The following is a 72089-nucleotide window of genomic DNA, read 5'->3' on the forward strand; positions in this document are numbered from 1 at the left end:
TTAGTCTCGAACACCCATACTATATTATTATTATCGAGAGAATAGCTCTGGGTAACGATATGAAATGAAATGGGGTTTAACTTCCAACTGTTCTGCTCTGACTGGACTAATGAAGACGGGTATGCGACAAACAGTATGCTATGAGGGAAATTTTACCCGGGCAGCGACACTACTGCCTACTCTTATATCGAATTGCAGCTGACAATGGGTTCTTTTACGTACACGCCAATGTGTACACGGGACCTCGGTTATTGGTTCCATCCAAACGACTATACGATGAACTTTCTCGGCCAACACCCAGATCAAACACGGGACCTTCAGGTTATCGAACCAAAGTCTTACTCAGTGAGACACCGCGGCTCTAGCTCTGGGTAACACCTAGATTACCAATTTACCCACTCATTATTGTAAACGCATTACTCGCTAGGACCGATTGAATATCCCCATTGATTTTCATATAACTTTATTTACTAGCATGAGGCAAGTAGTGAAATGAAATGAAATGGGGTTTAACGTCCTACTGTTCTGCTCCGAACTGGGCTAATGAAGACGGACATACAGTGTGCCAGGAGGGAAATTTTACCTAGACAGCGGCACTACGACCTACTCTTATATCGAATTCCAATTGTCAAGGGACCTTTTACGTGTATGCCAATGTGTACACGGGACCTTAATTCTTTTTGCCATCCGAACGACTAGACAGCTACCCTAGTCAGGCCCCCGTGAAGCAAGTACTGGATCACAAAATGCATTCGAAAGAAAAGACATCATTTTCTTTTTTTTACCAATAAATAGTCGGTTTTTCCTACCTGTGCCCATTGTAAAACCCTGTTTGTTAAAATTATAATCTTTTATTTCATTATACCACATCATAGTAGCTTCTTTACCTGAAAATAGAAATTATCAATAAAATGATCATTTATGATGATTTACAGGAATAGATTTCCCGGAATCCTGATTACGTTGTCTAAAACCGGGATTTCTCGGAACCGGATTATCGTTTCTACGCCTACATCAACAAAATAAAGCCAGAAGAAATGTAGTAGTGTAGGTCTAATAGTTTAAAGTAGCTAAGTCTGTAACTTAATATCATCCAAAATCTTCAACATTGAAAACACGATTTATTTGTCAAATTAAATCAACATTCATGTTGTGATCTTACCGGGAAAAGATGGGCTTTTGATATCCACTATTTAAGACAAAATAAACATTTTACCATTGGTATACGAATCGTGTACCATAATGCGCTTCAGCCCCAGTTGTATCAAGAGACTCGAGGGACGAGGCTAGACACATTGCACCAAATCAAACGGCGTATGTAGACTGGAATAACCAGACGCTAGAAATTTGCACTCGCTTGAGACTGCTGGCTTATTTCGCCGAACATAACTGATTTGAAATTGGAGTAAAAACGGAAACCATTGAATGTAAATCAGTTTTTATACATTCATATTACAGTATTATATGCGTTGCGACCCACTTTTGTCAATTTCTAGGTCCCAAATGTTAACGATCCCAGGCATGAAATCCGTAAATCTCTTTGAAAAAGTCAGTAGGAAGCATATAATATTTAAAATCTAGACCACAAAGGACAGCACAATCAAGGTGACCCAGATATACGAACATTCATACGGCACACCACACTCCTGCTATTCCCATGAAGCGGTGGCTGTGATTCCCCTAAAACGGCGAATGGCGAACGGCAAAAAAATAGGGATAATGCGACTTGATGATCGGGATTCCTTTATTCCTGTTTTTATTCTGCTGTAAGACTTAGAGCTATCGGAAAATTCACAACGAAACGAAGAAAGGCCTTGTGCTGATAAAACGAGAAGGCGTATATTTAAAATGCCATTTACGCTGATGAAATAATAATGATTATTTGCAGTTTTTCGACCAAAATTTCTCGGTAGTCCTAATTTTTTATAACAGAATAAAAAATACGGGGGAAATGAAGGAATCCCGATCATCAAGTCGCATTATACCTAATTTTTAGGCGTTCGCCATTCGCCGTTTAGGAGAATTAGCTGTTTTAGAAGAAACACAGACACCGCCCATAAAGTGAAAAGCACCAGCATAGATGAAATATAAGAATAGTTTACTGACCAGATAAATCATAACTACCACCGGCCAGATTTTCACCCATTGACGTTTCCTCACCATTCCACATAAAGCGTCTGTTATCGGGACTATGTTCAAATTGTTCAGTTTTAGCTAAATGATCGGACCATTCTTGCGCTTTTTCGCACAGTTCTTTGTTAATTGTTAATGGTGGAACACCGTGTTTGGCTCGCAGTTCATTGTGAACCTGCAACGCTTCTTTCACAAAATTACTGAATTCTTCTCGCCCTCTGACATCCTCGTCATTAACCTGTTCTTGTTCTAACTGGTTATCATTAACCGGTTCTGGTTCTGGTTCTTGTTCTTGTTCTTGTTCCTGTTGTTGTTGTTGTTGTTGTTGTTCTGTTTCAGATGTGTTGACGGTTTCTATAGTTACTGTAGGAATGGTAGTTTTCTGTTAAAATGTAAAAAAAATATTCTTATAATCCTCTTTTGGAAATATTGATTATATCTAGGCTTCAAAACCTTGTTGGTAAAAGTAGGTACGTGGGTGGATCAAAGGGGAGTGGTTGGGGAAGGCACTCACCATAATCATATTCATGTTCCCTTTTTTATATCAATGTGTTAAAATTTAATAATTGGAGAAGGGGAATTAAGTGACCGAGATTAAACAATTTACTGATTTCCATATATCAAGATTCGAGAAAATACATCCAGATTTTCCGGCGTGGTCCCCCCTTATAAGTGATGCAGGACGGAGGACCTGACAAGAACAGCTGTGTAATCATTCGGATGAGACGAAAAACTGAGACCCTCATGGCACACTGTATGGCGCATGGCCGTCTTCATTAGATTAGTTCGTAGCAAAACAGTAGGACTTTAAACCCTATTTCATTTCATTTCATTTCATATATCAAGACAGGTTACTCCAGGTAGGATTCCGACTATTAATCCCTCCCTATTGAATGAATGAATTGGGGTTTAACTTCCTACTTTTCTGCACCGACCGGGATTATGAAGACGGGCATACGCCTTGAGGGCAATTGAACTCCCAACTTTCAAGAGTGTTTTACGGGCCTTCCTATTAACACTAATGTTCAGGTCATGTCATGCTAGGTTACAAATTATCTCCCCGTTAGCCTATAACATTTAAAAAAAATAAACATTCCGATATGTGCTCTATAATCACAATATTGATAACAATATTGAAACGAGCTGCCAGTCTCGATTTTTTTTTCTACTCTAGATCAAAGGAATATATACCTCGAAGCGATTTATTTATTTAGATATATCATATATTATTTATGTTTACTCTCAAGCACATAATATACATGTAATTTACGTGAATTATTGCACTGTGATAGCATATAAAACACAAATTTATATGGAAAACAATCGCTGGATTTATTTCACACTACGTTTCAACAAGTTCCTCTTGTCGTTCTCAAGTAAGTAATGACAGAATAATAGCAAGAAATCAAATTATATATACAATAAATACAGGATAGCAAATACAGGAGGACCGCACTACACACAAACAAAACCAACAGGACAAACCTGTGGACAAACTACACAGACATTGCAAGAAATAAACAACAGAGATCAGATCAAGTAAATTTGATCCGGGGGCCGGCCGGGGGCGTCCAGTGCGCTGTACAGTCCAGGACCTGTAATGATAACAGGCTTCGTTCAAAATGAAAAACGAAAACAATGATTTAGAAAAAAAAACCATAATAGAAATAATGGATCGGCCTTTAAAGTTATTGTAGTAATGTATACTTACGTTTGTTGTATTCTCATTAGGTTTGTGTGGAGTTTTAGCGTCCTCTTGTACAGTTCGACTTGAACTCTGTGAAATAAAATGGACAATAATTGTAAAATGAACAATTACAGAAAAATGGACAATATATATCAATATTAAAATGTTGACATAATTATATAATATACTTCAATTGTTTTGTTTCGACAAGTGGTCATTTTTTGCAAGATGCAGTAGTTGACCACAGCAATGATGTCGCAGACAATCTGCTAGATATAACGCTAATTTCTTTCTAGTAACCACAGTATCAGGGATATATGGGGCGGAATTCATGACACGATTCTAACTGTGTCATAACACGAGAGAGAGAGAGAGAGAGAGAGAGAGAGAGAGAGAGAGAGAGAGAGGGAGGATTTAACGTCCACTCGACACAAACTAGGTCATTTCGGGACTAACACATGGTTCAATTTTAATTTAATAATTGGCTTGCGATCATACTCCTTGCCACGTTCAACCGAAGAATCGAAAGCCCGCCAGTTGACTCAATGACAGACCTTATGATAGAGCGCACACGTGCGCACCATTCGGCCATCCAACCCCCAACTCTTTAACTTAGTATAATGCCTGTGCTAATATGGTCGCTTCATTGCATGTGAAATGAAATGAAATTGGTTTAAACGTCCTACTGTTCTGCTCCGACTAGACTAACGAAGACGAGCATACAGTGTGCTATGAGGGACATTTGCCCGTGCAGCCGCACTATGGCTTACTCTTATATCGAATTCCAACTACCAAGGGATCTTTTACGTGCACGTCACAGGACCTCGGTTTTTCGTCCAATCAGAACGACTAGACAGCTGTCCTTGTCAGGCCCTCCGTCCTGCACCACTGACAAGGGGGGACCATTGACAAAAACTTAAAATAAAACTCAATCAAAAGTATGAATCTTTCAGATATTTTAGATTAAGTTTTCGTGAATAAGACCCACAGAATAAAAAGAAAAATAGATCTTACACATCCTGCTCCCATTTTAAGTTTAAATGTATCTTGATAAATCCACAATAAAACCTATCTCACTAAAGAAGTTCAACACAATTGTCAAGACACAAATACAGTTCCTCCGCTTGATGTGAGTTCTCCAATATTGACCCTCTCCTATTAATCTACTTCCTTCTTTCAATAGGTGTTATAAATGCATTTGTTTACAGTGGTTGCTATGTAATAAAATTAAAGAATTATATATACGGGATTAATGAACCGTTGTCAATTTCGCTGGTCATTACCATGTATTCATAATGGATTATGTGTAATAACATATTGACCGTGACAGTATTTATTGCGGTAATTAAATCGCCCGTAAATCTTATTAAGATCTTGGTAGTGTTATATATTAAAGGGACTATCCCGATTTCAAAAGAGCCTAAAAAAAATATAGAGGAATGGTGTATTTACCTTCTATTATTATTATTATTATTAATATATTTAGAGCCCACTCCATACATTATCTCAGTAGGCTTTACAATTTATACATATAACACAGAACACAATAAAAATAAAAATATCATAATATACATAATAAGAATACGTGATATGTGATAAAGATACAATCATTAATTTAAAAGTAGTAGTGCCTAAAAAGAAACGTTTTGAGAGTGGCCTTAAATTGACTGTAAATATCGATTGCCCTAAGATTTCGAGGGAGAACATTCCACAGTTCGGGCCCACAGACTGTCAGTGAGCGCTTTGCATATGCGGTAAAATGGCGTGCCTCTCTCGTGGAGGGTGGTTCGAGTCGGATCTCATCCGAACTACGAGTGACTCTTCCGGATCTCTGAACGGACACCAGCTCACTGAGGTAACGCGGCGCCGTACGAAGGTGAATACTTCTGAAAATAATACACAGAATTTTGAAGCGAATTCTGCTCTCTACCGGAAGCCAATGGAGCTCACGTAGCATGGGCGTGATAGAATCACGCGATCGATGCGACATCCTGGCAACTAGCCGAGCAGCAGAATTCTGGATTAGCTGTAATTTCTGAATTTGATACGAAGGCAGGCCGAAAAGTAAACTGTTGCAGTAATCCAATCTGGATGTAACAAAACCATGAACTAATTTTTCCGTACTTCTTTGGTCCAAAAGATTCCTCAATTTTCCTATACGCCAGAGAGAGTACGACGCAGCACGACACACGGCGACAACATGCTCGCCTAAAGAGCCGGAAGAGTCAAATATTACGCCCAGATTCCGGGCCGACTGGGACGGGGGAACTGTGACGTCACCAATCCGCACAGCAGCCTCCAGCTCAAAATATTCAGTCGTTTGGACGTGAACGTCAAACTGCTTATCCGGACACGTAACCCTTTTAAGATTTCGGGTCAGTTTTTTCGTTGGGTGACCTGATAATCGATTCCCGTTCCTTGAGAGGTCTATATAGTGAATGAACCATGACCTCTACTTGATAACGAAAGGTAAATTTCACCTACACATTATTATTATAAAATAAAAGTCTACTTTTATGCAGACACCGCATAATACAGCTTGGGACACGGGTCTCCATTTCCAGATGAAGACTGACGGGTTTAAGTTGTTTGAAAACGTATCACAAATATTGAGTTAGTTGCTCGGCCCTTAGCTAGATGAATTTAAGGGATTTTAACACAAAATTAAGCAGTTTTATTCTCCAAAAAATATCGGGATTAGCCCTTTAATATAGATACTTGTTGACTTTACACATACCAATACATAATATATAGCAATAACATAATATACTCCACTGAGTAAACATACTTACGGACACCTCTTTACTTTCATAATATTTCTGTACTGGTTTTATTTTTTATTTTTAGCAGAGGGCTAAAAATATAGAATGATAGATATATGTTCGAGGTGTAAGGTGGATGGAAGCGTTCTCCTTCACCTGACTCCTGCAGGGGGTGGTGGCCACAGAGAGAGGGAGAGAGAGAGAGGGAGAGAGAGAGAGAGAGAGAGAGAGGGGGGGGGGTTTAACGTTCACTCGACACAAACCAGATACATTTCGGAACAAACATACAAGCGGGGAATCAAAACCTCGCCACTTGAATCAATAACATACCTCGTGGTAACCCCCCCCCCCCCAACCACATACATTGACTATTGAATGGTAAATATATGGTTACATAGGAAGTGATCCCACGGGAGTAAAATATGAGTTGTCAAGTGAAGACTGAATTAATGCAATTCTTATACTGCATTATAGCAACATACTGGGTACTGGAATCGGCTGAGGTTTGCCGAGTGAAAGCGTATATGGGGCTTTGGCTCATGGAACTGCTAAAGGGTTTACAATGCTAAATATATAGACTCTACAGAGTAAACATATATAGACTCTACAGAGTAAACATGTTTAGACTCTACAGAGTAAACATGTTTAGACTCCACTGAGTAAACATGTTTAGACTCCACAGAGTAAACATGTTTAGATTCTACAGAGTAAACATGTTTAGACTCCACAGAGTAAACATAGTTTTATTCTGTGTTGACTCCCGTCTGGTTTACTAGCAACCTACGATCACTCCCTTAAAAACCTTTCATTTACTTCATTATTGCTTTACATACGTTAAAAAGCCACGTCCTCAACTCAATATTATCCACAGTCTTCGACATTGTAAACACGACTTATTGGTTAATTTAAATCAACATTAATGTTGTTATCTTACCGTGATATCCAGTATTTAATCCAGTAATTGGCACGAATCGTGTGCCAGAATGCTTTCGGGCCCCAGTTGCATGCGAGGCTAAATATATCCCATGTAGGAGAATCGATGTAGACTGGAATAATTAGATGCTAAAGACTGCCATTCATTTCAGATTCTTCGCGTATTTCGCCGAACACAACTGATTAGAAATTACAGTAAAAACAGAAACCATTGAGTGTAAATCAGTTTATATACATTCATATTACATTATTATGTGCGTTGCGAGCCATTTGTGAGCATTTCTAGGTGGTACAGAATAGCGATTCAGCTTCTTTAATGTGGTTATTAATGCTACATTGTTACTGTAGATCCTTACTATGGCTATTTATCCTCGGATAAAGACACGGCTAAATCTAAAAGTTAAGGCCAGCTCAATTTTTTTCAAGGTCGCTGAGATGTAAATAAGGTTAGGTTAGGTTTAAGAATTTGGAGGAGAAGTTCAGGGTTAGGTTTAAGAATTTGGGGGAGAAGTTAAGTCTCCACATAAGCACTGACCTAGGATGATGAAAAATTAGTTCGTGATATTTCCTAGTTTTGTCAAAAATACATACAATACATTATATACAATGGCTGGTCCAGGGTTAGGGTTAGGGTTAGGGTTGGGATTAGCGCTAGTCCTTTTTACATCTCGTGAACTGTGACGAAAAATTGAGCACTAACCATAAAGTCACCTTTCAAGCTACCCCACCGAGTTTACGTGCGCTCGACCTGGTAGATGTACAGATACAAACTTGTTCAACTTTTACTTCTGCTGAGTCAGCATGAGATAATAGTTATTATGACGTCATTTAAAGCACGAGATAGTGTAGATTATGACATCATTTAAATCTTTAAAGAGGCAGTTGTTATGTAAAATGTTTGAACGTGATGAGTCATGCATATTTATCATTTACGATTTTAAACACTAAACTTTGCAATGACAGTCATGTAATGCGTTATCTTTTAACAAACAAATATTACCTTGCATATAGTTTTATCTGCAGATATTTCGACATAAATATCTATGTTGTTAAGTGGGTAAACAGCCTTGAGAAGTTCGAGTCAGTGGCGGGTGGCGGATCTATTGTTAAATGAACGGCAGCTTAAGTTTCAGGGCCCTAATCGCGGATGGGTCTCACAAGTGACCTTTGTCCACCGAGAAACCGAGGAAGTTCATTGGGATTTTCCAGCGTGGTCCCCCTTTGTCAGTGGTGCAGGACTGAGGCCTGGCAATGGATAACGTCCCGTGTGCACATTGGCGTGCACGTAAAAAATCCCTTTGCAGTTGGAATTCCATATAAGAGTAGGCCGTTGCGCAGCTGTCCGGGCAAAATTTCCCTCATATCACACTGTATGACGTATGCCCGTCTTCATTAGCCCAGTCGGAGCAGAGCTGCAGGACGTTAAACCCCATTTTATTTGGATTAAAGTAATTAGGTCTATACACATAATAGGGACCAACATCTACTGGTAATATCCCAGGTAGAATCAGGTCTTAGGCCTACAATGAGTTAAATAGGCCTACTTTATGCATATTGTCTCAAGAAAATGACAGCACAAAGAAACTGTGCTTGAATAGGTATAGTTTTAAACAATATTCTATTCCATTGGGAAAAGATTGAAAAACAGACAAAGCCTATAAGTATATGTGAATATTATGTTTCTAAAAACACAGCAAAAATAATTCTTGTAAATTGTACCATCTTAAATAAAACACTATGTTTAATTTTATCATCCTATGATGCAGCATGCATGCATATCATATTTCCCTATTTTTCATCCTCCATAACTAGAAAACTATAAAGCACAGGCATTTTTTTTTATTCAACTAATTTGATTATGTAAGAAAGATAATCCAATACATGTATTGTAATTTTAATAAAAAAATCTGAGATGTGGTGGTTAACTTCAAAAAAAACAAACACCTCGAAATGTCCCGAAACAAAGTAAATGTGTGGTGATCTGATAAGTTCCAGAGACCCATAAATGGGGGTCCGCCACCGATACCCGTAAACATCTTGTGATGAGACACTGAATAGATCTCTCTAGGTCGCAATAACCATTCCCCTTGTATATCACATACACTATATATATATGATCACACTTTTAAGATATTGTCAGTGAAAATTGTTTGATACACGTATTGTCTCTCTCAAATTCTTAATTGAATCGAAAAACTGCAGTAAAATGTCTACATTGGGTTATTGGAATATACGAGGGGTAAGATAAATATTTCTATCAACATATATGTAGTTATTCTTCACGGGAATGAAATGAAATTAGATTTAACGTATTACTTTTCTATATCGACTGGATCAAAGAAATGGGGTTTAACGTCCTACTGCTCTGCTCCGACTGGGTTAATGAAGGGAAATTTTGCCAGGAAAGCAACTGAATTCCAACTGTCAAGGACCCCTATACGTGCACTATGATTTTGCCCGGACAGTGGCGCCACTACTTACGAATTCCAACTCCTCTCAGTGGTTATTTTACACGCAGCCAATGCGTACATGGGTTTTTTGTCATGGTCTGCCCATAAAAGTTCAACATTAAAACGAACAATTTGTTTTTAATGACAAAGTAGGAAAGAGATTTGTTGAATTTTATAAACATTTTTGCCTTTTGTAGCTAGCTCAACCTATCAGATTTCTACTACATTATGTGGGTGAAGAATTCACGGATCGGCTATATGAATTGGGTGATGGTGAGTATTAAATTAACATGGATTACACGGTGGCTCAGTGATTTAGGCGCTGGCTCGCTAACCAATTGAAGGAGGGTTGGATGGCCGAATGGTTAGGACGTGCGCGCTGTATCATAAGGTCTGTCATTGAGTCAACTGGCGTGGTTTCGATTCCCCAATTGTACGTGACAAGGAGTAGGATCGCCCGTCCAACCTCTTGGGTTTTCTCTGGGTCCTCCGGTTTCCTCCCACTGCTAAAGACCTCTACGCGCAAGCGAATTATTGAAATAAAATTGGGCCACGTGTTAGTCTCGAAATGACCTAGTTTGTGTCGAGTGGACGTTAATCCTTATTTCTCTCTCTCGCGCTAACCAATTGAGGGGAGGTGGGGGGGGGCGAATGGTTAACACTTGCGAGTTCGATCATACGACCTAATTTATGTCGAGAGGACGTTCATACACCATGCAGTGTACTATGAGGGAAATGTTGCCCGGACAGCCCTACTATTTAAATCGAGTTTCTTCCGACTATACGCTGTCAGGGGGTACCATGTCGGTAAACCTTGATGAACTTTCTCGGCCAACACTGGGATCTCAAGTTTAGCGAGCCACTGTCTTACTCACAGAGCCACTTCGACTCCAGACTCCAGAATCGGATTGATCTAACACCGTTTGGGCGTAAAAGCCAGGTACAGATTTGTCAGACTGTTCTGCGATCAGATAACCTGGTTTGCAAAAAGAGCCCGATAGTGAGGTGTCTGTTTCAGCCCTTGGGCCCACCTTATCTGCGCTCACAGGTGTGTCACCATTTAATATGTATACAAAGATACAGCAACATTTTGTCAAATGTGTGAAGTGGTATCGGGTGTTCCAGAAAGCTTATGCCCTGTGGCACTTTTTTTTTGTTCTACTGCATTGGAAAAAAGTTGAAACAAGTATTTACCAACGAAAACAATGTTACTGTCGTGGGTGGGGATGGGGGGGGGGGGGGCTAACTCAATGATCGCCCCAGTTGACGTAGACTCCAGGTGAATATAGCTTGTGATGGGTGAAATCTTTAAAACGTATTTTCTGCTTCTAGCACCAGGTTTCAGTAAGGAAGAATGGACAAGCGTAAAGGACAAATTGGGTTTAGATTTTCCTAATGTAAGTTTTCAGAAATATTATCACCCCATTCATCTCATTAAAACAGGCCCATGCACGGTCCTTTTTGTCATTTAAATAGGCTTATACATGTCATTCTAGCATTTAAATAGGCTTATACAAACCCTTCTGTAACTTAAACAGACTAATACAGATCCCTCTGTTACTTAAACAGACTAAAACAGACTCCTCTGTTACTTAAACAGACTTATACAGGACTTTCCGTTACATAAACAGACTTATACAGGCCTTTCCGTTACATAAACAGACTTATACATGCCTTTCCGTTTCACAAACAGACTTATACAAGCCTTTCTGTTATTTGAATACGTCTACACAGGTCAATTTGGTACTAAAACAGCCCCTTCTGTTATTTAAATAGGCTGGTACAATCGATATTCCTTGATGAATTCCGGTAATTGTCCGCTCGTTTGAATGTATTTGTTTTTGCTCAGCCTGTTTATTATCACTTCAATGGCTTAAATAAAAACAGAAAACTAGATTGTTGAATTTATCTTTTTAGCTTCCCTACTATATTGATGATGATGTAAGAATAACTCAGAGTAATACTATAATTAGATATCTGGGACATAAATATAATTTGTGTAAGTATACAAGCAATTTGTGTGAGTAACAAGCAATTTTTGTAAGTATAACAAGCAATTTGTTTAAATTTGTGTAACTTACAAGCAATTTGTTCAAATTTGTGTAAGTAACAAGCAATTTGACTAAGTAACAAGCAATTTGTGTAAATTTGTGTAAGTAACAAGCAATTGTGTAAGTAACAAGCAATTGTCTAAGTAACAAGCAATTGTCTAAGTAACAAGCAATTGTCTAAGTAACAAGCAATTGTCTAAGTAACAAGCAATTGTCTAAGTAACAAGCAATTATAAAGAATATAGAGAATTATCTAAAGCAGGGGACACATTTTGGAATGGTAACGTAAATTGTTTTGGTAAAGCTTCCTTTTCTCGATCCGTCTTCATTAGCCCAGTCGGTGCAGAACAGTAGGACATTTTAAAAAATTTAATTTAATATCTTCATCTTGCCGATGGACATTCGCCTGCGTTTGTGATATCTCATATTGTAACGTCCTTCCGTTGATGTTTATTTTCTTTAAAAAAAGAATTAATGAAGCCTAAATGAACCAGTAAATAGTGTATTTTTTTATTTTGTAGTGGGTACAACAATAAAAGAAAAGGTTGCCTGTGATATGATGCTAGAGAATGGCATGGATTTAAGAAATAGGTCTGTTTATGTGTCCTACAATCCTGATTATGTAAGTTTCTATTCAGTCACCGATATTTCCAAATGTGTATGACTAAAACAACCCCGCAATTTCCGGTAAGATTCGTCAAGTGATTCCGGTCATGATCGGCTGATTCCGGCATGATCGGCTGATTCCGGTTATGATAGGTTGAGTCCCGTGTCCCCGCGGTGATTAGCAATTCAGGATAAAATTATCTAGGTCATAAAGCTATCGCATATTCGGATAGCTACTAGTCCCGATTTTGCGTGGTTACAATGTATTTAAAGTCGCCGATCGTCATTGGAGTGATTTTGAATCTCTTATCGGAATATCAAAATGATCCATTGCCGTTCGGTATTTAGAAAGATATGATGAATTGAGAACTTTGTAATGTTCGGCATCATATGCATAAATCTCAATCTGATTAAAACACAGATCCAATTTCGTTTCGTTTTTATAGTTCAAAATTTCGATTTTAATTGTCTTTACTACACTTGAATCTGGAAGCGTTGTTATTTAACTCGTGTTCTGCTTGAAATGAGGGATCAGCCAATCAAATGGTCTGTCGAATCGAGCGTTTGACCTTGTTTGCGCGGAACTGTGGGTAGACATTAGCGGTAATAGAAATCAAAACAAAGCAAAAGTAGATAAAAAAATACATGGCGGTCGCTAATTGGTTAATCGAATGACAGACGTAATCGGGTCAAATGTCGCTTGCTTGGTACCTGACGTCATAGAACGTGAGCTCCCACTATAACTTGTTAGATCTACATTGTGGCCCATCGAAAGTATAAAAAACGAAACGAAATATAGATCTATATTTTATTTAGATTGCATAAATCAATGTACACATGAGTGGATGTAAATGACGATCAAAGATATTAAATCAATCTCTAATACCCCAGTCAGAGCCCCATAAACCCCAAATATCGTGCTGGGGTCTCCATGGTCGCAAATGATCGCCGAGTCACGGCGTTAATTGTTTTGAGCATGTTTAAAACAAACGCCAAGGTTCTGCGATCTGACCTGGAAAGCTATGAGAACGCGGCTTTTTTCAAGTTTGTAATTTTTTGTGACATTATCTCGTGTTGTGTTCACGTTTGCCGGCGACCTTGTGCATTTTCTGGTCGCCATCCCGGTCTTACGGGTCCATAACTGTCAATCTATTTCTTTAATTTTTACCACAGTGTCCCCAAATCAGTTCATGTGAAACTGTGGATAAATAACCAAACAGAATTAATTTACAATTCATCACATTTGTAAAGATACTGTATTCGTCACTGATTTATCTGTTACAGGAAAATGTAAAGGGAGACTACTTCTCTAACTATCTTCCCGCAACCCTGGCTGGATTCGAAAAATATCTTGGTGATAAACCATGGTTTGCTGGTGAAAATGTAAGTTTTATACGTCACACGTTAAGAATTAAATGTGAATGTGTCCAACGTCAATCGGTCAGTCAGTCTGTCCACAATTTGATGTGAATATTTTACCGGGCAGAATACGTTAAAGAGAGAGAGAGAGAGAGAGAGAGAGAGAGAGAGAGAGAGTGTATGGGGTTTAACGTCCACTCAACACAAATTATGTCATTTCGGGACTAACATAAAGTTCAATTTTATTTGAATAATTCACTTACGCGTAGAGGTCTTTAGCAATGGGAGTAAATCAGAGAACCGGGCGAAAACTCACGAAGCTGGACAGACCACCCCACACCATGCCACTTGACTCAATGACAGACCTTATGATCCAACGCGCACGCGTTAAACCATTCGGCCACCCAACAACCCGTTTTTAAATGAATGAATGATATGGGATTTAACGTCCCTTTTTGCAGATCCAACCGAACTTGTGAAGACGGGCATACGCCATACAGTGTGCTAGGAGGGAAATTTTATCAGGATAACAATTAAGATATTGAATTCCAACTATCAAAGGTTCTTTTACGTGCTCTCCAATGTATACACGGTACCTCGGTGTTTTCATCCGATCCGAACGACTAGACCTTGTCTCGTATCAGGTCCTCCTTCCTGCACTAGTTCAGCCAGCTGCAAAATGCCTCCTTGACGACTGGTAGCAAGCTGGGTGTCTAAACTGTTAAATGTTTACGTTCGAACGACAAAGTTAAACTGGTTTAACGATCGCCGGCAGTTTTAAATCATCTTCGATGTCATAGCTAGCCTACGATATTTACTGGATTAGAACCCAATCTGCTGCTCAACGCTCATTGATGATTATATAAAAAAAATGGATAATCGAGACTATGTTTTTATCGTACCGACTTTAGTAATGATGATCGGGGCTAGGCTTAAAATTCAATCGCTAAATTCTCGGTTCAGAGTGGATCAATTTGACTAAAATTTTTCAGCAAATTCTCTTTACATTATCTGGTTTTTAACTATTATAGTGAGAACTGCCATCTGATCTTTATCTTATCTTCCATGATGTATCTTTAAATGAAGGGTCTGTGTTATGTTTTATTTCATGTTTCTGTTCTATTTATTTCAGATCACCGTTTGTGATTTTCCGTTATATGAATTACTGGATCAACATCGTCTAGTGGCGCCGACTTGTTTGGATAAATACCCCAAATTAAGAGCATTTTTAAGTCGATTTGAATCTTTACCTAGGAATAAACTATTCATGACAACACCCATGTATATGAAGCATCCAATTCACAATAAAAATGCCAACTTTCGCTAATGATAAATATATTTCATATTGATCAAATTGTAATGCTTAGAATCATTAGTAGGAAAAGGTATGACTACAGTAGAAAATATCATGGCCTTTGTTCAACGAATTTATAATTATTGCATTATCATATTTAGAAGCAAACCAAACTAGCGGTAAATGTTTCGATTCTGTATAATCAAACCCAGAATCATTTTTTTTTTTCGTGATTCTCCAGTATGATCTTTAAACTTTATACCAATGTGACATCTTATTTTTTCAGCTATTGTGAATATTGTAAAAGCGCATCAGTGCAGCTAATCTAGATGGATGTTGGCCCTTTATAAATGTTCATTATTATTATTATTATACAGACAGAGTCTGTCCAATTGTGGTTGGTAACAAAATTGCTTGTTTGTGTAATCGTTTTGCAATGGAATTACAGACTCTTACACAGATGGTCTGGCCAAGTATCATTTTGATAACAAACTATATTTTTTGTATAATCTTATAGTACTATACAATTACAAATTCTTACACAGTTTCCCCAAGTATATGTTAATATGCAGAACTACCATTCCGTTCGAGGAAGGTTGGGTGGTCTAGTGGTTTAACGCGTGCGCATGAGACCATACGGTCTGTCATTGAGTCCAGTGGCGTGGTTTGGATTCTGCGCTTGTGCGTGGGATGGATTAAGGTCGCCTGTCCAACCTCGTGGGTTCTTTCCGGGTTCTCCGGTTTCTTCACACTGCTAAAGACCACTACGCGCAATCGAATTATTGAAATAGAATTGGACCATCTCTCTTTCCATCTCCCAGACTCTGGTCACATCTACACAGATGCCCCTACACCCTCACATTGTTGGGTTATCCTGTTCTGATTGATTTGTTAACATCAGTAATTATCTGTGGAGGAAATCGTGATTAAAATGATTCACAATAACCCGTTAAAACATTCTGTTAAACCCTTTATTATAATAACTATTATCATAGTCTAATCGTGTTTGTAAACATCAAATCTGGACAAATGTTTAATTTTCAATAAATAATGCTTTAACATGGCAATACTGGTTTTATTATGTGTTCACAATTATTCAAATGCAAATGTAATTATATTTGCTTTCGTGTTTAGATTGTGTGTGTCTATGTCTGCTCGCAATGACAACGATCTACATACAAATGCATACATGTATGTAGTTATTTTACTTGTGCGTGTTTGGATTCTGTGCCTATTACGCAAGAATAAGAATCGTCAAGACTGGAGTGGAGCTTAAAGGAGCTAAATCGCTAATATTTGGGACCTAGAAATTGACACATATAATAATGTAATATGAATGTATATAAACGGATTTACATTCAATCATTTCCCTTTTTGCTCTGATTTCAAATCAGTTATGTTCGGCGAAATACGTCAGAAGTCTTAATCGAATGGCAATCTCTAGCGTCTGGTTATTCCAGTCTACACTGATAGTATTTATTGCGCATGCTCTCCAGGTAAGAATATGCCGTCTCCGTTTGACATGACTTGAGGAATATGTCTGGACAGTGGTGTTTCAGCGTACTCTTCCTCGACTACGGGATCTCTAATGTACAATGCCAGTGTGTTTTGGGGACCTCAGAATTTTGTTTCATCCCAGCGACATATCAGAAACTTGGGCACTACCTCAGACGAATAAAGGTTTTCTTGGCTCGATCACGTCGGAATTTGATCCCTGGATATTCCCAGCACGGTGCTAGATCTTTGTTCGATCTGAGAAATATCTTTCCCTGTTTATACCCACAGTTCTAACCCTAACCCCTTAGAATAGTTTTAGCCACAATCCACCGTTCTTACAGCTTCAATTTGTACGTTTGACATGTAATTTATAAACCTAACCCGAACCCTAACCCTAACCCTTGAGAAAGATATTTCTCAGATCGAACAAAGATCTAGTATTGTGCATATCCAATAGTTCGATTGTTCTTTTGAAACTCGGCCACCAAACACTCTTTATTCACACTTTATTATCGTCTAGCGCTAAAATCTTATCAGGTTATTTCCTAAGGTAAATATCTATATCATAACAGAAGTTAATTAACAGAAAATGCTGATACATACATTAACATTTGAGTTAATGATAAACATGGCCACAGATCACCAGTGATTTCCCCATTGACTTTAATGCTAATTCTCGTCTCTTAGCATGTATGATGTTCATCATGAAAAACTTGAGATACACAAGCTGTAGAGACAAGTATACATGCAATTTTCATATCAACATTTCAAATTAACCAACTTCTTTAACTATTTATAAATCCTTCCGCCTCAAAATCATGAATATTCACCAAAACTTGGCAGAAAATGTGTTTTCAAACACCAAAAAGTCAACAAAAATCGCAATGCAAAAAAAGGAAAAAACGAAAAAAAAAGAGGACTAAAATTAACTTTCGCCCTACATTGGGCGCAGGAATATTTGGTGAGCTGTGTCCATATGATCACTGGAAATCTGTTTCGAAGAGGCATTGCGAAATCCTTCTTATAACCCGGTGTAAGGTGACTGTCCTTTATAAGATCAAATGCCTTCTACATGTGACGTCACGTCATACGTCGATCATTGGCTCGATGGCGCATACATTGTTCACATAAGACGTAGTAACGTAACAAGGTGCGGCACAATGATGCCTTTTACTCATATTATATACCCATTAATTACGCTAAATAGGAAAAGTATTTCTTATCCAGGTATACTTCAAACACCTTTACTAATTTTTCCAATGCTTCAAAAAATGTTTTAGAATTTAATTTGCAGAAGGAAAAAAGTTAATATTGTGTGGTAATTAACCTGTCAGTGATTGTAGCGGTCTAGCGAATATTCTCTGCTGATCAGTGTGGATGCGCAGGCACGCCATCCCAAACTTAGGCTGCCTGTCTACACCCTACAGCTAGACAAATCGGCCCCGTTTGTCGCGACGCAGGATCTCTAAAACTATTATGGCCACTTCCGCCTTCATTTCTATCGGGTTTGGAGCTCAAAGTACGGCAATAAACTGATCGCTCTAACTTGACTGAATGAAAAATCTAACATACCTTTCGACTTTGTGGAATAACAATCTATAATTCTACTGATCTTTTTTTTGAAAATCTTATCGGATTCCTGAGAACAGATGTAGGCCTATTTTCTTCATGATCACCATCAAAACATTGAAGAATCCATTATGTCGTAAATTTTATGTTAATTAGATTGCCATTACTTAGATTTTCCTTTTTCTCACTGATTTATTGTCGATTTGGGATGATACGAATATTTAGTATATATTAAAGACGTCTCTATTCATTTGACCTCATTTGATCTGTAACATTAAGAGTTAAGTGGATTTATCTCCCTTTCATGATTAATAATAATGTTCTCATGAGCCCTTTTTTTTCGGCATGAAGCCTTAGTGCATAAGGTACTTATATGTGTATCTCCCCTGTTGGGAGCTATGTATACTATTATATTTTCTTACTTGACTGTCATTTGGGTTTTCTCTCTTTGTTTGCTCTGTACCATGTCCCCTGTGGACCCTTGATTGGAAATAAAGCTATTATTATTATTATTTATTATTATTGTATTCTGTTGTAGATTGTGAAAATTTTGGATCCATGTGTCGACGCTTTAAATCACATGGATCCATTAAACCTTCTAACTGTTTAATTCCATTTTTTTCATTGAAGATTCTTATATTACAAATCTTTCCTTACTCTAGAAACGTAATCACTGGGGTGGATCGATGTGTGCAGTATGCAGGCACGCGTGAAATCTGTGACATATTAATTAGTTTTCAGTATTAACGTTTTAATTAAATAATTCATTGATTAAATAATACATAATGAAATAATATGACTTAGTAAAAATAAATTATATTAAAATAAAACTTGAGCATTGTATACGTTTGTACTTTTATGTTTGATAAGCTATCCGTAGACTATAACATCAACGCCACCTATCAAAATTAGGTCAATCTTTGACATCGTTGTGGACACATTTGAGATCACTCTACATTGAAGTACTTTGTCCTCCTTTCCCCAAAACGACATATAATAGAGAGGGGCCTGTATGGCAGGTGTGTTGACATAAACTCGCACTTTCTCCAGTTTTCTTATAAACTGAATTTAAAATGCCTAGATCTACACTGGGTTATTGGAACGTAAGAGGGGTAAGAGAAACATTCGTATTTTAAAGGACAATGTTAGTGTCAGCCATTATCACATATGTGACAGAACGCATGGTTAAACACATTTCAAATATAATTTTAACACAGAGATCATTGCTACGGTAGATGCGTAAAGAAGATTTGAAGAAACGGGAAGTGACGCAAAAAATGGAAGACACGAGTTATCCTTATATATAACTGACTGAAGGAACGAGCGATAACAGATACATGGTCGAATTACAGCTCACTGATAATTCCGTGCGGTTGGGACGAAAAACCGAGGTCCCATATACACATTGGCGTACACGTAAATGATCCATTGACAGTTGAAATTCAAAATAAGAGTAGACCGTATGCATGCCGCTGGCGGGGCAAACGTCTTTCATGGCACACTGTATGGCGTATGCCCGTCTTGATTAGCCGAGTCGGAGCAGAACAGTAGGACGTTAAACCACATTTCATTTCATTTCATATAAAAAAGAACACTTTGTTTTTTACGACACCGTTAATGATATTCATTTTGCAGCTAGCTCAGCCAATTAGATTTTTACTACATTATGTTGATGAAGACTTCACGGATCAACTGTATGTAATCGGTCCCGGTAAGTTTAGGTAATGTCGTCAAAATGTCACTAATTTATTTCATATCGGAATGTCACTAATTGATTTAGTGTCGGAATGTCAGCATTTGATTTCATAGTGGAATGTCATTAATTGGTTACATATCAGAATGTCAGCAATTGATTGAATATCGGCATGTCAGCAATTGATTGAATATCGGCATGTCACTGATTTTGTTAGTATTGGATTTTAATATCGGAAGGTCACTAATTAGTTTCATATCGAAATGAACCATGGATTGAATATCGGGATGTCACCAATTGATTTCACAGCGGAATGACATTAATTGGTTTCATTTAGGAATGCCACTTATTGATTTAATATCGGATTTTCACTTATTCCAGACAAACGAATGTGCAAGAACTATGCAAAAATTAGGGTGTCTAACTTTGCTCCACATGCATAGCTAGAGTATTGGGGGTTGGATCGTGGGCATTGTTGCACCAATACCGGTTATGCCGAAGTAAAAAAAAGTTAAACAGATAATTGTATGAGCTCCAATGGGGCTTCATGTACCGGCTGCGTCCCCTCTCTTTGCATCTTGATTCGAGGAACAATTAAACAGTATTTTTTTGTTTTGTTTTCAGCACCAGAATACAGCCGGGAAGACTGGAAAAAAGTAGAGAACAATCTAGGTTTAGATTTTCCTAATGTAAGTTTAAGAGATGGTAGCATATTCAATATTCGCTGATCTCTTTAGAAATTAACTACGCCCGCCAATTCGAGTTCTTCTGGGTTTCATATAAATATATTAGAGCTTGAATATGTCATATAAATAGGCTTATACAGGCCCTTCTATTACTTAAACAGGCCTGTATACTTAAAGAAACCAATAGAAATCCCTCTGTTACTTCAACAGACCATACAGGTCACAATTCTATGGAATACAATTACTGCTTATGACTGAGCGACGTTTCGACTAGGCTTCTCTAGTCATTATCAAGCAATGATAAAATTTGAAAATATGATAAGACAATACAAGCCCTTATGTAACTTATACAGACTAATACAAGCCCTTCTGTTACTTAAACAGACTAACACAGGCTCTTCTGTTATTTAAATAGGCTGATGCAATCGGTATACCTCGCTACATTCAGGTAATTCCGGTCCGTTTGAATGTGTGTTTTTTCGCCGCCTGTGTATTATCGTGTCAACCCAAAAAAACAAAATTGTTGAATTTATCTTTTCAGCTTCCCTACTATATTGATGATGATGTAAGAATAACTCAGAGTAATACTATAATTAGATATCTGGGACATAAATATAATTTGTGTAAGTATACAAGCAGCTTATGTAAGTATACAAGGAATTTGTGTAAGTAACAAGCAATTTGTGTAGTAAGTAACAATGGCAGCGGTGTGTATGGGGGCAGAGGGGGCGACGTACCCGAGCATCGATTTCAAAGAAGCAGGTCGATTTAGACTTTGATGTACAAGATGTCGTATACAGTCGGAAAAGCCAGTGTGAATGGGGATTCGTGTTTTGATAAGCAAGGGCAGGGTTGGCTCTATACCTAAGCCTTGGGAGGGGATGGGGTGGGTTGGGGTTGGGGTCGGGGCTATACAATTAAGGAGTTGGCCGCGAGCATCACCAAATCTCTGTATTTAATAAAAAGATAATAAACTTCAATTTGTTAGTTCAATGGACGTTAAACCCCAGTTCTCTCTGTATATCAGTTTTATCTTGACGTGTATTATTTTATAAGTATATATTTTTTATTCTCTAGTGGGTTCAACCCTTAAAGAAAAGATTACGTGTGATATGATGGTAGAAACGGCCATGGACTTCAGAAATATGTCAGTTTATGTTTCATACAATCCAGACTATGTAAGTTTTCATTAAAGATGCATTATTCAAGAGCAAAATCTGCCTGTTTCAGATCTTTCGTTTGGCACCAAATGTTATATAAATCATTAATTAGTCATTTATTTACATGTCAGACTCATAATCAACTCTCTAGAATTTCGGATGGTTTTCATTTTCAGCATATTTAAATACCATTGGCAGTTAATGATTTAATTTAAAATAAATATCGAGACATTGTTCATTTATTTAATATAGCGAGAACTGCCAGATATACATCAAAATCTTACATAATGCATCTTTATTCTTTTTTTCTTTCAAGTTAAGCACTGTCTGTGTTACCTAGTTAAGTGTTTGTCACGCGTATGGCTCATTTCAAGCACCATTTGAACAGGCCTGCCAAGAATAGGGAAATTGTGCCTACGCCTATTTCAAATTCCATCGGTCATGGGTTCTTTACCAACATGTACACCATATACAGTGTGCTATGAGGGAAATTTTGCCCGGACAGCTGCACTGCGACATACATTTTGTTCGGTTTAAAAGAGAGAGAGAGAGAGAGAGAGAGTCTATGTGTGTTTAACGTCCACTCGACATAAACTAGGGCATTTCGGGACTAACATATGGTTCAATTTTATTTCAATAATTCACTTGTGCGTAGGGGTCTTTAGCAGTGTGGGGAACCGGAGGACCCGAAGAAAACCCACGGGGTCGCACAGGTGACCCTACTCCTTATCACGTACAACCGTGGAATCGAAACCACGCCAGTTAATTCAATGACAGACCTTATGATGCCGCACCCACGCGCTAATCCCCCGGATTAAAAGAGATCTAATCATATTAAAGAGACATTATGTAAGATTTAGATAAAGAGCTGGCAGTTCTTAGTATAATAGTTCAAAAATAGATAATTTAAAATTAATATATTGAAAATTTCAATCAAATTACTGTTTGAAGCTTTGACTTAGATTGTTTATTATCGCAGCAATATTACTTGTTAATCGAGACTCGGCCTCGTTTCTCCACTTCTAAATTAAATCATTAAATGGCGATCGTATTTTAATCTGTTTACATCCGCGTCACCCGATTGTCCAGAGAGTTGATTATAGGCTTGTCATGTGAATAGATGTCTAAATAATAATTTATATAACATTTGAAGCCAAAATAAAACCGTGTAATAAGTATAGTTAGCTCTTACATAATACATTTAAGATAACTTCGTTATAACATGATTGGTTTTTATCGTTCGTCTGGAGGGCAGGTGGTCAAGTGGTCTAACACATGCGCTTCAGATTAAATTTCCTGTCAATGAGTGACGTGGTTTCGATCTCAAGGAGTAAGTTCGCCTCCTCCCCGTTCTCTCTCTCTCTCTTTATCTCTCTCTCTAGCTTGTTGGTCTGGATATTAAGCAGGTTAGTACGTATTCATCCACTTGCATATTTAATCTGTTACAGGAAAATTTAAAGGGAGACTACTTCTCTAACTATCTTCCCACAACCCTGACTGGATTCGAAAAATATCTTGGTGATAAACCATGGTTCGCTGGTGAAAATGTAAGAGTGTTGTTTTTATTTTCCATCGTATATCTATAAAGTCTAAATACTGTATGATTGTGTAACATGGGTCGTGATATAACATCACACTACGAATCTGACTTTGAGGAATTCTTTTCTCACAGAAATCTTTTTTTAAATTTATTCTGTGTAAATGATTAGTGTCCACTTCTGGTTTAATTTATGTTAATTGACTTGTCCGAAGTGGCCATATACGACGTTTCATCTATCGACGTTTTGAACACCGAAGTTTTAAACACGATCCCTAAGTTGGTGCACCTTAGTCCTAACCCTAAGCATGTTCAGTAACATAGTTCCTATCATCTTCAATAGAAGGCTTGATATCGCTTTAACTCAATACAAGGAGTAGGGTCGCCTGTCCAACCTCGTGGGTTTTCTCCGGGTCCTCCGGTTTCCTCCCACTGCTAAAGACACCTACGCGCAAGCGAATTATTGAAATAAAAAAATAAATAAACCGTATGTTAGTCCCGAAATGACCTAGTTTGTGTCGAGTGGACGTTAAACCCCATTTCTTTCTCTCTTTTAACTCAATACATCTTATTAAGCCCTTCACGTAATCCCTGCATATTTCGTCACTGGCTATTGACCCAACTGGGGACCTCTCAGATTCCTCGATAGAAACTGGCATCGCGAATACCAAGTCTCGCGCTTTCCAGATAAAATGTCTACCTGTGATAATCGCGTTGCAAAGTTCAAGGTTGGTTCAATGTTAAAGTTTCGTGGAGGTCGCCAAGTTTGATTAGAGTGTCTTTGTGTCACGACCTATATTTGGACAACGCTATTATTCACGTGCCAGTGGTAAAGGGGGATAACATACCTGTAAGTCCGGGAATTGCTGACTAATTTAGCAACGGCTAGATGTTTTTTTTAAAACTCGCGGTCGTTGCTTCACGAACATGACTTCCCTATTAGTATTACCACCAGTTAGTTCCCCTGTATCCTTTGGCTTTATGGCGAAAACTCCGTGTCCCGGTCTACCCTTCAGTGCTATGTCTAAATTAGAGAATGACTTATTTATTTTGCTTTAAAGATTTTTCAAAACTATTTTTATTTTTCAGATCACGGTTTGTGATTTTCCTTTCTATGAATTACTGGATCAGAATCGTGAAGTGGCGCCGACTTGTTTGGATAAATTTCCCAAATTAAGAGCATTTTTAAGTCGATTTGAATCTTTACCTAGGAATAAACTTTTCATGACAACACCTATGTATATGAAGCATCCAATCCACAACCCTTATGCCAATTTTCTCTAATGGTGAATAGACTTTCATGTAAAATTTATCAGGTACAACCAGTGGCGTGCAGAGGTTAGGGGTTACAGAGGGTCAACTCCTTGATGACATGCACCCGTCCCCCCCCCCAGGTCCTAAGAAATCTGAGAATTAAAGGATGACATTTAATTTAATATGTCAAAACAGATGAAATAAACTCTTATTCAAATTAATTTAACTTTATGATTATTGTAGCATTGCCCGTCGGTTGAATATGGAAAGCGGTGCCACCAAATCATATTCCACATCCGACGTGTGACACATTCCCTGCTACACATCTATTGTTAGCCTGTGATCGTCTAGGTTTGACTCTGGCGTGGATATTATTGTAATTCTCCACTCTTGAATTTCACTAACTATTGGACTTCACTTGGTCTATTCTCGCCCATATACAACTACGACAATAAATCACAAAAATTATGCATTAAGCCTGTCGCAACGCTGGATCAGACGTTTATTATATTATAGATACATAATTCTTGATACAAATACATTCGGTCCTGGTCTAAAAAACCGGAGATAAAACTTTATAAGACAAATACTCTGGAAAAACCTATGGACTCCTTCAAATCATTATATGAAAAACACTGAAAACTTGTAGTTTTCAAGTCGACGACAGAAGCTAGAATGACACATCACACACTTATAGACAACTATTGGACTTCACTTGTTATGTACGTAATCATGAACAACAATACAATATAGTTTCTTTTCAACATTTTATGTCAAAGCAGGAAACATGGTTACAAGTATCTATAGACTAAAATAGAATAACACGTCTCTTAGTCTACCACACTCCCACTAAACTTTCAAAGCGAATTTCCTTATGGAAACCTCACATTATGGCTCTCCTAAGAATCAAACGGTATCTAATGGTGTCTAAAGAGTCATGCGGCGTCTAAAAAATCTCAACGGTGTCTGACTTTTCAAGCCCTGGTTTAGCTCTTTTATAGGACCCAACCCTTACTGCTGCTTACGTCATAGACTGGCCAAAGTTCCAAATTCCCAAGTATTGAATAGACATGCCCCATACCTTACGTGCGGGGATTATTATACCTAATCTGGTTTCCAGAATACTTTTCATCATTGCTGGTGCAGATTCATAAACAAGAGAGGATGTGATATATTTCTGACCATGAAGAAGATACTTGACAATTTAAATGTGTTTATTAACCTATAGTTCATGTAATATCACACATTTCCGTCGGTTTATGTAATATCTAACTTGTTTATGTCCTGGCCATAAAAGTGTTACAATTCGTATACTACAATTTATACTGTATGCTGTCCTTGTGTATATTATGGCTTTGGCCGAGAAAATACCTTGAGGTTTTCCAGCGCTGTTTCCCCTTGGCAGTGATGCAGGACGAATGGTTTAACAAGGAACGGATTCCCCGGTTGTACGTGACAAGGAGTAGGGTCGCCTGTCCAGCCTCGTGGGTTTTCTCCGAGTCCTCCGGTTTCCTCCCACTGCTAAAGACCCCTACGCGCAAGCGAATTATGAAAATAAAATTGAACCATATATACAATTGAACTATATTTCAGTCCCGAAATGACCTAGGTTGTGTCGAGTGGACGTTAAACACCATTTCTCTCTCTCTCTTAACAAGGAACGGTGTCTATCCATTCGGATGGGACATAAAACGAGGTCTTTAGTGTATACGATGGCGTGCACGTAAAATGGAAGTAGGAATCGATAAAAGGGTAGGCCGTAGCACCGCTTACCAGGCACAATTTTCTCATAGCACGCTTCATGACGTATTAGCATTGACATACATTATGCAAGAGCTAAATCTGTCTAGTTCAGGTCTTTCTTTGGACCTGAAATGTGATATAAACTGTTAATTAGACATTTATTAATCTAAAAAGACCTTAATCAACTCCCGCTGCCATCTTATGTGTCGGATTTTCACTGGATGATTAAATACGAAATTGGATAATCGAGTCTATGTTGTTTTAAAATTCAAAAGCTAATATCTCGGATCAGAGTGGATCAATTTGACTGAAAATTTCAGCATATCCCCTTTACATTATCTAGCTTTTTACTATTATAGTGAGAACTGTCAGCCCTTTATATAATCTTCCATAATGCCCCTTTAAACGGCCGAACCGTTCTATTTTAATTAAAATCGAAGCCATCCGATCGAGAGTTGATTATGGTCTTGTCATGTTAATAAATATCTAATTAATAATTTATATAACATTTAACTAGGCCCAAAGAAAAACCTGCAATAGACGGATTTAGCTCTTGTTTAATGTATGTTTAAACATGAAATACGATAACCTGATCCGCTTTTATTAAGAAAGATACGACCGGGTCAGGAGATTAAAATATAAAAGTCCTATATCTTAGTATTCATGAATTTACGATGAGATTGCTATATACGTTATCTCTGTCCTTCACATTTCTGTATAATAATACATTCATGGTGGCTAAGAGAGTAAGACGCTGACTCGCTAGCCTAGAGGTCGCGGGGTCGCTCCCGGTGTTGGTCAAGAAAGTTGATAGGGATTTTCAGGCGTGGTTTCCCCGTGCATGTCAGTGGTGCAGGACGGAGGGTCTGACAAGGGACGACTCTCTAGTCGTTCGCATAGGGTAAAAAAAACCGAGGTCATGTGTACACATTGGCGTGCACGTAGTAAAAGATCCCTTGGCAGTTGGAATTCGATATAAGTAGGCAGTAACGCCGCCGTCGGGGGAAATTTTCCTCATAGCACACTACATGACGTATGCCCGTCTTCATTATCCCAGTCGGAGCAGTAGGACGTTAAACCCCATTACATTTCATTTGTTATACGTGATATGATGGCGGATGCAGGATATTTTGTTCATAATTTTGAAAAGTTGAGGTGTCAATGGGAATTGTGACACATATTACATTCAATTTCACCTGCTACACCACCCTAACCAGCAAAAAACCCCAGAAATTAGACGCGTTTCTCAGGATCTGAACAATAAAGGAATTGATTATGCTGTTATTTTTTTAAGGGGGGGGGGTAATGGGGGTGGGGGCCCTAGCCCCTAAGGCCCCCACCAGGATTCGCCATTGTATATAGTTGTATCTGTAAAGAGGAAAGTATATAACCGCCAATCGCATTATCACTGTGTGAAATAATTTTGTTTAACGGACCAGGTTGATAGCGGGTTATAGTTTACCTTACAGTCACGTGTTTTAGTACCGGGAACACATGTGACATAAAGGGGGAACAGGTGAGAATTATAATATAAATTACCTGAAAACAAACAATTAAAGACTCTCACATAAAAAGAATAAAATGAATATATATATATAGACACCACTTTCCTGACAATTTCCCCGGGGTTTTCCCTTGTCAGTGGTGCATGCCAGAGGGTCTAGTCATTCAGGTGGGACAAAAACCAAGGTCACGTTTACATGTTGACATGCACATAAAATAAATCTCTATAGTTGGAATTCAAAATAAGAGAATGTCGTAGCGCTGCTGCCCGGGCAAAATTCTCTCATAACTATGATAACACACCACAGGGCGTGTGCTCGTCTTTATTAGCCCAGTCGGTGCAGAAAAGTAAATCGTTAAATCCCATTTCATTTCATTTTTTTAACAAAGAAAAACGCACTAATATGAACAGTATATTTATAGTAAGTATAGTATACATGGCTCAGTATTGAAACATAGACACAGACGCTAATGTCATCGAGCCCAGTGTGAGTGATTTATTCCAGCATATTCCACAGTCAAACTGCAAATATCATTTCCCGTTATAAGCTATAATAGTCTCTAAGCTGTCATTCAAGCAGATTCTATGAGGTTCTGTGTATCCGTGAGACTATTGTTATATGCAGACGTGTCCCTGCACTTAATAGCAGCCATGATACTGACAGATTGAATGAACCCGGTAAAACTTTACCGGTAGGCCTATATTTAAACCAGGAAGTGAGTTGTTGTTAAAGTAGGTTTAATTTCGGAAAATGCAATTTTGAATAAATGGACGAAAACTGTTCCCAAATAGATAATTACATGTATTAGGAATTGTAACTTACAGCATAATTCTAACTTACTGTGACAGCTAATTGCAATCAATAATTGGGCATATTTACGATTCCATAACGTAAAACAGTTGCGAAACGACATGCATATGGGACCCTGCTGAAAATTCAACCGGGGCCCTTGCATCAGCGGTGAAAATGTTCATATTCTGGACATCCGTCACACAAACACATATGTGTATGTCAGTGTGGTAGATAGATAGATTTATTTGGCACAAACATATACATGTATTTATTTATGATAAAACTTTTTAAAAAACTAATTTGGGGGTCCCTTATAGTGGCGTCCCTGGCTACAACGCGGTCAGTCCCCCCCCCCACCTCCAGCCCTAATCTAACCTGTGGTATAATACGGATTTCTGAAAAATATAGAACAAAACTATTAAACCAATAACGCGATCGAGGCTGATTAGCCCCCTAGGTTTCGACTAGAAAGGTTAAGATTAGGGTTCGGTCTAAAAACCTTGGTGTCCCAAACGTGGGTAAGCTATCCGGGACATCGTACATTTAGAGCCAAAATATGCAGTGACGTTTTGCAGTAAAATCCGCAGGAGTTTATAAATTGTTAGGCCAAGGCAATAATGATTAAACAAGACGGGGATATTAAAATTCATTGTCAGGGCGGCAGTCCGAGTGCACTTTGTTGGAACGTCCCAAATCGCACTTAACGATCTTTGCAAATAAAAATGCTTTTGAAATCAATATTTCCGGGAATATGTATTCTCTAGAAATACATTTCTTCCAGGAATCCTCAATGACCAATTCTTGGAATAATTATAGATTTATCTTCATTGCTAGGGCCAGTCTTTTTCAATCTTTCTTCCGCATTATAAAAATAATATCAGACACTCATAAACAGGAATATTGTTTATTCTTAAATTTATCTGTTATTATTCACAGAGAAAGATAACATTAAGAACAATCAGTATCTAAATTAAAGAAATTCAGGATCCAAAACGTAATTCCGGTTTCTTAGAAACAATGAACACTCTGCGGCGCTCCCAACTTATTAGATTATCCAGACAGTGGGTTTTAACGGAAAATGTGACTGGATATGTGAGACACAAATATATATATATATATCCGGTTTGTGACAGTATAAATAAATTGAGTCAATAGATATTCTTGATAAAATTAGTTGGCCGTGATAGCTGAAGTACTGCATACTTTCACTGATATTCAACATGCCTACTCTAGGATACTGGAAAATTAGGGGTGTAAGTATTTGTGATATTATTATAATTAATAGCAATATATCTTTTTACGCGTAGCCACCGTGTCTGGAGCGAAGACCAAGACGCTGGCTTGGCTTGCTAGCATGGAGGTCACGAGTTCTCTCCCGGTGGTGGCTGAGAAAGTTCGCGTGGATTTTCAGGCGTGGTTTCCCCTCGTCAGTGGTGCAGGACGGATGACCTGACAAGGACAACTGTCTAGTTGTTCGGATAGGACCAAAACCGATGTGCCATTTACACATTGGACTTGGAGTGCACGTAAAAGGTCCTCTCTGGTGATACTGATAGGCATTACCGTCATAACACACTGCATATTTTTACTCATGTTTTTTGGGGGTTTTTTTGCGCATTTTTTTTCCAAATTTGATATCTTTGGTGGTTGATTTATATAATGGAACGCAAAACTGATCCAGTAATTAAAGCGTCTTACCTTTGTAATGAATGTCATTTAAATCCCATGCAGACTGTCTACAATATCAATATTGTGAAAATTAAGATTAAGACTCTAATAAGAAAAATCTGCCATGAAATGAAAATTTTGCAACATTTTGCATCTTCAGCCAACAGCAACAAAATAAGCCAGAGTCACTTTTAAACTTTTAGTAAAATCTTTTGATGGCCTGGCCTCATTTTAATTCGATTGATTCCAAGCTACATGTAGATATACCACTGAAATTTTGTTTTCAATTTGATATAATAAGCCGTAAAGATGCATTATATATGTAAGATTAAGCCCCGAGTTCACAAAACTTTGCACATAGTTTCTTATGGATGTATCTGATACATTAAAACAACAAAAGGTTTATAAAGGGCTATATTTTAGTTAAAATAAGGTGAACAAGTTTGAGTAAATTCTCAACTTAAGTCTGAGAATGCTTTGTGAACTCGAGGCCAGGTCGTTCTTGCTATAGGCCCAAATCGTTAAAAAATTAGATAATAAAAAATGAATATTGAAAATTTCATTCAAATTACATGTACATGTATATGTTATTCTGAGTGAAGGTATGGGTGTTGGAAGATGTAGTGCAGATTGTTTTTTATCTTAGCAATGTTACTTGTTAATCAAGACTTCATTTTTAAATTAAATCATTAAATGGCGATTGTATTTCAATCTGTTTAAATCTCTGCGTTCTAATGTCTTAGAAATTTGATTATAGGTTTGCCATGTAAAGAAATGTCTGAATAATAATTTATTTATTCCATTTGAAGCCAAAAATATAAACCTGCAATAGACAGATTTAGCTCTTACATAATGCATCTGTAAAAAATTAGATACCCGGTATTGTCACGATAAGAGGCTTGGAATAAGCTCATATAATAGCATGTTTATTAATAAGCTGACATAACTCGATAGGAAAGGGTGGATGCATGTATACACATGAGAGAGAGAGAAATGGGGTTTAACATCCACTTGACACAAACTAGGTCATTACAGGAATAACATGGTTAATTTTTTTTTCAATAATTCACTTGCGCGTAGGTGTTTTTAGCAGTGAGAGGAAACCGGAGGACCCGGAGAAAACCCATGAGGTTGTTCAGGTGACCCTACTCCTTGTCACGTACAACCGGGGAATCGAACCACGCCAGTTGACTCAATGGCAGACCTTATGATGCAAAGCGCACACGCTAACCAATTGACCCCACCCCCATGTATACATGTACCAATACAGACAGTATTTGGAATTTTACATATCAACCTAAAGTTGTCTTGACTATAAAAAGTGCAATGTCACTGTAGTCTGTAGCATTATGTAAATATCTATACAAATGCAAGCTGTGATGAATATAACATAATTACTTCAGTAACCTTCAATAGCTTCAACATCCTGGGTTGTTCAAATAGAGTGATTGTGTTGTTGGCCTACATGATAACCTATTAAAACATGTATCTATTGTGCAATTGTTTGATTTAATTGGTAACTATACATCTTACCTCGTTTTTTACAGCTTGCACAGCCCATCCGACTTCTGTTGAACTATGCTGGTGAAGAGTTTACCGATAAGCAATATGAACAAGGAGATGGTAAGAAAGATTTTTTAATTAAAGGGGGGGGATCACGTGGCTAAGTGGGTAAGACGCTAGCTCGCTAGCCTGGAGGTCGGGTGTTCGATCCCTGCATTGGCCGAGAAAGTTCATCCAGATTTTCCGGCGTGATTCTCCCTTGTCAGTGATGCAGGACGGAGGGGCTGACAAGGAAAGCTGTCTAGTCGTTCGGATGGGACGAAAAACCGAGGTCCTGTGTACACATTGGCGTGCACGTAAAAGATCCCTTGGCAGTTGGAATTCGATATAAGAGTAGGCCGTAGTGCCGCTGTCCGGGCAAAATTTCCCTCATAGCACACTGTATGGCGTATGCCCGTCTTCATTAGCCCAGGTTAGGAGCAGAACAGTAGGACGTTAAACTCCATTTCATTTCATTTAATTAAAGGGACATTATGTAAGATTTAGATAAAGAGCTGGCTGTTCTCTCTATAATATTTCAAAAATAGAAAATGCAAATTAAATGAATATATTGAAAATTCCATTACTTTATTTTGAGCGAAGTTATCAATGGTTTTAGTTTTGACAAGATGTGTTCATTGATCATAACCACTGTACTGGTCATTCGAGTCTTAGCCTCGCTTCTCCATTTTTAAATTAAATCCTTAAATGGCTGAACCGTTTTGATCTACTTAAAAATCGGAACCTTGTGAACTCACTAACAACAAAAGCTATCTACCGATCTGTATGAAATGTACATGCATCATTTAGATTAGTGAAATGAAGAAGCCTATTGAATTTCAGCAATTTCCATTACATCTAGAGTTATGACCCATGATTCACTTTGTTGAACTTTGCAAATGCTCAAACGACAAAAGATTATCATCTGATCTGTATGAAATTTATATGCATTATTTAAATTAGTAAAACGGAAAAGCCTGTTGAATTTCAACAATTTCTGTAGATTACTCGCAGAGTTAAGGCCCTTGTTTCTGATTGTAGAACCGTGTGAACCCTCAAATGACAAAAATTATAATCTCTCATCTGTATGAAATTGTCTTGTAAATGTCCCCATTTACCTACAAAGGATAAATATGTGACAACCATTGTTGACTGCTCTGGCGATTTAACTGCTTTGGGTGTATGTTTTGTTGCCTGGCAACCTATCTTTTTATTTTAAATAGAATGTTAAATAATCCATCAGAGTACTTTTAAATCAATGTCACAGCCACTCAATCAAGACTGGCAAATAATAGAGTGGAAAAAAGAGTCCCAATATCTTGTGTATTAGAATTAGTCCATGTGAAATCTGTAGAATTTGACAATTTTTTTTATAGGCCCAGAATTCAGTGTTGAGGAATGGACAAGTGTCAAATTTACACTTGGTTTAGATTTCCCTAATGTAAGTATTTTACACTTCATTGGGTTAACAGGGGAGGGGGGGGTCGAATGGTCAAGCATGCACTTTAAATCATTAGGTCTGTTATTGAGTCAAGAGGCATGATTTGGATTCCCAACTTGTACGTGATGAGGGGTAGGTTCTCTTGTCAAACACAGGACCCACAATTGGTCATTTTGGGACTAACATGTGGTTCAATTTTATTTCGATAATTCGCTTGCACATAGGGGTTTTTAGCACTGGGAGGACTCAAAGAAAACCCTTGAGATTGGACAGGCGACCCTGCTCCTTGTCACATACAAGCGGGAAAACGAAACAACACCAATTGACTCAATGACAGACCTTGTGATTTCATGCATACACGTTAAGCCACAAAACACCAAACACCTCCTTAACAGTGGAACTAAGGCCTACATTGATTTCAATTTATAATCTTAATTTTTTTTTTGTCCTATGCGACTGACTCGGTGATTTTCCACGATTTGAACCAAGACTTTCTGAGTGACCCAGCCCCAGTGCCATATTGACTGAGCCGATTTGGCTTAAGAATATGGATCCACACCTTTTCCTGCTAAATATGTACCTGTATGATTGCTTTTGGCATAATTTAGTTTTTTGATTATTCTCAATATTCTCAGAGTATGTGTATTTCTGTATTTCAGCTGCCATATTTTATTGATGGGGATATTTCTATGACTCAGAGTAATACTATATTAAGATATATAGCAGGAAAACATAATTTATGTAAGTAAACTTTGATGATTTATGTCAATAAACTTTATAGCATAATTTATGGAATTAAACTTTGATAAATTATGCAAGTAAACTTTGAAAATTTATGCAAGTAAACTTTGATAATTTATGCAAGTAAACTTTGATAGCATGATTTAGATTTATGTAAGTAAACTTTAATAATTTATGGAAGTAAACTTTAATAATTTATGGAAGTAAACTTTGATAATTTATGGAAGTAAAATTTGATAATTTATGGAAGTAAACTTTGATAGCATAATTTATGTAAGTAAACTTTGATAATTTAATACGAATGAAACTAGTCACTGATACCCAAGATTTTTTCCAGTGTGGTTTTTCCTTGTTAGTGATTCAGGACGGGAGGGCCTGGCAAGGAACAGTGCCTAGTCATTCTGATAGACTAAAAAAATGCAGTCCAGTGTACATGTTATTGTGCACGTAAAAGAACCCTCTTCAGTTTGAATTTAATTGGTGACAGGGTAAAATTCCCCTCATAGCACACTGTATGGCATATGCTAGGCCTAATTATCACCATTCCATCTTCTTTAGCTCAGTCGATGCAGATATGTAGGACAATAAACCCTGTATCATTTCATTAGCCAGGTTAGTGTTACTGTTGGGGGGAGGTTGGATGGCTGAATGGTTAGCACGTGCATGCTGTACCATAAGGCTTGTCATTGAGTCAACTGCCGTAGTTTCGAATCTCCAGTTGTACGTGACAAGGAGTAGGGTTTTCTCCGGGTCGTCCGGTTTCCTCCCACTGCTAAAGACCCCTATGCGCAAGCGAATTATTGAAATAAAATTAAAACCATGTTAGTCCCGAAATGACCTAGCTTGTGTTGAGTGGACATTAAACCTCATTTCTCTCTCTCTCTCTCTACTATTAGGCGATTCCACGGTTGTACGTGAAAAGGAGTAGGGTCACCTGTCCAACCTCGTGGGTTTCCTCCCACTGCTAAAGACCCCTAAGCGCAAGCGAATTATTGAAATAAAATTGAATCATATACATGCATTAGCCACGAAATGACCTAGTTTGTGTCAAGTGGACGTTAAACCCCAATTCTCTCTCTCTCTTTCGCTACTGTTGGGCTTAAGTTTTTTTGATATTACACCTTTATTGAAATTAATTCTGTAGAATTCTGTATATTGGCACCAGAATTTGACTTAGGTAACACACATTTTGATAGAAAGAAGAAATAATAAATTGATTTCAACTTATGTTTACAGTGGGTAATACAACAAAGGAGAAAGTGGCTTGTGATATGATGTTAGAAAATGCCATGGACTTCAGAAATGGTCTAGTTCGTGTTGTTTACAACCCAAATTATGTAAGTTTTCTATTGATTTTCTTTCGGGTTCTTACGTTTAAGTAGGGTTGGGCAATAATGAAAATATTGTGATAATAATTGACCAAATATCACAATAAACGATATTATCGTGATAATTTATACGTGTGTCTTAAGTAGTAAAATTTTGAATACTTGGCCTGAAAATCGTCGCTTGATGTCAAATTATTACTGCTAACGTCGGTAGACGCCATGATGGAAATTTACCCTAGACTAGCTAGTACTTAATAATACTATTTTTGCCTGATGAATTTAATTCTATTAATAGATGATGATATAGCATAATTATGTATTATTACCAAAATTGGACATGATAATTATCATATTGCAATAATTTTGGTTATCACTATGTACCGGTTTTTCAATATTTTTAAAAAATCTGATATGAATTTTATCATGATATACTGTAAAACCGGTATATCGCCGAACCGTAATCAGTATTAACAAAGATATGATAAACAGATAATGTCACCTATAAGTGTTTGGTAAAATCTTTTTATGGGCCTGCTTTTTATCTGATTAAAGGAAGGTTATGTTCCGTTGACATTTTGATTTTGTTTTTCTAATTAAAATAATCAATTGGAATACTTGGTAGTATGGGTTAATGCATGAAACATTGATATTGTGATTAATTATTTACATGAATATGCTTAAAGATGCATTATGTAAGAGCTAAATCTGCCTTTTGCGGATCTATATTTTGGCTTCAAACGTTATATAAACTATTATTTAGACATTTATTCACATGGCAAGCTTATAATCAACTCTCTAGAACATTGGATGGTAGAGATTTAAACAGATTAAAACACAGTTGCCATTTAATGATTTAATTTAAAAATGGTGAATCAAGACTAAGTCTCGAATAACAAGTACCGTTTTTACGATAATAAACAATCTATGACGAATCTTGTCAAAACTTCAATCAGTGATAACTTCACTCAGAATACAGTGATCTGAATTAAATTTTCAATATACCGTATTCATTTTCATTACTGTATGTATTTTTGAACTACATATAAGCAGGAACGGCCAGCTCTTTATCTAAATCATTCATAATGTATCTTAATTTCCAATTTGACTACTAACGCTGTAAACAAATTTTTTTTATAGGAAAGTTTAAAAGGCGACTACTTTGAAAAGTTACCAACTACTCTGACTAAATTTGAAAAGTATCTTGGTGATAAACAATGGTTTGCTGGTGGAGATAAAGTAGGTATTGTTTTGAAACTACTGCATGACTTTAAGTTGTTCAGCTCTGAATGTAGGTCTCATTACACTCACCCTGTACGTTCATGAACCATTCTATCGAATCATTGTCGAAAAACTTTGGTCCTAAGTCAATTTTACGGAGCAACTTTTTACTGCAATACGGTCATGTGTCAGTCTCTGTGAACATCTGAACAATGTAGAGGGATGTTTTCAGTGAAAAAAAATAAGACCTTGCGTACCTCACTACAGTCAGTATGTGCAACACAACATGCTGTTAAAGATACTTCCCCTTCTGCTAAACGGCTTGGCAGACACCATTGAAATCTAAATGTAGGGTAACGCACAATTTACGTAACTTGGCTATATAAGACAAAACAAAATTTAGGTAAGCTGAGGGTGGATGGCTGGGGTAAAAATTGGAATCTTTGAATCTTCATTCATTTATTGCTTTGCCTAGCCCAATTACAATCAAATTTTTTCAAAAATTCCAACTTTGTTTCACCGGCTTAACTAAATTTCGTTTCGTCTTAAAAAACATGTTTGAAATTCAACAGTTAATATTTGTGAAGTTAGTGATTTGATATTGAGTTGCCTTAGCCTACCATCTAGTAATACCCAAAGTTGTATACACGCGTTAACCAAGAAAGGGAGTAAGACGTCGGCTCACTAACATGGAGGTCCTGTGTTTGATCCCTGTTTTGACTGTGAAAATTAATCAGGGTTTTCTGGTGTGATTCCCCCTTGTCAGTGGTGTAGGACAGAGAAATGAAATGAAATGGGGTTTAACGTCCTACTGTTCTGCTCCTATGCTGGGCTAATGCAGACGGGCATTCGCCATACAGTGTGCTATGAGGGAAATTTTGCCCGGGCAGCGGCACTATCGAATTCCAACTGCCATGGGATCTTTTACGTGCATTCCAATGTATACACGGGACCTCGGTTTTTCGTCTCATCCGAAGGACTAGACAGCTGTCCTTGTCAAGCCCTCCGTTCTGCACCACTGACAAGGGGGAACCAAGTCGGAAAATCCAGATGCACTTTCTCCGCAAATGCAGGGATCGAACACCAGACCTCCAGCCTAGCGAGCCAGCGTCTTAACCAACCAGCCACCGTGACTCCCTGCAGGACAGAGGACCTGATAACTGAAGGAAAAGTGAGAGAAAGACTAAAAATAACTTTGCGATTTAATTCATGGGTAACCAGTGTAGGAATTAATGGTGAGCTGTGTCCTTGATGATTTGCACTGTGTCATAGAGTTATCTCTCTTGCCTGAAGAACCATTTTCAGCAACCTGCACTATTCCTTTCATCTTTCAGGTAACTGTTTGTGATTTTCCAATGTATGAATTGTTGGACCAGCATCTGTTAATGACTCCTGGATGTTTGGACAAATTTCCCAAATTACAAGCATTTTTAAAACGCTTTGAGGCTTTACCGCAAATCAAGGCATACATGGCATCACCAAAGTTTCTCAAACGACCAGTCAACAACAAAAGCGGTGGTTTCAGATAAACAACTACAATCATTTTTTCCAGTCATTTTATCTGGTAATTTAGGGCCTTTTTTTTAAACTTAATCATGAATAGCTTATTTCACATTTTTATGCTTCGTCTTTATAAACCTTCATGTACAGAGCTGGATTAAGATTGTGTAGGCCCCTCCGATACAGGTACTCTGAGGCTCCCAGAAAGACAAGTTATGTGTTATGAACCTAGAAAATGTTTACTCACCGATCGACCAAGGTATACATTGCCGTTTTTCTTTTATGGTGATGAGGCCTAAATAATCTACAGTGCCAGAATATTTCCACCAAGTACAAATTTTTGGCTGTACACTCGGATTAAATTTAAAAACAAATGCAAACTAGATTCGCATCTTGTACTGATGCGTTACGTCACACGTACCTACAATAGACAGTTTAGAGTATTCATACTTTGACTTCAGATTCACGATGAAATAACTTTTAGATAAATCTATAGGGAGAGGGGTTTTACATAGGCTAAGCCTGTTCACCAATCCCATTCAGTCAACCTGAATAAATATATTGTTTATAAAAAATATAAATAAATGAATGGGGGGGCCTCCAGTATCTGTTACAGACCTGGAAGCCCATGCCTTAATCTGGCCCTTGTAGTGATCTAACAGAACGGTACATTTAAAATTTGTTATTGCCCACAAGGATTGTTTTTCTTAAGATTTATGGGCCTTTATTTTTGAAAAGGAGTTGGATAATCCGGTGATTTTTTTTGAATTTGTTAAATTTATAAAGCTCTTGTAATATTTCGATTCCACGACAGGAAAATTTGTTTATATTGTTGTTGTGAAAAGTTAATGTATGCTTACTCTTTGTGGAACACCTGATTACATTTGTCCCTGTGTGATTTGGATGATGTCTTGTGGTGGGAACATGTGGCTGCTATGTTAGAATTAAAAGTGCTTTAAATACATATTGTTGTTCAATGGATTGCAACTATCATGGACAATGTTGCCAAGATGTTCGGATGGTACGAAAAAAAAAAGATCCACCCATTTAGATACAGAAGTGCATGTAAAAGAACCCATGATTATTGAAGATAAGAACAGTAGGTGCATACACCACTGTCTGAGCAAAATTATTCGTCATAATAACCACATTTTAGTCTCAGAATGACCAAATTATTGTGTTGACACATCCCTTTATACTGTCCTATCTATTCTTTGTTCAGAAATTCTGGTGTTTTATTAAATATGGTAATATTACTAAGTTTATAACTGTAATGCTTTATATAGAAAGTATATAAATGTGATCAATATTTATATTATCTTGTTATTATATATGCTGACATGTTATAATGGAGGCCCCATTGATCCAGTCAACTTTTTTTTTATCAGTTCGCGATCAAACATGTAACTGGTGTCATTATTCACAGAGTTATCCCTCTACAGGTCAGTTTGGAGATTTTGTGTTCAAACTTTTGTCAGGTTATTGCTGAAAATAGATGAACTACATATGTCAGTACCAAAATAAAGTGAAATAAGTCCCAATCTGTGTTTGTAAATGGGCTGAACTAGACAACAAAGTTTGGAAAATGGAGTCTACAGTAGAATTTAGATATTCCTAACCTGGGACCCACTTGGAGTTACAGTGGCTCAGTGAGTAACTGGGGGTCACGTGTTTGATCCCTGCGTTGGCCGAGAAATTTCATTTGGATTTTCCGCCGTGGTTCCCCCTTGTCAGCGGTGGTTCCCCCTTGTCGGATTAGACGAAAATCCAAGGTCCCATGTACACATTGGCATGCTCGTAAAAGAACCCTTGGCAGTTGGAATTTGATATAAGAGTAGGCCATAGCGCCGTTCTCTGGGCAAAGTATGCCCATCTACATTAGTCCAGTCATAGCAGAACAGTAGGACATTAAACCCGATTTCATTATTTTGGGACCCACTTGCAACAATTCGAAGCAGAATAGATGGAAATACCACTGTCCAGGAAAATACTCTTGCCTCACGTTTGAATGGAATTATAATATGAACTCAAAATGGCCAAATGACTCTTCCAGGGGTGATGGCCATGGACGGTCCAGATAGGATAATCACAACATCAGGACTCAGACTAGCAATTATTTGCCCATTGACTTCAATGTTAAATTACTGTAACATCACAGGCTGTAGCTATTTGCTCAACATTTCGTTGGTTTCAATCTTTATAAGCACAATGAGGACCACATTTGGCAATATCCTCATCATAAATTTGTAGGGGGTTGACCATTTAGATTTTTTGCTGCGGGGATTTGATGTTGACAGGGGTGAAAATCTCACTTCCGACACAATGATTGCTCTGCAGAAAGACACTTTACACCCCCTATCCCTCCGCTGTAATATCATCAGTATTACCCAAAACTGCTATGAAATTGCAAATTTGATCCCTTTTCTCCAATTCTAGACCAAAAAAACAACCCAAAAATGCAGGAAGAGGGGAGAAAAAAATTAAGGGAAAAATTGTCTATTTATAACTCGCACTACATTTGTTCCATCATGAAATAATGTCACAAATTCTTAATCAGTTATGTCCCTTAGTAGCATCAGTAGTTAACTGACACACTGTTATTAAAAAAAAATGCTTAACTGTATGCAAATTTGTTAACTGTAATTTTGGAGGAATAATACTGGTGTGAATTTGATAAAAAGTACGGTCGGCAGTAGTCAGCATGCTTTCATTCTATCGTATTATGACAACACATAATTTTGTAGGAATATTACTGACATAAATTTGAATACCGCATTGGAATTAAATATGAAAAATAACAAGGTGCACCTATTTTTTTTACGCACAGATTTGAATTTTTTGTCAATGCATGATTTTTGTGTGTGGTCTAAAACTGTCTGCTTAAATAACAGAGTTATGTCCCTTTATTTTTGGTAAAAATGTCCAAAGAGAAAAATTTTGAAACCCCAACACTGAAACCCCAACACTGAACGATACACGTGTGTAAAAAAAAATATGTTAAACCTCCGCCTTTCCTCCTGTTTAATTATAAATAACTAATCATTGTCTTCTAAATTATTTAATTCCTATTAGTTCAAACATTAAATTCTACCGCCAGCAAATCAAATCATGTCATTTGAGCAGAAAAATAGGAATACCATCAAATTATACAAATAAAGATAGGAATACCATCAAATTATACAAATAAAGATAGGAATACCATCAAATTTACTATAAAGATAGGAATACCATCAAATATACTATAAAGATAGGAATACCATCAAATATACTATAAAGATAGGAATACCATCGAATAGGAATACAATCAATAAATAATCATGGTTGTGAATTGACTAGCTTGAATGAGGCCTAAATAATCTACAGTGCCAGAATATTTCCACCATGTACAAATTTTTGGCTGTACACTCGGATTAAATTTAAAAACAAATGCAAACTAGATTCGCATCTTGTACTGATGCGTTACGTCACACGTACCTACAATAGACAGTTTAGAGTATTCATACTTTGACTTCAGATTCACGATGAAATAACTTTTAGATAAATCTATAGGGAGAGGGGTTTTACATAGGCTAAGCCTGTTCACCAATCCCATTCAGTCAACCTGAATAAATATATTGTTTATAAAAAATATAAATAAATGAATGGGGGGGCCTCCAGTATCTGTTACAGACCTGGAAGCCCATGCCTTAATCTGGCCCTTGTAGTGATCTAACAGAACGGTACATTTAAAATTTGTTATTGCCCACAAGGATTGTTTTTCTTAAGATTTATGGGCCTTTATTTTTGAAAAGGAGTTGGATAATCCGGTGATTTTTTTTGAATTTGTTAAATTTATAAAGCTCTTGTAATATTTCGATTCCACGACAGGAAAATTTGTTTATATTGTTGTTGTGAAAAGTTAATGTATGCTTACTCTTTGTGGAACACCTGATTACATTTGTCCCTGTGTGATTTGGATGATGTCTTGTGGTGGGAACATGTGGCTGCTATGTTAGAATTAAAAGTGCTTTAAATACATATTGTTGTTCAATGGATTGCAACTATCATGGACAATGTTGCCAAGATGTTCGGATGGTACGAAAAAAAAAAGATCCACCCATTTAGATACAGAAGTGCATGTAAAAGAACCCATGATTATTGAAGATAAGAACAGTAGGTGCATACACCACTGTCTGAGCAAAATTATTCGTCATAATAACCACATTTTAGTCTCAGAATGACCAAATTATTGTGTTGACACATCCCTTTATACTGTCCTATCTATTCTTTGTTCAGAAATTCTGGTGTTTTATTAAATATGGTAATATTACTAAGTTTATAACTGTAATGCTTTATATAGAAAGTATATAAATGTGATCAATATTTATATTATCTTGTTATTATATATGCTGACATGTTATAATGGAGGCCCCATTGATCCAGTCAACTTTTTTTTTATCAGTTCGCGATCAAACATGTAACTGGTGTCATTATTCACAGAGTTATCCCTCTACAGGTCAGTTTGGAGATTTTGTGTTCAAACTTTTGTCAGGTTATTGCTGTAAATAGATGAACTACATATGTCAGTACCAAAATAAAGTGAAATAAGTCCCAATCTGTGTTTGTAAATGGGCTGAACTAGACAACAAAGTTTGGAAAATGGAGTCTACAGTAGAATTTAGATATTCCTAACCTGGGACCCACTTGGAGTTACAGTGGCTCAGTGAGTAACTGGGGGTCACGTGTTTGATCCCTGCGTTGGCCGAGAAATTTCATTTGGATTTTCCGCCGTGGTTCCCCCTTGTCAGCGGTGGTTCCCCCTTGTCGGATTAGACGAAAATCCAAGGTCCCATGTACACATTGGCATGCTCGTAAAAGAACCCTTGGCAGTTGGAATTTGATATAAGAGTAGGCCATAGCGCCGTTCTCTGGGCAAAGTATGCCCATCTACATTAGTCCAGTCATAGCAGAACAGTGGGACATTAAACCCGATTTCATTATTTTGGGACCCACTTGCAACAATTCGAAGCAGAATAGATGGAAATACAACTGTCCAGGAAAATACTCTTGCCTCACGTTTGAATGGAATTATAATATGAACTCAAAATGGCCAAATGACTCTTCCAGGGGTGATGGCCATGGACGGTCCAGATAGGATAATCACAACATCAGGACTCAGACTAGCAATTATTTGCCCATTGACTTCAATGTTAAATTACTGTAACATCACAGGCTGTAGCTATTTGCTCAACATTTCGTTGGTTTCAATCTTTATAAGCACAATGAGGACCACATTTGGCAATATCCTCATCATAAATTTGTAGGGGGTTGACCATTTAGATTTTTTGCTACGGGGATTTGATGTTGACAGGGGTGAAAATCTCACTTCCGACACAATGATTGCTCTGCAGAAAGACACTTTACACCCCCTATCCCTCCGCTGTAATATCATCAGTATTACCCAAAACTGCTATGAAATTGCAAATTTGATCCCTTTTCTCCAATTCTAGACCAAAAAAACAACCCAAAAATGCAGGAAGAGGGGAGAAAAAAATTAAGGGAAAAATTGTCTATTTATAACTCGCACTACATTTGTTCCATCATGAAATAATGTCACAAATTCTTAATCAGTTATGTCCCTTAGTAGCATCAGTAGTTAACTGACACACTGTTATTAAAAAAAAATGCTTAACTGTATGCAAATTTGTTAACTGTAACTTTGGAGGAATAATACTGGTGTGAATTTGATAAAAAGTACGGTCGGCAGTAGTCAGCATGCTTTCATTCTATCGTATTATGACAACACATAATTTTGTAGGAATATTACTGACATAAATTTGAATACCGCATCGGAATTAAATATGAAAAATAACAAGGTGCACCTATTTTTTTTACGCACAGATTTGAATTTTTTGTCAATGCATGATTTTTGTGTGTGGTCTAAAACTGTCTGCTTAAATAACAGAGTTATGTCCCTTTATTTTTGGTAAAAATGTCCAAAGAGAAAAATTTTGAAACCCCAACACTGAACGATACACGTGTGTAAAAAAAAATATGTTAAACCTCCGCCTTTCCTCCTGTTTAATTATAAATAACTAATCATTGTCTTCTAAATTATTTAATTCCTATTAGTTCAAACATTAAATTCTACCGCCAGCAAATCAAATCATGTCATTTGAGCAGAAAAATAGGAATACCATCAAATTATACAAATAAAGATAGGAATACCATCAAATTATACAAATAAAGATAGGAATACCATCAAATTTACTATAAAGATAGGAATACCATCAAATATACTATAAAGATAGGAATACCATCAAATATACTATAAAGATAGGAATACCATCGAATAGGAATACAATCAATAAATAATCATGGTTGTGAATTGACTAGCTTGAATGAGGCCTAAATAATCTACAGTGCCAGAATATTTCCACCATGTACAAATTTTTGGCTGTACACTCGGATTAAATTTAAAAACAAATGCAAACTAGATTCGCATCTTGTACTGATGCGTTACGTCACACGTACCTACAATAGACAGTTTAGAGTATTCATACTTTGACTTCAGATTCACGATGAAATAACTTTTAGATAAATCTATAGGGAGAGGGGTTTTACATAGGCTAAGCCTGTTCACCAATCCCATTCAGTCAACCTGAATAAATATATTGTTTATAAAAAATATAAATAAATGAATGGGGGGGCCTCCAGTATCTGTTACAGACCTGGAAGCCCATGCCTTAATCTGGCCCTTGTAGTGATCTAACAGAACGGTACATTTAAAATTTGTTATTGCCCACAAGGATTGTTTTTCTTAAGATTTATGGGCCTTTATTTTTGAAAAGGAGTTGGATAATCCGGTGATTTTTTTTGAATTTGTTAAATTTATAAAGCTCTTGTAATATTTCGATTCCACGACAGGAAAATTTGTTTATATTGTTGTTGTGAAAAGTTAATGTATGCTTACTCTTTGTGGAACACCTGATTACATTTGTCCCTGTGTGATTTGGATGATGTCTTGTGGTGGGAACATGTGGCTGCTATGTTAGAATTAAAAGTGCTTTAAATACATATTGTTGTTCAATGGATTGCAACTATCATGGACAATGTTGCCAAGATGTTCGGATGGTACGAAAAAAAAAAGATCCACCCATTTAGATACAGAAGTGCATGTAAAAGAACCCATGATTATTGAAGATAAGAACAGTAGGTGCATACACCACTGTCTGAGCAAAATTATTCGTCATAATAACCACATTTTAGTCTCAGAATGACCAAATTATTGTGTTGACACATCCCTTTATACTGTCCTATCTATTCTTTGTTCAGAAATTCTGGTGTTTTATTAAATATGGTAATATTACTAAGTTTATAACTGTAATGCTTTATATAGAAAGTATATAAATGTGATCAATATTTATATTATCTTGTTATTATATATGCTGACATGTTATAATGGAGGCCCCATTGATCCAGTCAACTTTTTTTTTATCAGTTCGCGATCAAACATGTAACTGGTGTCATTATTCACAGAGTTATCCCTCTACAGGTCAGTTTGGAGATTTTGTGTTCAAACTTTTGTCAGGTTATTGCTGTAAATAGATGAACTACATATGTCAGTACCAAAATAAAGTGAAATAAGTCCCAATCTGTGTTTGTAAATGGGCTGAACTAGACAACAAAGTTTGGAAAATGGAGTCTACAGTAGAATTTAGATATTCCTAACCTGGGACCCACTTGGAGTTACAGTGGCTCAGTGAGTAACTGGGGGTCACGTGTTTGATCCCTGCGTTGGCCGAGAAATTTCATTTGGATTTTCCGCCGTGGTTCCCCCTTGTCAGCGGTGGTTCCCCCTTGTCGGATTAGACGAAAATCCAAGGTCCCATGTACACATTGGCATGCTCGTAAAAGAACCCTTGGCAGTTGGAATTTGATATAAGAGTAGGCCATAGCGCCGTTCTCTGGGCAAAGTATGCCCATCTACATTAGTCCAGTCATAGCAGAACAGTGGGACATTAAACCCGATTTCATTATTTTGGGACCCACTTGCAACAATTCGAAGCAGAATAGATGGAAATACAACTGTCCAGGAAAATACTCTTGCCTCACGTTTGAATGGAATTATAATATGAACTCAAAATGGCCAAATGACTCTTCCAGGGGTGATGGCCATGGACGGTCCAGATAGGATAATCACAACATCAGGACTCAGACTAGCAATTATTTGCCCATTGACTTCAATGTTAAATTACTGTAACATCACAGGCTGTAGCTATTTGCTCAACATTTCGTTGGTTTCAATCTTTATAAGCACAATGAGGACCACATTTGGCAATATCCTCATCATAAATTTGTAGGGGGTTGACCATTTAGATTTTTTGCTACGGGGATTTGATGTTGACAGGGGTGAAAATCTCACTTCCGACACAATGATTGCTCTGCAGAAAGACACTTTACACCCCCTATCCCTCCGCTGTAATATCATCAGTATTACCCAAAACTGCTATGAAATTGCAAATTTGATCCCTTTTCTCCAATTCTAGACCAAAAAAACAACCCAAAAATGCAGGAAGAGGGGAGAAAAAAATTAAGGGAAAAATTGTCTATTTATAACTCGCACTACATTTGTTCCATCATGAAATAATGTCACAAATTCTTAATCAGTTATGTCCCTTAGTAGCATCAGTAGTTAACTGACACACTGTTATTAAAAAAAAATGCTTAACTGTATGCAAATTTGTTAACTGTAACTTTGGAGGAATAATACTGGTGTGAATTTGATAAAAAGTACGGTCGGCAGTAGTCAGCATGCTTTCATTCTATCGTATTATGACAACACATAATTTTGTAGGAATATTACTGACATAAATTTGAATACCGCATCGGAATTAAATATGAAAAATAACAAGGTGCACCTATTTTTTTTACGCACAGATTTGAATTTTTTGTCAATGCATGATTTTTGTGTGTGGTCTAAAACTGTCTGCTTAAATAACAGAGTTATGTCCCTTTATTTTTGGTAAAAATGTCCAAAGAGAAAAATTTTGAAACCCCAACACTGAACGATACACGTGTGTAAAAAAAAATATGTTAAACCTCCGCCTTTCCTCCTGTTTAATTATAAATAACTAATCATTGTCTTCTAAATTATTTAATTCCTATTAGTTCAAACATTAAATTCTACCGCCAGCAAATCAAATCATGTCATTTGAGCAGAAAAATAGGAATACCATCAAATTATACAAATAAAGATAGGAATACCATCAAATTTACTATAAAGATAGGAATACCATCAAATATACTATAAAGATAGGAATACCATCAAATATACTATAAAGATAGGAATACCATCGAATAGGAATACAATCAATAAATAATCATGGTTGTGAATTGACTAGCTTGAATATTATAATGTACAGTACACTTATAACAATAAACTTTAAATTACAAATGGTTTAATGGTCTAGAGCGAGACATTAAGTAATATATTGATACTGCACGAGGCGTTAGCCGAGTGTTGGTTCAATATATTATGCTATGTCTTGAGCTCGAGACCATTAAACAACTTAAAATACAGACACTGTTCCGCACGGGCTTTTCAGTGAAATACTTCATGCGAGTCCAATATTTCATCTAGTATAGATAATGTACAATTGGCAAGTTGCCCATACTGTATTTTAAATACCGTTATTGATATTTGCCATAAAGGAATAACTGCCTTTACTGTTAATGGATTTCCAAAATTCTGTGTGTTCCCTTGTCCTTTATGTTTTGGGTATTCTTGTTCTGATCAGAATTCTCCGCATGTACGTAACAAGGAGTAGGGTCGCCTGTCCAGACTCATCGGTTTTCTCCGGGTCCTCCGGTTTCCTCTCACTGCTAAAGACCCCTACAAGCAAGCGAATTGTTGAAATAAAATTGAACAGTATGTTAGTTACGAAATGACCTAGTTTGTGTCGAATGGAGTTAAACCCCATCTCTCTCTCTTATCTTTCTAATATTTTTTTTGTCACACATTTCTGATAATTACAAAATTGTTAAGAAGAAATAAAAATATTTCTAAAGAAAGAAGGAAAGATAATAAAGACTATATAATTTATATACAGGAATATACATGAAAATTGAACATTGTTAAAATTTTAAATTTACAACTTCAGATAAGCTGTAAAAATAACTTTCAACAAATGTTAGATTAAAGAAGCATTATGCAAGAACTAAATCTGCCCATTACAGGTCTTTCTTTAGGCCTTGAATGTTATGTAAATTATTACTTAATCATTTATTAACTTGCTAAGACCATAATCAACTCTCGATGCCATTGGATGCTCAAGATTTTCAACAGATTTAACTAAAAAATAGATAATCGAGACTTTGTTTACCATCACAACAACGGTAGCCATGACAATCAAGATTCTGTTATTTTCCAAAGAGCCCTCAGTGATTTGACTGAAATTTTCAAGAAATTCCTTTTTCATTATCTAGTTTTTAATTAGCTCTTTATCTAAATGTTACATAATGCATCTTTAAGAATTTTATAACACAACATGCGTATAGACAATATGATACAAATAAATCTCTTGATATAATAAATATAAATAATTATGGCTTTAATATGCAAGGAATTCCATTTTGTAATGGTATGTGTATGTTGCAGGTAGTGCTGGGTTTTGCCACAGCAGTCACGATACGATACTTATTGCAATTTGGGTAATACCATTCTATTCACCAAGACAACAACAGGATCAGCGAATAATTGAGAATTTTAAGACGAGAATTTTTAGTCCTGCCGAAGTCAAAAAAATAAAGATAAAACTGTTTTATATTTCAATATTCATATGGATCAAAATAAGGAGCAAAACAATTTAAGGGTGTTTAATTAAAAGTGATAGGTTAGTTACCGAAGTAAAAAAAAAAGAATTGTAACAAATTTTCATGTGGACATATTGTCAGCATCCCTGTCCTTCCACATTTTGTTTGTGGACACTCTACAGGTCACAATTTTTATCCGATTTTGACAAAACTTAAAATATAGATTTATCTTCCAAAGGTCTCGGTGGTTCCTTTTGATATTGGCATGTATCGGACTATAGCTTGATTGATTATATCGTTAGCTTGTGGACACTTTAGATGTCACATTTTTTTTATCTCATTTTGATGTTTATAACCCAACGATTTTGGTTCCTGTTGATATTGACACATATCAGACTGTAACTTCCTGGGTTATATCCCCTGATTGTAGGAAAAATCACGTATTAAACTCGTTCTCTGTCCATTTCTTGCAAAATGTGGGCGTATCTTGCATGGTAACCACTTGCTTTTTACTGACAGCGCTTAGTGGTATTCAGATAAAAATTAATATGGACAGCATATGAAATCAGAATACATATGGCCTAAAATATCAGCTTGGAACACTAATAACATATTTAATTACATAATTTAAAAAAACCCACCAATATTTAAATAAAAAAGTTGCTTATTCCCAATATAACTTATATTATAAAAGTTGCTTATTCCAAATATAATTTGTGTTATAAAAGTATCAACCTATAAATGTAATATTCTTTTCTCAACATCTTAATCTAGTCTACCGAGCTCTGAATACACTTACATACACATCATTGCACTGAACAGAATATTACTGTCATCTTGTTGGTCAATCTACTTTCGTTTTTATCTGTTTTGAAAAATATTTAAGCAAAAAAACAATGATAAATATTTTTTAAATATCTAAAGCTTAAAATTATTTTAATATTCACAAAAATCTATTAATTATCCAAAACATCTCGAAAAACATGTAAATACGTACATGTGCATACAAACAAGCATGTATATTCATTCACTGTATGTACATTCATACATAAAAGATCATTACTATCAACTTGTCTAATCTGGTCAATCTACTTTCGTTTTTATCTATTGGGAAAAATATTAAAGCAAAAATAACATAATAAAAACTTTTAAATGTCTAAAGCTTGAAAATCTTTTAAATTGTCCAAAAATCTTCACAACCACATTTAAATATAAATAACCAAGTTTAGTTAAATCAAGCTAAGAAAGCTGATTGGTCAGTTTTCAGAAAGGCTATCTGACATTCACTAATCAGATTTACCGGTACAAGCCATAACAATAAATCATGTGTAGAAAGCCGATTGGTCAGTTTTCAGCATAACTTGAGAGGAAAACTGACTTTCACCAATCAGATTACAGGCCATGATGAAAAATCATGTGTAGAAAGCCGATTGGTCAGTTTTCAGCGTAACTCGAGAGGATAACTGACATTCGCCAATCAGATTACAGGCCATAATGATAAATTCGTACTCTGTGTTTGGTGCGAGACCGAATGCTCTATGTTCTTGACGACCATATAGACAGACACTACGCCATATCCTGTTTTGTCCGAGAGGTCTGTAGAGTAGATAGTGTGATATGTTCTGCTCACTAGCGACATCTAGAGGACTGGAACTGAAGATCTGAATGGACGATGTAAATGATTTACAAAGATTCTGTAAGATAATTGGCACTGTAAAAAAAAACGAGAACAAATAAATTAACAGCAAGACTACGACGAAATAACTCTTACTCAAGAATGCCTAGTACAGTGCAGGCAGAGAGAAAAAAGAGGGTTTAACGTCCACTCGACACAAACTAGGTCATTTCAGGACTAAAATATGGTTCAATTTTATTTCTTAAGCATTGGCAGACAACCCACGAGGTTGGGCAGGCGACCCTACTCCTTGTTACGTACAAAGAGTGGGAGAAAATTGGAGGACCTGGAGACAAAACCAACGGGGTTAGATAGGCGACCCTACTCCTTGTTACGTACTAAGAGTAGGAGGAAATCGGAGGACCCTGAGAGAAAACCCATGGGGATAGATATGCGATCCCACTCCTTGCCACATAAAAATTTGTGATTGTAACCACTTCACTTGATTCAAGTTCCATTGTAAAAGAACCCTTGGATTTGGAATTCAATATAAGAGTAGGATGTCTTGGCAAAATTTCCTTCATATCATACTGCATAGCATATGCCCGTCTTCATTAGCCCAGTGGGTGCAAAAAAGTAGGAAGTTAAACACCATTTCATTTCATGCAAAAAGAGAAAAGAATAGCTAAAATGACAACTAAGAACCAAGATAAATTGAAATATTTAAGAAAATTAAAGGTCTTAAATGACGTTGAACTTTTAATGTATTTGAAAAATTAGATAAGCAAATAATCGACACGACTCTTGATTATTTTCTATAGGCATTATGGGAGATCAGATAAAGAGTTGACAGTTGTTGCTATAATAGTTAAAAAATAGATAATGTAAATAGAAGATGCTGAAAATTTCAGTCAAATTGATCCACTCTGAACCAAAATATTAGCTTTTGATTTTTGGGCTAGCCTCGATCATCATTATACTAAAGACTGTACTTTATAAAACAAAGTCTCGATTATCCATTTTTACGTTTAATCATATTTCACAACATGTATTCCAATCCGCTTAATATCGCAGGCTAGCGATGGCATCGAGAGTTGATAATGGTCTGGATAAGTTAATTAATGTCTAATTAATAATTTAGATAATATTTCAGGCCTAAAGAAAGACCTGCAATAGGCAGATTTAGCTGTTGCATAATGTATGTTTAATAGAGTTGAATTCTATAATATTGAAGCCATGTTTGACACTGGCTGAGTATTATGATTATAGCGTTATGATTACGATTATAGCACTATGATTTTGATATTATTGCATTATAAATAAAACAAAACACATGGGAAATCGCTAAACAATTAACACAAAGTACTTCATTCTGACAAGCTCACTGAAAATTCAAGAATGTATAAAAAGATAATTCTACTTACTAGGCACAGTACAGTCATTAGTAGACAATGTCACACACTGAATGACCTCCGAATTGGAACTTTTACCCGCTTTATTGGATGCACTAACACAGAAAAAATAGGTTGTTGACGGCATCAAATTCTCATACAAGAAAACCAATGAACTAGCACCATTTGGCATATTTTTAGCTATGGGTCTTTCTTCGTGACAGTTCCGTAACAACAGAACATCCTGAAAATAGCCAGAAAAAATCACAGATTAACAGGATCATCATCGTTGAAATTCTGTTGTAAATTTTGTAGATATTTTGCATACCAATTTTCTTTGTTGCATTTCATAGCAATATTTGACGCATGTTCTGTGAATATGACCGGGTCATTTTAACCACAGACACCCCAATTTTTCAAATTTCTTGGCTGAGTACCCCAGTGCCCCCTCTAACCAAAAATCCTACGTTCGCCACATTATCTACAATTTGTCATGATCAAGTTTTCTAATAAAATTAAATTCTGTTAATTTTGGGAGCAAGCTGTGTTAATTTGAACCGGAGAATTATCTGTTGGCCCTTTTGTCAGCACAAAATATCCCAATCGGATTAAAACACAGATCCTATTTCATTTCGTTTTTATAGTTCAAAATTTCGTTTTACTTGTCTATACTACACTAGTATCTGGAAGAGTTGTTATATTACCAGCGTTTCGGTTTAAGTGAGGGATTAGCCAATGAAACGGTCTGTTACTGTGACTTCTTGGCGTGCTATGCACGGTATTGTGGGTAAACCACTAGAAACATCAACGCTGATTGATTAATCAATGTCTGACATCATAGGTTCAAAACCTGCGTGTACAACCCCTGACACGACCTTCGAGTACAACTTGTCAGATCTTCATGTAGTGTAGGCCATCGAAAGTATTAAAAAACAAAACGAAATATAGATCTGGGGCCTGTTTCACAAAATCTTGACTAAAGATAAAATTCAAATTTAGTAGCTACTTCAATTTTGATTGGCTAAGCACTTAAATCAATCTAATATTATCCAATCAAATTACTAAAATTTGGATTTTTATCTTAGTTAAAATTTGGTGAAACAGGCCTCTGTATTTTAATCAGATTGAAATAATCTGTCATAGCACACAGCAAAGTTTCTGGTAGCAAGCATATTTTTCAAAGTAATTTTCCAACTATTGTATTAGGATTGAAACCCTCCGAGAAGTATATCTTTCAGTAAAATTCAAAATACGAACCTCAATACCCATACCCTTCTGTTCTTCCGAACAATAATGAGACTCGAAATAATCGACAACATCTTGTGAGTTAGTATGAGGTAAAATACCCAGGGCTACTGTAGTCTCACTTCTACAGCACTGATTCACTTCTAAAACTGGTGTGGATGGCACTAAAACAAATAATGTACATTTAAAAAAAATAGGTTGCCAGGCAAAGAAATACAGGCCCACAGCAGCTAAGCTGTCAGAGCAGTCAACAAAATTTGTCACATTGTGAACCTTTAGGTTAATAAAAAGCAAACTCTTTCTACTGTATAATAGCATTGGTGCATTGACAGACATGATCAAGGGCAACAACTCAATAATTATCCAAATGTAAATACATTTCGAACAGATAAGATGGTATGTAACTTTTGTGGATGAGTGTTCATAAGATTTTACCAAGTTAGCAAGGGTCATAACTCTAGCAGTAATTAAAAATATTTAGACAATGCTAAAAATACTCATATTCTTTGGAAAAAATTGATTTCTATTACCAACTAAACAAACTACCTAAAAAAATATAATTGACTGAACTGTAAGCCTTGCTATGAAGACAAGAATGAATTACAGTATTTATAATAAAAATTCTACCCTCTTTTTTTTTACCTGTTAAATAGTGAACATCACGTAACACAGCCCTTTCGTTTCTAAAATCTACAACTTTATTATTTATTGTAACTAAATCCATTGTTTGAACTCGACATCTTTCACCATCTGCTACTGTCTTTCTAACTCTGAAAAAATAATTGTTATCATTATTTTACCTTTTTATCAATTAACACTCAAATTCTCCAGGTAAACCTAACCATTTAGCTCTTTAGCACTGGGTGGTGGGTGGATGGCTGAATGGTTTAACATGTGCACATTAGATCATAAGGACCATCACTGAGTCAAGTGGAGGGGTTTCGATTCCCCGTTTATATGTGACAAGGAGCGTCGCCTATCAAACCTTGTGGATTTTCTATGTGTCCACTACACACAAGCAAATTATTGACATAAAATTGAACCACATGTTAGTCCCGAAATCACCTAGTTTGTGTCAACTGGACGTTAAACCCTATTTCTCTCTCTCCAATTAGCACCAGTTATAACCTCTGTGTCTGAAAAGGACGCATAGATTGAAAACAATATTCTTCCAAATTGACTTATGGAATATGTTTTGCTTTGTTCATTTCAAATGGAGCTCGACATAATGGAAAACCTGATTTAAATATTGAATTCTAATTGTTGTTTTTAGCAGGCCCGTGGGGAGAGGGAGGGGGAGGGGGGGGGTCGGGCAATGTCCCCCCCCCCCCCCTGAAAAAATGTTTTGCCCCCCTGAAAAAAAAGTTGCCGACCATAGCTCTAACATAGCTGCTGTAGACTGTGGCCCCCTAAAACCTTCACTGCCTCTCTGCAGCCAGCAAGCTGGCCACGGGCCTGGTTTTTAGTGTAGTGGATAACATTGAGTTAGAGCTATTAGCCCTTTAAACTATTAAATCTGTTATTAAATTCTATATAAAACATTATTAATATAATAATACACACCTTTCATTCATTGCTGCAGCTACCTGGAAATTAAAGAAAAGTTCTACCAATTAAAAACTATGGAAAGCATCAGAGCATTTTACATTCTTAAGTCGCATTGATGTCATCCTTATCAGTGATTGTAGCGGCTTTGCAAATATTCTACTTTTGTTTGGAATCTCAACTGGGACCTTTGTTTTTTTTCTCTCATCCAAACAACTAGATTCTATTCCTTGCCAGGCTCTTTGTCCTGTACCAATGACATTGACAAAGTGAAAGCAGGCTATAGAAGTCTGAGGAATTTTCTCAACTCTGATAACAAATCTCCCCCATGTTAGGGAATCTTTAACATGTTGCAAATGTCATACACAAGACCTTCTTTTTATCTCCCATCCGAACGACTGGACAGGGGTCCTTGCCAGGGCATCTGTCACATTCAAAGACAAATTTATCTTCAAACTCTGACAATGAATCTCCTCTCCATGTTAGAATTTTTGTTTATTGACATGTAATCTGTTTTTTTTGAAAAATATTGACAGGTAACCATGGAGATTATTTACAGGTAACCATGGAGATTATTAACAGGTAACCATGGAGATTATTGACAGGTAAGCATGGAGATTATTAACAGGTAACCATGGATATTATTAACATGTAACCATGGAGATTATTGTTATGGAATAAGTAAACTAACTTCATACCTCTAGAAAACCTGTGGTATTTTTGGACATGTTCTCTTTTGTGAAACCTTTCAAACTATCTGCCGAGTCTAGAATTTTCTCCATCATTTTCATGCTTTCCTCTTTATCATTTAGTCGCACTCTTTCATCATATTCCAAGTCAGCGAGAAAAAAAGCCCGTTTATTCTCTACTTCTGCCAGCAGCGTATCACATTCTTTGTTTATTTGAGCTCTTTTTCTGATCATAGTTTGCTGTTTAGACAATAAAAACAAAGTGATAAAATATTGGAGATTATGTGATTAACCGTCATTCCATCAGGGAGGTGGTGAGGGCATAAATACCTTGAATACTTTGAGTAGGCTATCAAATGAGTAGCACAAATATCAGAGGTGGTGTGAGGTGAGGTGGTGCAAGCTCCTGGGGGGGGGGGGCTTGTCTCCAGGCAGAGTGCTGGCCTTAGACGAATGCTTTTACATTGGAATCTGAACTGATAAGTCAGCTGCATTAGACAGAGAAATGCCAGTAATTAAAGATAATTTAATTTATAATGGGGAAGTCCCAGCTAACTAGAGATCTTTGAAGATAAAAAAAAATAAACGGATGCCATCACACCTCACTCAAAGCATTTAAACTTAAAAAAAAATCAGCTCAGAGCAATTAGTGATTATGGCATCAATTAATGAATAAACCACAAATTAATTATAACCACATTTCAGTAATTACCCCAAAATCATCATTTGCCAACATTCTTCCAGATTTCGAGAGAAGTAATACAAAAAATACAAAATGCATTGGTAATTGCTTTTAGATGATACGCCAATATATAGGCTACCTTTTTATGGAATGTTGTTAACTTCTTCAAATGGGAATGCTATTCAAAAAATTATGAGAAATTGTGTGCCTATTATAAAACATGTGCATTGGTTTTGGAATGTAACCCGACTCCAGCATATCATTCATTTGCAATACGTCGTGCCAAATACAATTTAGATGTTAAGAAGCCAAATTTTGCTCTACTAAATTTGACTGATTGGCTAGATTTTTTAAAACGAATAATCGCCATTTGAGACAGATTTTTAATCCCTTGCTAACTACAATATTGCACAAGTAAAATCTCCAAAAGAGATATATGTAAAAAAAATGGTCCGCAAAACACTGACCATTCTCTGGAGATGATATATAAACCATAAAGTTCCACCCAGGGGTGGATAAACCTTTCAGCATGCTCGGGGGGGGAATTACTGCTTTGTTAGATGACAAATTCAAAATATTTAATTAGTTTTTCATCGTTTTGTGTCTTTTCTTACTGTTACCTTCTTTGTCTCAATATAATGACGTGTATAAAACCTCAGAAAAAATCTAACCACGCGCTTGACAGATTGTTTATAGTTTATAATTTGAATTACATATATATGGCGGCACCAAAATCGTCTAAGTGCTTAGAGCCTCTATAAGTCTTAATCTGGCACTGGCGCCACCTATAAGTGTTGGGTAAGATAATTTGATGGGTCTCTCTTTAATCCGATTAAATCAAAACCGAGTGGTAATCTATCGTTGATATATTGATTTTGTTTTTTTAATTAAATGTTAAATAATCAATAAGAGTACATATTAGCGTGGATTGAGCAGGGAAAAAACACAGATCCTATTTCGTTTTGTTTTTATAGTTCAAAATTTCATTTTACTTATCTTTACTACACTTGGATCTGGAAGAGTTGTTATTTAACTCGGGTTCTGAATGGTGTCAGGGATAAGCCAATGAAACGGTCTGTTACGGCGAGCTTTAGGCATGTTTTGCACGGAACTGTGGGTAATCCACTAATAACATTAGCTGATTGGTTAATCAAATGTCTGACATCATAGGGTCATAAGTCGGTGTTTTGACCCCTGACGTGACCTATCGCTACAACTTGTCAGATCTTCATGTAGTGTAGGCCATCGAAAGTATAAAAAAACGAAACGAAATATAGATCTGTACTTTAAACAGATTGGGAAAAAATTAGATATTGCTGATAATCAGAGAGCTTTAATATTTTATTGTGCAGATATTCTGGAAACTGAGACCTACCTGTAAGTCTTTTATATGATCTTTTTCTATTTTAACATTTGTCTTTAACTGACATTGACAATCATCTAATCTCTTCATGTTCTGATTTAAACTTTGCTGAAATGTCAATATCAACTTATCAACACATGCTCTCAATGGCAAAAAGTCTATAAATGTCAATATCAACTTATCAACACATGCTCTCAACGTCAAAAAGTCTATAAATGTCAATGCAAGATACGCCCACATTTCAGAAGAGATGGACGGTGAACTGGGAAAACTGACAGGGCTCATCTCTCATTATTCGAGTGCTTCACATTGAATATGAAAAAAAATGTGGGTATATAGAAATGGAAGGATATGGAATGAAATGGAGTTTAACGTACTACATTTCTTCATCAACCAGGTTAATGAAAATAGGCCTACGCCATTAGATATGTTCATGAGGGAAATTTTGCTCTTACTGCATTGCTGCAGACTATATTCATTTTGGGTTCCAACTGTCACCAGAAAAAAAACAGTCATCTTTATATGTGATGTTTTATCATAATTAAAATAATATAATTTATCTTTCATTTGATATAATTATATGAAATTGATTTGAAGCAACAAAAAAGGTGGAATTTCTTCATTGGGAAATAGACATGGTTATGTTCAGAATCGTGTAGAATGAATTGAGATTGGAAGCAATCCCCAGAAAGTATTCCATTGGTTGTGGGTTTAATGTCCACTAGATCATTTTGGTACCAACACATGGTACAATTTTATTTCAATAATTTGCTTGCACGTAGGGGATCACGTGGCTAAGTGGGTAAGACGCTGGCTTGCTAGACTGCAGGTCGGGTGTTCGATCCCTGCATTGGCCGAGAAAGTTCATCCAGATTTTCCGGCGTGGTTTCTCCTTGTCAGTGATGCAGGACGGAGGGCCTGACAAGGACAGCTGTCTAGTTGTTCGGATGGCACGAAAAACCGAGGTTCCGTGTACATATTGATGTGCACGTAAAAGATCCCTTGGCAGTTGGAATTCGATATAAGAGTAGGCCGTAGCGCCGCTGCCCGGGCAAAATTTCCCTCATAGCACACTGTATGGCGTATGCACGTCTTCATTAGCCCAGGTTAGGAGCAGAACAGTAGGACGTTAAACCCCATTTCATTTCATTTCATTTTGCTTACACGTAGAGGGTCTTTAGCAGTGGCAGAAAGCTGGAGGAAAAGGAGAAAACCCATAAGGTAGGGCAGGCGACTCTAATCCTTGTTACATACAATCTGAGGAAGATACCTTATGACAGACCTTATAATCTAAAGTGCAAGCATGAGACCACCCAACCACCCACCCCTACCTAATTCTTATTTATTCAAACATTGGTCTGTATGTCAAGATAAACTCTCTCAGTGTATACAGATCAACAACTCTTGTTCAACTATGTCATCAATGACAGCATTCTGTGCCAGCGCCACTGATAACATGCAAACATCCCATAAATAACTCAAATAACTGTTTTTAAATTCAAACTTGGCATCGGAACAAACAGTCAAAAAACCCATACAAACAACAGAAATAGCGCAATATACATCAATTACATGGAATGAGATTGGAGAAATGAAAAATAAATATTGGCAGTGCACTCCACCTTAAAGGAGCTAAATCACTAATATTTGGCACCTAGAAATTGACACAAATCGAATGGCAATCTCTAGCGTCTGGTTATTTCAGTTATTCCAGTGCTCCCAGATAAGAATATGGGTTCATCGTTTGACATGACTTGTGCCCGTGGAATATGTCTAGCCTCGTTCTTCGAGTCCCTTGTTACAAATGGCACTGAAACGCATTATGGTAAAATGTTTATTTTGTCTTAAATATTGGATATCAGAAGCCCATCTTTTCCCAGTAAGATCACAACATCAATGTTGATTTAAATTGACAAATAATTCGTGTTTTCAATGTCGAAGACTTTAGATGATATTAAGTTAGAGACTTAACTACTTTAAATACTAGCACTGAATTCTTCAACCATAAGGTTAGGTCATTAAGCCTGTTATTATTTGAATGGCTAATATAATCCTGAGAGTTATAGTATATACTTCTAGATGTAAACAACCCCACCCATGGTAAATATATCATTTACTTTTGGCACCGGTGTTTATGAAAATATCTTAAATTAAATAGACTGGTGCCTAAAAAGCTTACAGAGGATTTTACAGTATCACGAATCCTTGCTTTTATATAAAAACAAGCAGGATACCCGGCTCCGCCAGTGGCCCAAATTGGTGGCCTTAACCATTCATTGGGTCATGCTGGTTAATTTGATACCACATATGTGGGCGACAAAGCGTTATTCGGCTGGGGCCCCATCCCAATTCGCCTCATAATTAAGGCCACACCAATTGGATTTTCTGTTCTTCAGGAGCACCTGTAAAAAAATTTCTTATTTCTTTGAGAAAAAGACTTATTTAAAGTAGCTAAGTCTCTAACTCAATATCATCCAAAATCTTCAACATTGAAAACACGATTTATTTGTCAAATTAAATCAACATTCATGTTGTGATCTTACCGGGAAAAGATGGGCTTTTGATATCCAATATTTAAGACAAAATAAACATTTTACCATTGGTACACGAATTGTGTACCATAATGCGTTTCAGCGTCATTTGTAACAAGGGGCTCGAAGAACGAGGCTAGACATATTCCATAAGTCATGTCAAACGATGACGCTATATTCTTATCTGGAGAGCATGCGCAATAAATAATTTCGGTGTAGACTGGTATAACCAGACTCTGGAAATGGCCATTCGATTGAGATTTCTGGCGTATTTCGCCGAACTTATCTGATTAGAAATTACAGTAAAAACATAAATGATTGAATGTAAATCAGTTTATATACATTCATAATACATTATTATATACGTTGTGACACATTTGTGTCAATTTCTAGGTCCCACACATTAGCAACTTAGCTCCTTTAAGATTTCGAGAAACAGGGCCCAGTTACTACTTACCCTGAGTATAGTTGATGCTTCTTGTAAAGACAGAACAGAGTGATCTCTATGGTTGTCATTTTCCTCACACGCCAAACAAAATAAACGTCTGCATGACATACAATATAAACTTAACTGTTCACCGTGTTCTGGACATAGAGCCTCTGGTTGAAGATCGTTCTTGGGTTCCACGATCTTATGCGTGTTAAATGGCTCCTTATTTGGAGGATGTGACTCACGAAAACACGGAATACAAAACAACAGATTACAATCCAGGCACGACCTTTTAGCGCGTCTGGGAGGCTTTTCGCAAAGTTGACAAAAATAATTGTCATCTGTTTCTATACTGGCATCACAAGTGACCAATGTTTCGCGGTCTCGTTCCGCTTGCACTTTCTCGATGATGTTCTCAAGGGCAATAACTCTTGGTAGACTACTGATTCCGCCACTAACATAACAACTGTCTCGACACACAGGGCAACGAATAAAATTGTAGTCAAATATGTTTTCGGCACATGGTCTACGGCATAGAACATGAGAACAGGGTAGAATAATGGGATGGGTGAACAGATCCAAACAGATCGGACATTTTAATTCGTGATCCACATCCATATTTCTGTTGGTCAAAGTGGACACCTGAAAAATACAAAAAAAATTCATTTGTTACATTAAAAGAAAAAAGAAAGAAATGAAGTGAAATGTCCTTTTATTCTGAACTAACCAGGTTAATTAAACATACATTATGCAAGAGCTAAATTTGTCTTTTGCAGGTCTTTCTTTACGCCTGATATGTTATCTAAATTATTAATTAGACATTAATTAACTTATCCAGACCATAATCAACTCTAGATGGCATCGCTAGCCTGCGATCTTTAGTGGATTATGAGCCGATTTACTGCATAACTTTCCTTCACTGTTTATCGTTCTGATCAAGGCTAGGCGGATATTTCAAATGCTTTTTTCTCGGTTTATAGTGGATCAATTTGAATGAAATTTTCAGCAAATTGCCTTTACATTATCTAGCTTTTAACTATTATAGTGAGAATTAACTGCCAACTCGTTATCGAATCTCCCATAATGTGTCTTTAATTCAAGAAAATGCCGTACAGTGTGCTATGATAGAAAGTGTTTCGGTCTTCTCTTCATTGACTTCCCACTGCCAAGGGGTCTTTTACATGAACGTCAATGTTCATACAGGACCTCACTTTCCCCGTACTCTCCAACTTTGTGGGTTTTTTCTGGGTCTTCCACTGCTGAAGACCCCTTATTGTTGAAATAAAATTGGACCATACGTTAGTCCCAAAATGACCTAGTTTGTGTTGAGTGGACATTAAACCCATCTTTATCAAATTTCCATGATTGGTCTCCACTTTAGGGGATGGGGATGATGCCCTTTTCTTTCCACAGTAAAGAAGTGGGCTGTGGAATTTTAGCGTGGCAGAGAGAGCTTTGACAATGACCCTCGTCCTGGAAGGCTATCAACAGCAACCATTCAAAAAAACATTACCCGGGTGCATGACATGGTGATGTCTGATTGACGATTGACCACTCAACATATTGCCAGTGTTGTGGCAACTCTCATGTGAGGGTTGAGCACATTATCACCAACGAGTAGGAATGACAAAAGTTTCTACAAGATGGGTGCCAAAGCTCTTGACGGCACATCAGAAACATGTCAGATTCCTGATGTTCCGTGACAGACCTGTTTCCAAAAAATGAAAAATACGAACTAGTCGGTCGTCATTTTCCTAGTAATGATGCTGTCACGTCAGCTATGAACGACCTTTTAGAAAATTTCTTCCTACCATCATCCAGATGTTGCAACATCGTTGGTAAAAGTGTGTTCACCTCGAAGGGGACTACCCGGTATGTAGAAAAATAAATGTAAACCATCAGCTTTGTACAGGTCTTTCACACATTGGCCGAGAAAGTTCATCCAGATTTTCGGCATGGTTTCCCCTTGTCAGTGATGCAGGACAGAGGTCCTGACAAGGACAGCTGTCTAGTCGTTCGGTTGGGATGAAAAACCGAGGTCCCGTGTACATATTGGCGTGCACGTAAAAGATCCCTTGGCAGTTGGAATTCGATATAAGAGTAGGCTGTAGTGCCGCTGCCCGGGCAAAATTTCCCTCATAGCACACTGTATGGCGTATGCCCGTCTTCATTAGCCCAGTTTAGTAGCAGAACAGTAGGACGTTAAACCCCATTTCATTTCATTTCATTTCATTTCACTTGTAACCTTTCACCCAGCTCTCGTTTTTTAAAATCGTGATTTAAAATTTCTTATTCTTTGAAAAAAATATCTTGTGATTATGATGTCATAAAAATGCAGCAAAATTTTACTGGATGGCAAAATTAAAAAGCAAACTCCTGGTCTGGATTGCCGCTTCTCTGTCTGTGTATATTTGTTTCCATGTTGAAGGCATAGCCCAGCTTAACCGGAGCGGGGCCCTGGGCCTGACTAGAATCGCAGGGCCCCTAATGCGACGAAAAAATTATTTCATATCTTTTTAAATGCCACGCATGCGTAACACAATTAAACGGTCTGTAATACAAGAATGATTACATACTATCTGATCACATTCGAAATCTATTCAATTCCGAATGGCATAGAATGCGCGGAAATGACATATAACGACGGGGAACTGTTATAAAAAGTGAAATCACCGATCACCAAGAAGGTTGAGCAATAGTTCCGTTTCCGCCCTCGCGCCGCTAGATCGATTACCGTGAAACTTTCATCTGGAATTTTAATTTTTTTCTCTTTTTTCCCTGAACCGTGGGGCCCCCTAAACCGTGGGGCCCGGGGTTGAAGGACCAAATTCCCATAAATGAATACAGATCAACCCATTGTAAAGTGTGTAATTGATGGCTTAAATAAGATTTAGTCTATCATGCACTCCTCACAAATGTAAAATGATATATTAGATAGGAGCTAGCCTGTCATGCACTCAACACAAATAAATGGCATATAAATGAAATAACAATACCAACCAATAATTGTAAACCCGTTTTTCTGAACATGATTATAGTGCGATAATCTCTCTCTTCCTTACTGATAATCTGGATAATCCGTAAAATCCTTATAATTATAATCCAATGAAATCTAACACACTGTGCATTACACAATTAATCCCTGAATAATGCGTTCAACGACTTCCTACGCCTATTCATATACTATACCTTGATTGATTTTTACACAAAGGATAATCCATATTTAGCTCGGAATTATTCAGTCTGACTCACAATATATCATGCAATGGCTAATAATATTATAAAAAAATATTATAAAATCATGCAGTCTCCTTCACAATATCATGCAAAAAATATTATAAAAATTATCCAGTCTGTTACAATATCATGCAGTAGTCAATAATATCATAAAAAATATTATAAAATTACACAGTCTCCTTCACAATATCATGCAATAGCTAATAATATTATAAAAAATATATTATAAAATTCTTAACAGTATCATGCAATAAATAATAATATTATAAACTCAAATCCACGTCGAACTACAAATTGTTTGTATTTATCCCTGTCCATTCACGATCTTAAAGGCTCAATACCACTCTTGTTGTAACTGAATAATATGTCCCAATCTTTATTCTAGTCAACAAATTGTACTATTTTACAATATTCCAATTAATTGATGATACAAATTTCATCTTAACACACCTAATTTAAAAAATTGGAAAAATTCAACTAAATGATTTGAATTGAAAAGCCTGACGTAAAGCTTTTCAAATGTGACTTGGATTTAAAAATATTTTTAAACCCTCTGGACAAGTAAAATAGGATTTAATGGATACTTTACACAACAGGTAGGACACTAACACATCTAGTACTTAGAATAAGGCTATTTTTTATTTTCTGGAGCTGTCAAGCCAGCAAGAGTGTTATTGTCCCTTTAATGTCCTGCACGAACATGCTATACTGGTAATTGAGAATATTATTTTCATATTTCAACAATGCACAATAGTCACTTTCCCACTCCTTTATAAATGTCATACCACACATCGCTGTACGTCAAGTTAATTCACAGGTATTCAACATTCCATTTTTATGCTCAATATATCCAAGAAGCAATATATAATGTGTATTTATCAATAAGAATCACTCTCTTAGGTTGACAATAGTCTAAATAAAATCTGTTTATTATTATTTTAAAGATGTCATATATATACTACACCATTGCTAAATATCAAGTTAATTCACAGGTATTCAACAGTCCATTTTTATGCACAATATATATAAAAAGTAATATATAATGTGTATTCATCAATAAGAATCACTTTCTTAGCATTGACAATAGTCTAAATAAAATCTGTTTATTATTATTTTAAAGATGGCATACTACACCATTGCTAAATATCAAGTTAATTCACAGGTATTCAACATTCCATTTTTATGCTATATATCCATGAAGCAATGTATAATGTGTACTTATAAATAAGAAACCCTCGTCTTAGCGTTGACAATAGTCGAGAAAACATGTGTTTATTATTCAATGAAGGGTTGATCTTATTATTGAGTTAATTTCTAAAGATGTTTCTAAGGAAATGTTTGTCTTGTTTCTACATGAAAGAAATCAATGACTTAGTTTTGTATAAATGTACTATATATTCGATTTCCCTTGTTCTACAAGAACAATAGTCATTCAAGGTATTCTATGGTCGAATAATTGATTGGTAACAAAGCAAATAGTATTATCAGTAATACAGACCCAAAACACATACGGCACTTAATGTCTTCTCTGTCAGGAATGAAATAAGGTTTAACGTTCTACTTTTCCGAAGCAACTGCAGGAATTTTGTCATTCCAAATTGTTGGTGATACTGTGCTCAACCCTCACATAAGAGATGCCCTCAACACTAGCAATATGTTGAGTGGTCAATCGTCGATCAGTCGTCACCATGCCATGCACCTGGGCAATGTTTTCTTGAATGAAGAGCCGGGAAAAACGACAACAATGATTGAATGATTGCTGTTGATGGCCTTCCAGGATGCTGGTCATCATCAAGGCTCTCTTTGCCACACTCAAATAACCACAGCCCGTGTCTTTACTGTGGAAAAGGAAGGCGCACTTCCCCTAAAGTGGAGACCATGTCGGCATGTATTTGTGTTGAGGTTAGTCTGTTCAGTTGCAGGTACTTGATGACCAGCCTATAGCCAGTTTTGTCCATTTCTGGTGATTTCAATGGGTAGGTTCACAAGATGGACAATAATAACACCACAGTTGCAGCCCTCGTACTCCATGCAGTGTTCTATAAGGGAAATTTACCCTACAACTACACAGCAGCCTTTCAGCCTACATTTTATTCAGTTATAACCGCCAATGGTTCTTTTACATGCATGCCAATGTGTACATGGGACCTCTGCATGGGACCAGATGGGGGAAACCAACCATGCTAAAATAAATCCTGATGAACTTTAAGTTATCTAACCATTCTGACTCTAGCTATTATAAGTTATCTCATTGTTCACACCATGCTGTAATATGGCTGTCTTATGTATGAGGATTAAAAGCTGGTTTTTGAGGTAACCAATTATGTACCTGTCATAAAAGTTGCATGAAGGCCATCTTAATGGTTTTGAGAGAGAGGGAGAGAGGGAGAGAGGGAGAGAGAGGGTTTAACGTCCACACTCGCCCACACTCGACACAAACTAGATCAATTCGGGACTGACATATGGTTCAATATTATTTCATTAACTCGCTTGAGCGTATGGGTCTGTAGCAGTGGGAGGAAATTATGAAACTGTAGAACCCGGAGAAAACCCACAACGTTGGACAGGTGACCCTACTCAAAACCATGCCACTTGACTCAATGACAGACCTTTTGATGCAATGCACACATGCATGTTAACCATTCAGCGACCCAACCCCCCTTGTGATTTTGAATCTTGCAAACTACAATGTTGTGAAACATGCAGCCTTTTCATTGGTGGAAATTTAAAATCTTAGCACAAATTTTAGCTCTAGGCCAATGAAAGTGTTGAATTCTTAGAATATCTTAAGTTTAAATTTTCATGAATAAGGCCCCAGTATTTACAAAGATCCAGGCAATATAAACAAACCAGTGCCACCTGCGATATCACCTCGGTGGAAGCGGACGTAAAACACAACTAACAACTAACTAACCTGTAAGTGTTGGGTAAAATCTTTTGATGCGCCTCCTTTAAATCGAATTGAATCCAGGTCAAGAGATTATTTAACATTCATATTTCTTTTCTTAATTATATATGAAATTAATTTGAGTAAATTTTAGCATGGAATAATTACACATTATCTGAAAAGTGCACGATCGGGTTAGACAACTTTAAAAACATTAAAGATACATTATGGGAGATTAGATAAAGAGTTGGCAGTTCTCACTATAATAGTTAAAAACTAGATAATGTAAAGGGAATTTGCTGAAAATTTCAGTCAAATTGATCCACTCTGAACTGAGACTTTAGTGATTGAATTTTAAGCTTAGCCGCAATCTACATTATCATACTAAAGTCAGTACGATAAAAAAAACATAGTCTCGATTATCCATTTTTTGATTTAATTATCAATGAGCATTGAGCAGCAGAGCGGATTCTAATCCAGTAAATATCGTAGGCTAGCGATGACATTGAGAGTTGATTATGGTCTGGATAAGTTAATTAATGTCTAATTAATAATTTAGATAACATTTCAGGTGTAAAGAAAGACCAGCAATAGGCAGATTTAGCTCTTGCATAATGTATGTTTAAATTGTTTATTTAACAGATCTGTATATTAGTCTACTATTATTCATTCAAAAAAGGTACATTATAATAATAACAGTTCATGAACTATAGTTTAACCTTAGATTTTGTCATAATTCACACCTACATATCACCTGTTGTGTTTGTATAACGCAGGTACTGCAGACATATTCAACTTTCTATAATACTTATACAAAATAAAAAAAAAATATGACTAATACATTACCTTAGACAGTGTGTATCCATTAGGAAAGTTAGTAAAAGCTACCCTGAATTTCTTTCATCATTTAAGAAAGAATTATAGAAACATGAACACACTTGATCAAAAAGAAAATTTATTCCATTCCCTTCGCACTTGAATGGACTACCCCTACCTTAATATAAATCTAATACAAATAAAGAGCTCAGGGAGTATAAAGGAAATCTTATTTATAGATATTAAGGGGTGTTTGTCTCCTACAAATGTAATTCACTTGAAAGGTAAGACAGGTATTATAAAGAATTAAGACATGTATTATGTTCCAGGTGATTTATAGTCGAAGACAGATTTATCTACAAGTTTATCAAAAATTCAAAATGGACTTAAAATAGATCGATATATTATCCTGATCGTTTAATAATCCTAAATAAATATAGATGTTTATTGACAGAGATATCAACTATATTATGAAATTAAATGAAATGAAATTGGTTTAACGTTCTACTGTTCTACTCCGACAGGGCTAATGGAGATGGGAATATTATCAAACGGAAGAAGTAAATTAAGTTATGAATAAACTGAAAGTTTTTAACTCTTATATCTTAAAATATCAGCTTACCCCTCCATCTGTCCAATTAATGTTACATTAACCCCCCTGTCTAATTAATATTACTTTAACCCCCCCCCCCTCACCCAGAAGTAAGTCCATTGGTACATGGGGTGTTAAATGGTCGATTGGTTAGCGTGTGTGCGATGTATCACAAGGTCGGTCACTGAGTCAACTGGCGTAGGAATGATTCCCTGGTTGTACGTGACAAGGACAAAGGTCGTCTGTCCAACCTTGTGGGTTTTCTCCGGGTCCTCTGGTTTCTGGGGGGGGGGGGGATTGCGGAATGGTAAGCACATGTGCATTGTATCATAAGGTCTGTCATTGAGTCAACTGGCATGGTTTCGATTCCCAGGCCAGGTTGTGCATGACAAGCAGTAGGGTTGCCTGTCCAACCACGTGGGTTTTCTCCGGGTCCTCTGGTTTCGTCCCACTACTAAAGAACCCTACGCGCAAAAGAATTATTGAAATAAAATTGAAACATGTTAGAGCCGAAATGACCTAGTTTGTGTCGAGTGGACGTTAAACCCTATTTCTCTCTCTATCTCCATTGATACATCATCGGGAGAACCAAATGAAGTAGCTTTGAACCATAATCTATAAAAATCTACTGTAAAGGATTTACATATAATTTTCACCGGCAACAGACAGGACTAAAGAAGAAAAAAGTCTGGAAGGGAGGCCCATGAGATCATGTACCATATTTCATAATAAAATTCTATTAATGGACTAATATTTGGCAAAGTAAGCATTGAACCTTTATGTTTGTATATAGAATTAAGTTACAATAATATGGCATGTCTTCTCCTTAAACAACCTCAATATTGGTAATGGTAAAATGCCAACAGATTTAAAGGGCCTATAGCTCTAACTCAAAATTTATTCATAATATTTGACAATAAAATCATGAATTAGAATTCGATATTGTTCCATTTCAACCAATATTGATGTTGTTATTTCTCGTACTATGAAATTATGACAAAAAGCAAAAGAGATAAATAAGAGTAGAATGGATTAATGTAGCAGAAACGATTGCCATTCAATTTGGACAGCTCGCTTATTTCACTGAACATATAAATGGTTGGAAATTACAATAAAAATTTAAAAAATGAATGTGTATCAGTCTTTTTCAATTATATTACATTAATATGTGCCTTTAAGGTTTTAAAGAATAGAGTTATACATCCTTTATTGTTTTAAAGAACAGAGTTATACACCCTTTAAGTTACACTTCTATTGAACCGTCAAACATCATTTAATGTTTTAAAGAATAGAGTTATAAATCCTTTAAGGTTTTAAAGAATAGAGTTATACATCCTTTAATGTTTTAAAGAATAGAGTTCTACGCCCTTTAAGTTACACTTCTATTGAACCTTCAATAGATAATTTCTAATTACTAGCCACCAACAACATAATTATAGTTTGATCAAAAGAGAACTAAAGCTAACAGTATTATATAAACTTTAGTAGGATATAATTACATGTACTTATTACTGTTAATTCATATTTTACGAGATAATTAGCACAAAGTTCTATATAACACAAAAAAAGATGAGAAAAAAGGTGAATAATCAAGTCTTACATTATACATGAACAAACAGCAGTATGGTCTTATACTAATCTGATTAATACACAGATCCTATTTCGTTTCGTTTTTATAGTTCAAAATTTCATTTTACTTGTCTTTACTATACTAGGATCTGGAAGAGTTGTTATCATTGACATCTTCTGAAAGGAATGAGGAATTAGCCAATGAAATGGTCTGTTACGGCGAGCTTTAGGCGTGTTTTCACGGAACTGTGGGTAATCCACTAGTAATATCAAAGCGGATTGGTTAATCAAATGTCTGATGTCATAGGGTCAAAAGCCACTCGTATGACCCCTGACGTGACCTATCGCTGCAACCGGTCAGATCTTCATGTAGTGTAGGCCATCGGAAGTATAAAAAAACGGAACGAAATATAGATCTGTATTTTAATCAGATTGGGTCTTATACATGGATCACCATAGGCATGGGGAGTCAATCTCAGTTGGGGGAGCTGAGGCTATTTGGCCGAAAATTTTCTTTGGCACCTGAATTTTCAGATTGAATCAATCATTAACTAAAATGAGTTTTCCACAAAGCTGTGATGGTTGTTTATTTTTAATTAATTAAACAACAATATAAATTTACAATGTTCCCCATTCTCTGACGTTTGTGCACGAAAAACAGAAATACCTTGCCCGAAAAAAAGGACTTTTCACTGAATCAGGGTGGTGGGGGGGGGTCGGCAGGGGCTATGTGGATCACACCTACAGGAGCCGCAGTGGCTCAGTGAGTATGCCTTTCTTGATTAGCAAGATTTTTGCAGCAAAGTAGGACGTTAAACCCCATTTTATTAATTCATTGGATCACACATCAGCCAAGTCCTATATGTAGACAAATCAGACTTTTTTATGATTAATTTTAATATTGCAATATTACTTGAATATGTATGTATTTTTTTCTTCCGTATAAAATGGTGAATTTCTGTCACAGACTTTATATGTGAGTCAATGATTCTTATAGATGTAGGGAGCCATGGTTTGATCGGAGAAAGTCCCTCAGGATTTTCCAGTGTGGTTTCCTCTTGTCAGTGGTGCAGGATAGAAGGCCTGTCAAGGTACAGTACAATGTCTAGTTGTTCGGATGGAAAGAAAAAGCTAGGTTCTATGTATCACTGAAAAGTTTTGTCATTAAAGCATGAGTCTAAACTAATTTTCAGTAGCCCTATTTATAGAAAGTGGTTAGAAATTAAGTAGCAGGTTAGAAATTATACCGTAGTCATTAAGTAGCAGGTGTGTAACCTGTAATGTATACATAAACCCCGCCCAACACCTTACTTAGTGTCATAACACCTACTTCATAACCACTGTTTGATTACTAACCATTTTAACTGACTAGTAAATATTAGGCATATAAAATGACAACTCAGATTTGTTTGTGCCAGATATTTCTATTTTTAGAAATCATGCACTGTTCTTAAGTGAATGATATACAGGTGGGATCCAAGGTGTACCCTGTCATGGCCGCCAGACTCAATTAGGGGGTCCAGAGCCTGAAATAGTTGGAATTGGCATTTACAGCATTCCATTTTTCCAGGCCCCCTGTAGTCCTCTTTTTGCACACACAAATTGTCACGAACTGTCAGTACAACATTTCTATATGTAGATCTGAAAATATCTGGATTCCCCCCTCCCCGATCCCAGGCCCGTAGCTAGGGGGTTGGAAGTGGGGTAGCCCCCCTGGATGCCGAACCCCACCCTTTCCCTTGGTTGCAATATGAAGCCAATGACCAACATGCCCATATCAGTATGGGTGGCCCATAAAGCCGAGTGACATTGGTTGGGCTGATCCCCCGCTCCCACCCCTAGTTATGGGCCTGGATCCTTGCCAGTGATATGTCTTACGTGTATATGTTTTATATTATAAGATCTGTATTGTGACATTATAAAGTTACTACTAGCACTGTTTGTTATCTTACTGATATCCGACTTTCATCACCCTTTATCAATCTTATCTACATTATTCACACCATGTGGTAATATATTATACTCTAGTCTACCTGAACACCAGGTGATAATAGATTTATACCTGGACAAAACCTACACAGGTGTAATATAAATATTTATTACCTACTCTGTTGTTAAAACACTAAATAACAAGCAAACGAAAAGCGGAAAGACAACATATCACCTATAGCTTTTAAAGATGCAGTATCTAAAATTTAGATGCAGAGCTTCTATAATAGTTCAGGGGGTTGGATTGCCGAATGGTTAGCATGTGCACGCTGTATCATAAGGTCTGTCATTAAGTCAACTGGCGTGGTTTCGATTCCCCGGTTGTATGTTACAAGGAGTAGGGTCGTCTGTCCAACATCATGGGTTTTCTCTGGGTCCTCCGGAAATGACCAAGTTTTTGCATTAATAGTTCTATGGTATTAATAGTTCTATTAATAGTTCTATGGTATTAATAGTTCTATTATTACTATTAATAGTTCTATGGTATTAATAGTTCTATGGTATTAATAGTTCTATAGTATTAATAGTTCTATATTTTGCTGCTGTATATATAATCAGGTGGTAT

General features: G+C 36.7%; 5 protein-coding genes across 6 annotated transcripts in view; 3 read left to right on the forward strand and 2 right to left on the reverse strand.

Moving 5' to 3' along the window:
- Positions 1-4958, reverse strand: part of LOC126827364 (Golgi-associated plant pathogenesis-related protein 1) — a 6052-nt gene extending 1094 nt beyond the window's left edge. Inside the window, exons 1-4 of the mRNA XM_056102232.1 lie at positions 4835-4958; positions 3845-3910; positions 2161-2515; positions 810-887 (exon numbers count right to left, since the gene is read on the reverse strand). Of these exons, the coding sequence (XP_055958207.1) occupies positions 810-887; positions 2161-2515; positions 3845-3910; positions 4835-4849 (514 nt within the window). The 5' untranslated portion in view covers positions 4850-4958. The remainder of the gene's footprint in view (positions 1-809; positions 888-2160; positions 2516-3844; positions 3911-4834) is intronic.
- Positions 4959-9635: 4677 nt separating this feature from the next.
- On the forward strand, positions 9636-15398 carry LOC126828542 (glutathione S-transferase Mu 4). The gene is made up of 7 exons (XM_050558363.2): positions 9636-9754; positions 10163-10238; positions 11298-11362; positions 11883-11964; positions 12538-12638; positions 13907-14005; positions 15114-15398. The coding sequence occupies exons 1-7, from the start codon at positions 9722-9724 to the stop codon at positions 15306-15308; spliced, it is 651 nt and encodes a 216-aa protein (XP_050414320.1). The 5' UTR covers positions 9636-9721; the 3' UTR covers positions 15309-15398.
- A 3867-nt stretch (positions 15399-19265) lies between these two features.
- LOC126828540 (glutathione S-transferase Mu 4) lies at positions 19266-25032 on the forward strand. The gene is made up of 7 exons (XM_050558361.2): positions 19266-19453; positions 19977-20052; positions 20659-20723; positions 21262-21343; positions 21798-21898; positions 23329-23427; positions 24507-25032. Exons 1-7 carry the CDS (start codon positions 19415-19417, stop codon positions 24699-24701), a joined length of 657 nt encoding a protein of 218 aa, XP_050414318.1. The 5' UTR covers positions 19266-19414; the 3' UTR covers positions 24702-25032.
- Positions 25033-29805: 4773 nt separating this feature from the next.
- On the forward strand, positions 29806-39462 carry LOC126828541 (glutathione S-transferase Mu 4). The gene is made up of 7 exons (XM_050558362.1): positions 29806-29964; positions 31927-32002; positions 33298-33362; positions 34022-34103; positions 35340-35440; positions 36569-36667; positions 37984-39462. The coding sequence occupies exons 1-7, from the start codon at positions 29932-29934 to the stop codon at positions 38176-38178; spliced, it is 651 nt and encodes a 216-aa protein (XP_050414319.1). The 5' UTR covers positions 29806-29931; the 3' UTR covers positions 38179-39462.
- Positions 39463-47269: 7807 nt separating this feature from the next.
- Positions 47270-72089, reverse strand: part of LOC126828538 (E3 ubiquitin-protein ligase Midline-1) — a 25896-nt gene continuing 1076 nt past the window's right edge. The window contains exons 1-9 of one of the 2 annotated variants that reach the window (XM_050558350.1): positions 63435-63570; positions 60462-61076; positions 57486-57581; positions 55438-55668; positions 54758-54780; positions 53837-53964; positions 53207-53358; positions 51983-52193; positions 47270-50654 (exon numbers count right to left, since the gene is read on the reverse strand). In XM_050558350.1, the coding sequence (XP_050414307.1) occupies positions 50356-50654; positions 51983-52193; positions 53207-53358; positions 53837-53964; positions 54758-54780; positions 55438-55668; positions 57486-57581; positions 60462-61076; positions 63435-63464 (1785 nt within the window). In that variant the 5' untranslated portion in view covers positions 63465-63570 and the 3' untranslated portion in view covers positions 47270-50355. Of the gene's footprint in view, positions 50655-51982; positions 52194-53206; positions 53359-53836; positions 53965-54757; positions 54781-55437; positions 55669-57485; positions 57582-60461; positions 61077-63434; positions 63571-72089 lie in introns of those variants that run through there. The other variant, XM_050558360.2, reaches the window with a different exon arrangement.

The sequence above is a fragment of the Patella vulgata genome, chromosome 7, assembly GCF_932274485.2.
Source record: "Patella vulgata chromosome 7, xgPatVulg1.2, whole genome shotgun sequence".
Classification (NCBI taxonomy): Eukaryota; Metazoa; Mollusca; class Gastropoda; family Patellidae; genus Patella; species Patella vulgata.

What these genes read in the sequence shown, in the direction of transcription:
- LOC126828542 (XM_050558363.2), top strand. Translation starts at nt 9,722, where the DNA reads ATGTCTACATTGGGTTATTGGAATATACGAGGG. An exon ending in GCTATATGAATTGGGTGATG is followed by an intron (nt 10,239 to 11,297) that starts GTGAGTATTAAA and finishes TTCTGCTTCTAG; the next exon opens with CACCAGGTTTCAGTAAGGAA. An exon ending in GGGACATAAATATAATTTGT is followed by an intron (nt 11,965 to 12,537) that starts GTAAGTATACAA and finishes TTTATTTTGTAG; the next exon opens with TGGGTACAACAATAAAAGAA.
- LOC126828540 (XM_050558361.2), top strand. Translation starts at nt 19,415, where the DNA reads ATGCCTAGATCTACACTGGGTTATTGGAACGTAAGAGGG. An exon ending in TAGGTTTAGATTTTCCTAAT is followed by an intron (nt 20,724 to 21,261) that starts GTAAGTTTAAGA and finishes TTATCTTTTCAG; the next exon opens with CTTCCCTACTATATTGATGA. An exon ending in TTTCATACAATCCAGACTAT is followed by an intron (nt 21,899 to 23,328) that starts GTAAGTTTTCAT and finishes AATCTGTTACAG; the next exon opens with GAAAATTTAAAGGGAGACTA.
- LOC126828541 (XM_050558362.1), top strand. Translation starts at nt 29,932, where the DNA reads ATGCCTACTCTAGGATACTGGAAAATTAGGGGT. An exon ending in GATACTGGAAAATTAGGGGT is followed by an intron (nt 29,965 to 31,926) that starts GTAAGTATTTGT and finishes CGTTTTTTACAG; the next exon opens with CTTGCACAGCCCATCCGACT. An exon ending in TTGTTTACAACCCAAATTAT is followed by an intron (nt 35,441 to 36,568) that starts GTAAGTTTTCTA and finishes TTTTTTTTATAG; the next exon opens with GAAAGTTTAAAAGGCGACTA.